A 72,089-nucleotide genomic window follows, 5' to 3' on the forward strand; every position below is an offset into this window, starting at 1 on the left:
CCATCCGTTTCCGCGATTACGATCTTCGCTTCGGCATCGATTGCGAGATATTCCAACAGATTAGCGGAACAGATTTTTAATTCGACGGTTGCTTTCCGCAAAATCAGAAGCAGAGATGAAATACAATTACGATCGCTCTTCAACATCGTCTTCACAAACCGTTCCTTATCCTCTATCTCACTCCGAATCAAATGCAACAACCTCACCGTTTGCTCAACCAAAACACCGCCATCGACATTGCCAAGAAGATCGACAAGTACCGACACGAGGCCGTCAATTCCACAGAGAAGCCTCCGATTCTCCACCGACTCGGAAGCGAAAGAGACCAGCCGTGGAAGAGTATCAGCGCGTGATTGATCGTCCTCCATACGGTTGACAAGACGGAGAACTTGATCGGAGGAGAGAGAAGAGTCGGAAACAGGGGAGTGGAGGCGTTGGCGAAGGGAATCGGACCAAATCTGAATGAGGCGGTGGAGATTGTGGTTGGGGACGAATTCCTTGGTTTGAAGAACCTGCATGGTGGCCGGACAAGTGTTGTTTCCATTATCAAGCCATTTCTGGATACTGGAACGATCGTAAGTCACTCCGGTACATAAACTTACAGGGGATTTCATGACGTCTAGCGAGATCGGACACCTGAAATCGTTCGGAATTGTAATACATAAGTCATCTCTCACCATCTTCCGTCAAACTAACCACCGCTTCCCCCACCACCGCCGCCACCACCGCCGGAGAGAAGAATCTGAAAGAGAAAAAAATCGTCGGACGAGGGAGGGAGAGAGAGAGAAAGAAGAGAGTGAGTCGCAGACGTTAGGACAGAGGTGGGTTTGAGTTTAAAGGAAGAGAGAGAAAGAGTCAAAGGTACTGTGACGTCAGCTTTTTTATTTTTTAAAACAAAAAAATTCTTTTTCATTTTTTAAATAAATAAATAACGAAATAAATATTCGAGTAGGAAGTCGGAGAAGAGAGTTTGGTCCATGGTCAATGAAGTGGATGTATTTTAATTTGAAATGGTTTATGGTTGAATCAGGACCGTTAAAATGAACGGAGGAGATTGAAGAAGAAGATGGGGTACACGTGGGATCGGAGGTGGGGGGACCACCCAGCAAGGAGGAGGTTTTTCTGCCCGATTGTATACGGCGGGGACCACCGTAAGGTTCTGTTGGTCGGTCCGATTACCTCATTTGCCCTTTTTCTTTACTTTAATCTCACGGCCTATAAATTAAATAAATATCATTTCTTTTCTTTTCTTCTTCTTCTAAAAAAAACTAATTATAATTATTAGTTAATTAAATGAATTCCACCCCTCTTCCACTTCTGTCTCCCTCTTCTCCAACCTCTCTTTTCTTTAATAAAGAAAATAATTCAACTTTATTTTTTTTAAAAAAAATTAACAATAATAATAATAATTGAGTTTTATAATTTAAATTAAATAAGGGAGTAGGAGAATTCTGTATTTATTTACGGAAGCTTGTCTTTATTTGCTTAAAGCCAATGTCTAGAGAAAAGAAAAAGGGATGGAGTTTTGACCAAACAGCTATTGGATTGGGATTCAAAGGTTCTTTTCTTTCTTCTTCTTTTTTTTTTTTTTTTTTTCTTTCTTTCTTTCTTTCTTTTCTTTCTTTTTAATTTTCTTTTTAAAAATAAAATACTGTCTTGGTATTCGGACAGTTCCATTCAATGAATGTATTCAATTTCAACCATATTTGTTGGGTGTTTTATCTTTCTTTTGTTAATTTATTATTGTTTTATTTTAAACTAAATATAAATTTAGTTTTTTAAAATTTCATAATTGTATTTGTATCAAAACTCTTTATTTAAACTCTCGAGATTTGTGTTTGTTTAGTTAAGTTTCTAGTAAGTATTTGCATTTTTAATGGTGTCTAATAAAAATTTAATGGATTTAACACTAAATTTATTTTACTCAAATTTGAATTTATAGTATAAAGACTAGATAAACATTGAAAATTTAAACTTATTAGAAAATTTTTAAAGTATCAAATGTAAATACATATAATAAACTAAAGGAATGTGTAATTTTTATGTTCTATTTTCACTAAAGAAAAACACTTCATTATGTACGATTCTTTTTTTTACAAAATAAAAAAATGGTACAAAAAATAGATTTAAATACTACTTAGTTTCTGTATTTTTTATTTTAATTTATTTTGGTATTCATACTTTCAAAACATTCATTTTGATCCCTATACTTTCAACTTTAGTTCATTTTGGTTTTCATACCGACAAAATATTCATTTTAATTCTTATACTTTCAATTTCGGTTTATTTTGATATTTTACTTTTAAAAAGTGATATTTTAGTCCCTTCATCTTTAAGGAAACAAAATGATCACAGAATGAACCAAAGTTGAAAGTACAATAATCGAAATCAACATTTTGAAAGTATAGAGACAAAATTGAACTAAAACTAAATGTATAAGGACTCAAATGAACATTTTGAAAGTATATAGATTAAAATTAAAAAAAAAATTATATAGGGATAAAAATAGTATTTAACCCAAAAAAAATACGTTTGACATATGAAACTAGCAAATTACCAACAATTTTTTCTTTACAAAATAATTGTGATTTATTCAGTGAGTTGACAGAATTATATATATTTATATATATTACTCTTTCACATTGGGGCAGGGTAGTTTTTCTTCAACATATTATTGATAGGCCATTGGTAGATGGTTGGGTGGGAGAGGTTGGTTTCTAAAACCTAATTATTGGAGAAATTTGAAGAAATAATAAATAAATATAATGAAGTGGGTAAATCATATATGTGCATCTTCATGTGTTATTAGGATACATATATTTCTTTAGTTTTAAATTTGGGTACCTTTTGTTTTTTGTTTTAATCTAATTTCATTAAAATACATACTTCAAGTAGTGAAATATATATCATATTCAAGAAAGGCATGCATGAGCAGCTTAATTATCTTGAAACAAAGAAAGTGTTCACTAAAATTAATTAACAAAATCAAACATTATCAACTTAATTAGTCCCATGTTTGATAAGAGCATAATTAGCATAAAATCATGTTATTGAAGGCATAAGTTTAATATTCCAATGAGCATGTGTACTTCTTAAATGAGAGGTGATTATACGTTTGAAGGTCCACCAAGAGTCATGACCTCATCTCAAGAAGAATCGCACTATAGAATCACAAACTTACACCTTTGGAAATGGTAAAAGATTTTAGAAAAGCCCCACCAAAATGAGCTCAGCGTAATTATCGTATTCTCCCTCATCCTTACAACGTGGATTTTTGGGTCAACATTTGAATAGGTCTATCCTTTATGATCTTTATTAAATTACCATCAACCATTGAAAATCATTCCTCACCAAAACTCTTTATAAGGGGCATGTAGATGTCCTTATGCATGTGTGAAAATATAACGCGTAATTTAAACCATCTAATGTGCATCTAAAGCAATTATATATTATTCCCCCTTCTTAATTCAAAATAATAATAAAAAAAAAGAGCTATAATAACTATTTTGAAATGTACGTGTGTGAAAAACTTTCTTTACTCTCTCTACTCTAAGTCTACAAAACTCGAGCTATATTTCTAACTCGAATATAAAGCCTAAAACTTCCAATTACTTTTTAATTCATAGGTACCACTCTAACACTCATCTCTTTTCTCTTATATACACATATTTACTTAGTCTTCTGACAATATTTTTGCTGATGCAATCATCTCTGCGTCCTCATATCCTAACTTCTACCAACGCAATTGGCTAGCATTAGGGGAAAGTTTCTCCCAACGTCTCTAGGACGATGTTGATTCAGATGCATTTTCCTTTCATAGGCACTACTGATGCATTTAGGGATTCTTCTAACCCTTTTATTCATCGAGAAGAAATCTTGTAGTCATGCATATACAAAATGAAAATGTTATGAAATCAACCATCAAAGAAAGTAAGAAAACGTAAACAATAAAGAAATCGACACAAATATTTACACGAGTCACTAACAATGTATTAGTTACATCCACAGATAGAAGAAGAGAACAATTTATTATTATAGAGAAATACCAAGTTGTAGATTATTGAAGTATCATCAGTAAAATTATAGGATTTGCATATGGTGCATCCCTCTAAACTCTAGAATCAAGATCGTGAAATGTATATACAATAACTTAGATTTAGATTCTCGTATTTGATCATTGGAAGCACAGATAAGAGAGCGAAAGATTTAAACTAAGAATCACACATTCAAACACCAAATTTTCATAATGATGTGTTTAATTACAAGTATAATGGGCAAGTGGACGTGTGAAATCACACAAAAAATCAAAAGAAGAAAAAGATAAAGAGGTAGTGGGAATGAAAAGATGTGTGTGTGTGTGTGTGTTTTGAAGGGATGATATTATTATGTGTGTGAAGAATCATTACAAGTTTGAAGGCAAACAGAAGAATGATGGCACCGAAAGCATCTTCATCCTTATAGGGAAAAGCATATAATTTCTATCTTCCAAGGGAACACTTTGTTCATTTCCCTTCAATTTTATGTCACTCAACCAATAAAGTTTTCTTTTTTCCACTGTTTTTTTCTCCCTTTCTCTCTATTCTTTCAAAAACAAAAAGGTAAATTAAAGGGGTGAATATAAAATGCAACTCTCTTTCTGGTTTTTGAGACATTTTTCAAATGTTTGCCCTTTTTCTTTTTCATTTTCATTATGATGATCCTTCACTTGCAATTATGAAGCCTTCAACACCACCATGCATGACTAATGGAATTAATATATGGTTTTTTCTTTTCAATCAAAAAGTGAAAGTTTTTTAAACCCAACACGAGTGTTTTTATTATATATGCAATTCAAATTTTCCATCGACTTATTCTTCTTTTTGTTATCATTTCATTTCCATTTGTTTAAAGTAGAGCAAATAAAACAAAAGGAAAAGAAAAGTTTTTTTTTTATATATATATAATCTCTTAAAGTAGTATTTTTTTTAATAAAAAAAATAATTAAAAAAAGACACGTATATGACTCAACAATTTAAAATCACTTCAATTGAAAGTTGAATAAAAGTTATGTATATACACATTTAAAATAGTAAACTATCGTGTCAAATAGTTTGGTTCAACTATATGGAATTACAATTCTCTAGACAATTTAAATATAATTCATTAACTAAGTCCATATTTTATTTTTTTTCAAAACTACTCTCCTTTGTGTTTTAATGTGATATTCTTTATTTGAAAATTCCTTTTTTTTTTTTTTTCCTAAGACCACATCAATGGAAAAGATTTGATGTGCAGCATTTTGAATTAAAAAGAAAAATGCTTCTCCTTGAAGTATGATATTAGCTAAGTAATTTGAACGAAGACTTTTCTTAACCATTACTTAAAAATGATACCCTTTTATCTTCATTATAGCAATGCATTCTTTCCAAACAAGGCGATGGAATTTACTAATCTACAAATATTGTATTTTTTCGAAAATGAAACCTACTTTCTTTTTTTTATTATTTATTATTATTATTATTATTAGGAGGAGGATTAGGGCAGAGTGAAGAAGAAAGGAGGACAATTTTTTCCTCTTGATTTTTTCATATATTAAAGAATATCATATAAAAATGTAAAATTTTGCACTTCCTATAACACTTTGTAGATCCAACTTACAAATGCCTTTATATTTTTATCTCATGGTATATATAATATTATTTATGTAATGCCTCATATTCAAAATTTGGAATCCGAATGGTCTTGATAGTCCTCTACGACTTGAGAATAGGTCTTTCTAATTACTTGTTTTAAACTACTTCTAAGAGTATAGACTATCTCCATAAATCAACATGGATCCTTAATCCATTGCTTTCTAGAAAAATTCTCAAGAGATCACATAACTTATGATTACTTCAAGCTAAGCACACTTAATTTTAGAGTTCCTATGGTTGAGCCATCGAAAATGAAGATACTCCTTATTAATATAAGTAGTAACTATCAAATTTTTAAGCAATTCTTAACCATACTTATCCTTAGGATTCCTCTATTCGAATGTGAACATAAACATTACAATTTATTTCAAACATCAAATACTTTTTTTTTTTTTTTTTTTTTTTTGCTATTGATTTTGATAGATTTTAACAAAAATATTAGAAGCACGGTTGTCCCACATTAGAAAGGTTCAAGAAAATAAAGGTCTCTAAGCATTATAAAAGCAACTTATGACTTTGGTTTCAAATCATCCTAATTTGAAGCCCTTTGAACTTGGAATACTAACTCTAATTCTCCAGTTTGGAGTTTTTCTATATTAAATTCTCATGATTCGAATTTTATTACTTTCTTATAATTTTTTTTGGATTGAAATATAATTTTGGTCTATATACATTGAAATTGGTTCAATTTTAGTCCCTATACTTTCAAATGTCCAATTAGTCATTATACTTTCAATAACTCTTAAATTTAGCCCCTACTACTAGTTTATTATGGATTCTTTTCCTTACTTTTCATTTTTTATAAGCATTTTCACTATAAATTTTGAAAACATATACATATACTGTATTAAACATTTGAAAACACAAATTAAAATTAAACAAAATTCAAAGTAAATGAACCAAAATGATATTTGAGCACTTTTCAATGATTCATAGAGTAGGAGGTTTTTCTGGATAAATTATACCTAAGAATTTACCATGAAATTTCCTTCAGTTGTAGTAAAAGTGGAACAATATATTTATTTCCAATACTTGTTAAAGGTTAAAAGAAAAAAAAAAAAAAAAAAAAGGCTGTGGAAAAATTAGAAGTAAAGTTGGGAAGGAATTGGAAGTCAAAGGTACGTAGAGTTGGGCGTGAAAAGGACGCGAGTGGTATTAAAATTCAACGATCAACATTGGCAACCAATTGACCAGACATTAATACCTAACCCTTTATATGTAAACACCATTTATTCAATTTCCTTTTTCTCCATTTTGGTTTATTACCATTCGTTCATTTTCTTACCATTTTCAAACTTAATGTTTGACTCTTCACGATCCAATATCTTCATTTTCAATCCCTTCATTTTCTTGATCATGAGAAGAATGTTAACTTCAAACCACATTAACTAATCAAATCCAACCACTTCCTTTCATCCATTTCACTATACAATTCACTACAATCATATCTTATCTTATTCATATATTGTCTAGCCAAAATTCATTAATAAAATTATGAGCAATACCTACGTGGCACCTAAGTATCATACTCCCATTTCTTATACATATACAAAATAAAATAAAATAATCACTTTTTTGAAAAAAAAAATAAATAATAAAAGGTATCAATTTTTAATTAGGTGTAACAGGGAATGCATCATAACTGGTTACAACCTAGGTTGCTTCCAAGTATAAGGTCGTAATTCCTCTTTTTTTATATATGTTTACAATTCGAGTTTATGATTTGTAAAAGCTAATGTATCGTACATCAAATAAGTTTTGTAAGTTTACATTAATATATAGGTCAATCAAATTTAAGAGATACCACCTTTATAGCCTTCCCTCTAATGCTAATTTATATTGGCCCTAGATATTGAGGTTTATGTCTATTTGGTACATGTATTTTCAAAATCACATATTTAATTTCTTAACTTTGATATTTTAAAGATTTACCTATTTACTAGATGCAAAATTACGTTTAAAGCTTCATTAATTATAAAGTTCCAATTTATATCTAATAGACATTACAATTAAGTTTTAAGAAGTTCAAATTTTTTAAAGACCTATTGAATACAAAATTGAAATTTGAGAGACTTCTTAGATATTTTAAAAGTTCATAAACTAAATGACAGAAATCTCAAAATTCTAAAGACTAAACTTGTAATATTTTAACCTCGTGTTTTTTTTAAAAATCTTTTTAGATACTCACATGTAAGTTTTTCTTTAAAGCTATATACCTATTGAAACATTACCATTTTGTTATTGTACAATTAAAATACACAAATATGAGTAAAACCAAAGTGAGTTTAATTTAGCAATAATTGATATGTACTCACTCTCTTCAAATAGGATATTCGTTGCTTTTGTATACAAAAAATCTAAATTACTTGGAATGAAAAATTGAATTTAGGTGCAATCATAAGGTTTTTGAAATATGGATTGACTCATATATGTATAGCTAGAATAACATTATTATATAAATATACACATATAATGATCACAAGATCTAATCAAATTTGATCTTCTGATGAATTAAAATAATAATTAAAAAAAAGGGAAAGAAAGTAAAAGATGTCGGTAGTAAATTAAATGGGAATGTGTGGAAGATAACTAAAACCAAACCCACCATCTCCCTTATCCTATTTTCACTCGATTAAATTTATTATTTTTTTCCTTCACTTTTGACTTAACGCGTAGACAAAGAGAAAAATGTTTGAAATTTGACTATTTTATATATTCTTTGTTTTTTAAAAATAAATTATAATTTCCGTGTTAGACCCAAGAACTGAAATTTCAATTATGGATGGAAAAAAATAATTTAAAAAATCTTGAGAGAGAAGAAAGTTGTTGTTGTTTTTTTTTTTTTTTTTTTTTTTTTTGGGAAAAAAGGGATAAATTCAATTATTGATTAAATAAATAAATAAAGATAGAGGGTTGGGGGAATATGCAATGTATTAATTGTTACATGTATTTGGGATATGATTGAAGTGTGTCTTCTAAGTCATGTGAACTAAATCTTGTTTAGGGAGGGATTGCATTTTTTTCTTCTTCTTTTTATTTCATAATATTGTATTATCATAAATGAAAAGAGGAGATTGATTATGTATATTTTGCTGATTTTCCTATAATATTTTGTTTTAATAACATTTAATCACATTTTTCTTGTTAGGATAGGGTTTACCCCTCATTATTGCTTCTTAAACTATTTTATATTTAAATAAATGATAATAATAACAATAAAGTATTTTTTTCCTTTAAAATTTGAGGTTAAAAAACAACATTTATATCACGTGAAAGAAAATTTTGTCCAATTAGATGATAGAAATGCATTAATAAGCGTGAGGGTTATTTTTCTTTTTTTGTTTGTTTGTTGAATATAATATTTTTATATTTTTCTTTTATTTTCTTATACTAAAATTGATTAATGTAGATATAGTTTTTTTTTCAATTTAGATAACTTCTAATCCAATTTTGATATTTTGAGCTTGTTGTTGTTAGATCTAAATGATATTTTTCTATATTTAAAAATATCTTTAATAATTTTTTCGTTTAAAATAATTACTCTAAATTATATCACGTTTTCTAAGAATGTTTCGATTAAATAATTAACTTTCAATTAAGAATGATAAGATTAATTCTAGTTTTTTTTTTAATTTATATATGTCTTAACTAATTGAATTAAATTAATAGTTTTCAACTTTTGATCTTTTAAAAGTTGAATATAGGTGTAATCGGGTCTTTTGAAATTTTAGAAGTGTCATGTTTGATCCCAAGGCTTGAATTTGATTTATAGTTGTTGACGTTTGAAATTTCTTTCTAATTTTGATGCCTAGGTATAAAAAATGAAATGGAAAATGGAATTCAACTTATTTAAAAACACATAATAACAAAGTGTTTGCATATGTTAATTTGTCACATCACCATTATTTAAAAACAAATAATTTATTTTAAATGTTATTCAAATTTTTTGAATCAAATAAATCACTTTTAAATGTCAAGGACCAAATAAAAATTAGGTTAAATATTATTTTATATTTCTATATATTGAAATTTATTCAATTTTTGTCCATATACTTTATACTATAGACTAAAATTGAATGAGTTTTAAATTATAGAGACCAAAATGATATTTTAAACCAATTCAAATATGTAGAGCTCTAAATAGAAAATAAGCTAAAATTCTAAGAACAAAATACATGTGTTTACCCTTGTAAGTTGTAATAACAAGAATTTGAGGGGGTAAAAGTGCAAGGTTTCAAGTCTTAAATGTACTTCATATTTGCTTACAAGTTTGTACAAAATTGGGCCTAATCAGGTAATGGGCCCCTCTATTATGTAGAGCATTATTGTAGTCTGGGCTTTTTTAATTGCATTAAATTAAAACAGAAAGCATTGTCACAATGCTACCAACTTATAGAGTGGTTTTGTGAAAATGTCATCCATGTGATATTTTTCAGATCATTTATACCAATTTTGTGTGTTACATAATTATGACATTATAATATATTAAAAACTATATATGTTCCTAAAAATAATAATCGTAAACATAATCAACACGAGGATTAGATCCCGTTTGATAACTATTTCGCTTTTAAAAATTAAGCCTATAGACACTATTTCTACCTTCAATTTTTTTTCTTTATTATCTACTTTTTATTATTTTATTTATTTTTTATTTTGAGTTCATTAACGTGTGAATCTGTATATTCAAACATCTAAATTGTTAAGATAATTTAGATTTAAGCTCCAACTCAATATTTTGTTATTTTTATTTGGTGTTTTATTTTTATTATTTATTTTGTACTATCTATTGAACTTTGACAAAATATTAGAACCGCAATTTCCAATAAAAAAAGTTTTAAGGAAGTGATGAAATCTAAACACTATCAAAAGAGTTTATGTCTTTGGTTTCAAATTTTGTCAGATAGAAATACTTTAAGTTTTAGTGTATTAATTCTATTTAAATTCTCTAGTTTTAGAGTGAGCAAAAATTGTGAGTGAAACAAATGCTTTGATATAGTGTTTTCTTCGCAATTGGGGTATGAAAAAAATTTCTTTATGATTGTAATAATTTTTCACATAATGGATTTTTTTTTATTCGTGGTTTTTTCTAAATTCAATGTTATTTTTCTACTTATTCATGCAGTAATAGTGGAAGTGTTGGGAATGTGACCAAAGTCCCACATTGGTTAAATAAGAGGATGATCATGGGTATATAAGTGAGAATGACTACTGACTCTATTATGAAGGTTTTTCCAATACTATTCTTTACGTTAGTTTTTTTTTAGTATTCATGTGATTCTTATCTCTCTCATAAATAGTTGTTGGAATGGCTGAAAATAGTTTAGAGGTTTTCTTGAGGGTTTGGAATGGTATCAAAGTCTAAAATGCCCCATTAGCATTTGATAAAAAAAAAAAAGAAATAAAGAAATAAAGGAATCCTATTAATTAAAAAATATATATATGTATTAACTAAAATTGAGCATGGTCCAAGAGGACTTTTGCAAGATTGACCTCATCACACGTGAGTGGTACGTGTCAAATTGTTTATATAATTATACTACTAACACAAAAAAAATGTATTATGCATGAACGAAAGTTACTTAACCAATTACCCTTATTAACACCCAAATAAAAATTAACGGAATTTTAAAACACCTTTGGTTTTCTAAGCCTTTTTCTAAAAAATATTTTTTAAAAATTACAATATTACCCTTGAACTTTCGTAAACATTTCAAAAAATTACATCGAAGTAGAATTTCTAACATAAATCAAGACTTAAAACAATACAAATTGACAATGACCTAAAATAGTATAGTGATCCAAATTTTCGTTCTACTAGATCATTAATCACACCATTTTAAGTCTTAAAGGATTTTTAACTCCAAGGTAATTTTGAAATGTTTATGAAAGTCAATGAGTAATATTGGAATTTTTGAAAGTTTATGAGTATTTTTTTAAAGAAAGGAGAAAATACATGGTTGGTCATTTTCCTTTTTATATAGTTTAACCTTTTTTTATTAAAGAAAAAAAAAGGGTTACTTTGAAGACTAAAACAAGAAAGTAAATATCCAAAAACTAAATAGTAAAGAGGGAAAAAGGTAGAAAAGTAGTAGAGATATGATTTGAGGGACAGAGAAGGCTTTTTTTCTTTATGTTTGTGGGGAAGAATTTGATTGAAATTTGCATATATGTGTGTGTGTGTGTAAATGTAAATGAATTATGGAATGCAGAGTCAAAAGGTGAATAAAAAAGAGAATAGAAGGCTCTGCTATTTGGATTTGGCCTTTGCCTCAGCCATAAAGGGGAGCCTTACCCTTTAACTCAAAAACTGAAATTTCCATTTCCCTTTTTTCTGTCCATTTTCATCATTACTCTTAACAACTATGAATCCAAATTCTATTCCTAATGCCACTCATCAGCCATAAAGGGCAGCAATATTATTGGTTTGAAGATGCCACTTACAAAAACAAAGAATTTGAAATGTTTACCAAAAGTCACTTCATACTTAACTTAAGCCTGCCCTAAAATGACTAACTAATTCATGTTTATATGGGATATCTTGTCAAGTCTATATGCCATAACAAGATAGCTTCGTCTCATCTATTAAGTCGAACTACCAAGTATTTGGACTCACTCAAAATAGGTAACTTCTTGACCTTGATTACTTCTATATATTGAGCAACCGGGCACTAGACTCACCTAAGTTAGACAACAATTTAATGTTACATTGGTTGGATGGTTGCAGGACAAGCTAGATTCATCAGGGCTAAAAAAATTTTTGGTTCAATTTGATTGAACTGGCATATTAATTCATATGGGCTAAATCTAAATAGCTTTATTTTAAAGCTAGCTATATGTTAGACTAGACTATAGATTGTTTGGCTCATTTTGAACACATGCTAGCATCCTCTTAGGTGTTTTATTGGTATATTGATATGGTAACGTAATTGAATAGTTAAGATGATTTGAAATGGTGATACAAGAACGAAATATTAGTATGGTCACTATCTATATTTATATCTTACTTCTAAGTATATATAATTTCTTTCTGACATGTGGCATCCCACACTATACATATATGTATATATGCAAAATAGCTTCAATTATATGAATTCCATAACAACAGCAAAATTAATCGTTCTATTTAAGGCCATGAAATATTGTTATCCATCATGAACCATAAACTGGATTACACAAATGGGGGGGGGGAGACCCAGAAAAATTGGCCCCCACATATATTAATTTATTTCATTCAGAGATTTCTTTAATAAATTTCATGAAAAAAGCTAAAAAAGAAAAAAAAAAAAAAAAAAAAAAAAAGAAAAAAAAAGAAAAAAGAAAAAGAAAAAGAAAAAGAAATGGTAATAAATCATGTGAAAAGACACTTCATGTTCTATGTTTATATATATATTTTTAACCCAAAAAGAAAAAGTAGTATCACATCAGAGGGAGAAGAATGGAAAAAGTAAAAATGACAGTTTAGTGTAATTGAAAGTCACAGTCAAAGGCTGTGTTGTATGTTTATCATTTAAAATCTGAATGAGGCTATGCGACGTTCATTTGGGTGCCCACTTTTTTCCTCCTAATTTTTCTCTTTAATTTGGTCCCGCATTTCATCCAACACTTCCCGCCCATTCTCTTCCATCTCATTTGCCTCTTCTCAATTCCTTCTTAGAACAATTTAAAAGAATTGAAAGTTACTATTTGTATCGATAAAATACACATTTCTTTTTTGTGACTCTAAGGATGGTCATTCAAATCGTAAAAATTGAATCGTTTCTAAAAACCAAACCAAACCGAACTGAAAACTCAATGAAATCCAAAAATATGGTTCGAATCGGTTTGAAGAAATTTTGAAACCGAATTAATTCGGTTCGATTCGGTTTCAATTTCGAAAACCGAATTTCATACCGAATCGAACCGTTTTTAACTAATATATATATTTATTTATTTATCAATATAATTATATATCTAAAAGAAGAGTAAAACCGAATTCAAAACCGAACCGTTTTTAATTTAAAGAACAAAACCAAATTGAAAACCAAACTGAACCGAATCGCTTTTTAATTAAAAAAAAAATATGACATAGATTTTTCAAGAATACCAAAATCGAATTTGAAACTGAACCAAACCGCATGAGGTTCGGTTCGGTTTGACCCCTAAGTGACTCAACCGAACCAAACCGTTTCCATCCCTAGGTGACTCAATCATAGAAACTTCATACTGGTTGAGAAAAGCTTTAAAAAAATTGAAAGTTACTATCTAAATCGACAAGGTGCACCTTCTTTTTTGGTGAGTCAATCATAGAAATTTGTTAGTTAAGCGTGTTTAGCTTTGATCAATTCTATATTATGTAATCTCTTGAGAATTTTTTAGAAAGCATGTGAGTGAAGACAAGATATGTTAAAAGGATTGTGTTGGTTTGTGCGATAGTCTTCACTCTTTAAAGCGACTTAAGACAAGTCATTATAATGTTGTCAGGTCGTAGGGGATGCAAGAAAATATCGAGGCCATCAAGTGCCAAATCCGGATTCCAAATCTTGAGTTCGGGGCATTACAAATATAATGAATGAACATGTTTCCAAAATGTATAGTGAAAATACTAATAGATAATAAAATGTCTTAAAAAAATCCAATGACAAACTAGAATTTTGTACTAAATTAAGATTTATTTCAAAGTATAGAAAATAAAATTGTACATTTTAAATTTTATAAACTATAAAAATTGAATAAATCTCAGAGTACAATGATTAAAATGATATTTTAATTATATTTTTATTATGTGATGGAGATATTAGTGAAATAAAATAATTTTAACAACATAGGTTAAGTTATAAATTTTTTCCTTGAATTTAGGATGTGTAATTTTTCTTTTCTTTAAGAAAAGGTTTTCTACCAAGCGTCTCGATTTTGTGTTTAATAGAACTCGAACACTAACTCATTTGATTTATGGTTTTCAACTTTCAATATATTATGTAAACATTGAAGTGATAAAATTAATATAATTAATTAAAATTTTATTGAAAGTGCATGGACTACATTAACCTAATATTTATAGTATAGATTAGAGAAAAACCTCTCCGAACTTCTAATTTAACCTAACAAAATAATACACTAATGGGAACATGATTACAAATCTTAAGACAAAGTTAAGTTACTTAAAAGAGTTGATCAGATCTATGAATTATTTTAAGAATATCCATGAATAGCAAATATATCTGAATCAAGAATTCTAAAAAAGTGAAAGAGTTGTATTAAAATAAATTTGGTTGAAAGCATATATGAAGAATGAGTATTGGCAATGGCGCTGTGGCCTTCCCATGTTGTAGTCAATTTTAATTAGGCCAAACAGCATATGAAAGACATCTTTCTTTCATTTCTCCAAATATGGATAATTTTGGGTCCACTCTCTTAGTGAAACTATGAATCAGGAAATGGGAATTGACACTCCATTAATTCCATTTTTTTTCTTCTTTCATGTCTACAAAAATAACTTAATTTAACATCTCGTTTTTCATACCTTGTGTTTTCATCTTTGTTTTAAAAAAAACATTGGAATTTCTAATCAAATTCTTTCAATAATAAAAACTAGTTTTCATCTTTGTTTATTTTTGTTTTTATTTTTAATTTAAATGTTTCGTTCGAGCTTTTTCCATGTAGAACAACAGTTAGGTGGTGCATCCATCAGTAATAATTGAAGTTGTGAATATTTTAAAAAGTTGATATATTTCGGGGATTTGTGTTCACATCAATTGCACTATTTAGAATATATAGCAACTCTTTTAAAAATGTGTTTGTGTTTCCATAACTATATGATGGATTTATAATTTAAATGTTTGAACTAATTATTAAGATATATATATTTTTTTACTAATAAGTTATTGCAATTTTAAATGTTTGTTAGTGTTAAGGTATATATTTCTTTTTATTAAAAAGTTATGATCGGGTGTGTTGCTCTGTTGCGGTCGTCTCATCGGGTGGTTGGATGGGATGTTGAGTTGAGTTGGGTTTGTCGAGTGGGGACAGGTAAGAGGGTATGAAATAAGTTGTTTTGAGTCTTCTGGTATGCGTCTATTTATTTTATCTGGCGAGAGAGGAATCGTCAGTTGCATGGAGGTCTTCCAAGGACGGTGTCTACTTTATTCCATCTTATTGTCTCTATGGTTCATGCTCGTGTTGTTTCCTTGCGGGTTAATCTTATTGGTCTTCTCTAGTTTTTATTAATGTTATTTCTTCCTTTTTGTGTTCAGTCTTTTGTTTTCTTTGGGTGTTGCGCTCGGTTTGTTTTGTTTCGTGACTGTTTCTCTGGATAGTTATTCTATTTTCTTTTGCTATGGCTTTTGATCTCTTGTTCGATTAAGAGCTCGGTCTCTGTTGTTGCTTTGTTTGTTATGATGCCTTGACCCCGGACTGTGGGATTCTCCTATTGTTGTATAATAATCTTACCTATTCAAAAAAAAAAAAAAGTTGAAGGTTCGAATCTCCATCCTTACATATTATTATAACTAAAAAAAGTCAAAAGTTAGTATTATCGTATACATTAAATATTATGTTTTGTAGACAACCGGAGTAGAGAACGATTATCTACTCTTTCTTAAGATCAAAAGTTCAATCTTCGACCTAAATTGTCAGTGTTCTTCTTTTGACCGCAACCCTAAATATGACCAAGACTTAAATTACTAATTGGACATAAATATCATAGTTCGAATATAAAAGGCTTCTACAACTTGGTCAACCACTTATTTACTCTGTCTTGTCAAACATTGTATACCATTAACTTTAATTTCATCATCATATCTTAACTACTCTAATTATTACATTTTCTCCTCTTTGATTAGTTTCTCTCTTTCAAAATTTAGCTTTGTAAGCTAAGATACCTAAAGCTAATAATACCATTCACTTTCTTCACTTTTTTACTTTATATCAAACACTCAATCTAACACATCGGAAGAACAAACATATAACATCGAAAAAATTTCGAGCATAAAAGCTCATTGAAAAGATGAAATCTTCATCTTCTAAAACTGATAAAGCAATTGAGATAATTGGTTAAAATATTGATATAATTAAATTTACTGTAACTCAAGCTATTAATTTAAACTTTTGGACGTGAAGAGTGGTTTTAACAAGATTTTTCATCAACAATTTTGTCTAAACAAAAAATTGTTGTTTGTTGGTGAAATTTGTGTTCGGAAACTCAAAACCCAAAATCTTCTCTCTCTCAAGTCTTATATTTCAATTGAATGTGAAGGATAAAAGAATCCCAACTATAAATGTATAATTAAGTAAGAATTCTACATGCATATATAATCACAATCTAAAGTAGTAGAAGAGAATTAAACAAAGACAACGAGAAACTTAATTCATTGAGTAGGAAAAAAAATAATTTGATAAACCGAAGTTTTAAAGCTCTATTGCCACGCATTTTCGACAATATCATCAGATGCGAAGCATAAATCTGGGGAGATATCCTACCCTTTTTTGTCTTTGGTCTACAAGATCAAAACTATTCTCTAATTATACTTCTTCCACTATTGCACTAAAATAATTCTCTCTTTCGTAAGTTGACGTATGTTATTATTGTATGTTTCTCACGTATGGGTTTGGTAATGAAGTATCCATTTTTTTAAAAGAAAAAAAAAGGCTTATTTGTCGCATTTTTAAACATAATACCATATATATATATGTATGTGTGTGTGTGTGGCATAGACACATCTTCTATGTTTAACTATTTTCCCACTCATAAAGAACACTCACAAAACTAATAACCAAAAAAAAAACAATGGATCACTTCAATCATACATTAAGACTAGGACTCTAGAGGGAGCCCAAAAACATAAATACTTAATTTAAACAAAACACAAAGACATGTTTATATTAATTAACTCACTAAACAATTACTTTCAAAAGGGAGGGCAATAAAAAATCATGAAATCAAAACCTAATTAATTAACTAAAATGATCCCAAAGCCGCTCGTGGGGTCCCGTTGTTTTTTCTTCTTCTTTTTTTTTTTTTTTTCTTTTTCTAAAAAATAAATTAAAAGAGAGAGATGTGGGGTACGTATTGAAAAAAAAAACAGTGAATTAGATTAGAAGTACGGAGAGAATTAGAATGATGTATAATTGAGAATCTTACGTTGGAAAAATATATAAGAAGACCACTCACAATCATTAGAAAAGTACATGAACTCCTATATACATTGTCAATTAGTTATGAGATAAAATCTCATATCTTTTTAGTATGATGTCTGTTAGGTGACAATATATTAAATTTACATTCATCTAACATAATGGTTTTGGGTTTATTAATTACTTTAACATGGTATTAGAGCAAGTGATCAAGGAGATTTTGTATTCAAACCTTTGTAATGTATTTTTCTCCCCGATTAATATTGATCTCTACGTGTTGGGACGTTGGTGATTTAACAATATGAAGTCAAAATGGACGTTCGATCTTATCCTCCTTTAGAAAAAATGTTGAGATCCCATCTAAAAAAGGTGAATAAAAAGAAAATCATCTTGATGGAGGCATGTCGAGAATCTCATATTTAAAAAAATGGAGAGACATTGTCACACTCTTTAAAAGATTAGACTACTCCTATCATTATCAGTAGATGGTTAGATGGAACTATTAGGAAAAACTATCCACTTCTACTGAATAAGCAAAAAAAATAACAGAGAAATTATAAGAAGAATAAAACTAGAAAACACAAGAATTTACATGAAAACTCCAAATTTAGAGAAAAAAAAATCCACTACGTGAAAAATTGTTACAAAATCACACAACAATAATTCTCTCTCCTAATCTCTATTGCAAGAGCATTCTTTCAAAGTTTTTATACTACTCGCATCTTTTAATCTCACACTCTTAAACAAAGAATAGAATACAAAAGGGAATTTAACTAGACATAGTAGTACACCAAAGGTAAAAGTATTTATAACCAGAAAGACTTGAATTCAAAGACATAGACTCTTTTTATGATGATTAGAAGTTATGACTTTTTAAAAAATTTTCGATATGAGATTACTGTAGTTCTAATATTTTGTCGAAACCAAACGTGAAGCCTAAGTTTGTGTAATATATACAAAATAGTGTATAGGGTGAGTGGTTGTGTGTGGTAGTGTCTGGATTTTGTTGAATAGCTGTTGGGTTCATGGTTTTATTGACAGACCCTTAAATTGTGGGACTGTCCCATTATTTTCCCCCTTACCCTTAAAAAGTGAAAACAAAAAAACTGAAAAAGGGTCTAATTCCCAACAGTGCCACTTCCCATTCGTCGGCCATTAATGTTTTGTGGGACCAAATACTCACCTAACCCTACCTCAAACATGACATCAACAAACAACCCCTTTCCCTTTTCTTTTTCCTTTCTTTCTTTTTCTTTTCCTTCTATTCTTATATATACGTAGTTTTTTCTACTTCCTATTATAGCTTCTATTTTTCTTTCTTAAAACAAAAATCTACATCCAACTTCACATCTCCATATTCATCGTACATGTTCATGTTCATAAACAAAAATTTTGTATTAAAAAGAAGTTTATAACGATAAGAAGTATTCTTTCAAAAGTTACACTATTACTATTGGTTTCTAGTTAGCATTTCAAAATTATCATTGAACTGAAAATCTCTTAGAAGACTTAAACGTAACGTTGTTTAAACAAGCCAAGTATTTTAGTCATGCACTCTTTAGGTCATTACCACCTTCAAATTTAATTTTGTCCAATAAAATTCTGACCAATTTCTACTATAAGATAGCTAGTTTTGAAACATTTATAAAAAGTCAAGAGTAGTACAATTAAACTTCTTAAAAATAAATGCAAAATTTAGGTTATATATATATATATAATTTTGCCTAAGATCAAATGAAACGGCAGAACTGACTAGAGAGTGAGAGGTCCATATAATATATAAGTGAAAATAATTATCTCTACTAGTACAAAACCTATTAAACGAATTTAAAAACAGAGTCATATTGTAATGCTCTCATTTTTATAGCTCCCTCACGTTAAAAAATAAATAAAAAGAATTTTGTGGGATGACAGATTATGATTGAACAATTTAATAAGATGTAAGTGTAAATATTTTTGGGGTGAGTTATGGTGGAGAGTGACCCAAAAGACCTATTCAAAAAGACATTGTTTGAAACCCACTTTTCAACTTTCTGCTACCTTCCCAACACATTACTTCTGCAGGCACAGAACCATCTGATTTGTTTTAAAACTCATCACATCTCTTTATCTCTCTTTTCTCTCCCATTATTCCCTTCCTCTCCTTTTTTTTTTCCTTCCTTCTTCATAATAAAACCAAACCCCTAAAATTAAAACTCCCATCAATCTCCAACAAAACAAAAGAAATCCAATTTGTATCCTCTCCTTCACTTTTAATTTCTTCTCTTTCACCACATTTTTCAGTGAGAAGAAGAAAGAATTAAAGATGATGATGATGATCAAGATGACGCTTGTTGTTTGTAGAAGAAGATCGAGATCAAGAAAGAAGCTTGCTTGGGTCTTGTTATTGTTAATAATAATGTTATTGGTGAATGAAGAGTTATTGATTTGCTGCAATGCTTCACCAACTAACAACAAACAAGCCTTCTTCAAATTGAAGCCAAAAAAGGGTAATTATTATTATGGTCATTTCTTTGGATTCTTGCCTAGAAGAATTCCTATTCCTGCCTCTGGCCCTTCAAGAAAACATAACGATATTGGCTTAAGAAGCTGGAGATCGCCTTGAATCAACCCATTCTTTCTTCATTACATTTTTTTCTTCTTCTTTTTCACAGTAAAGGTGATTCTTCATCATCTTCATCTTGTTTCATTTTTTTTTCTTTTTTCGGGCAAAAATTTGAGACATGGGTTGATATTGTACATCGGATTGTTTCATGGGTTAGTCTAAAAATTTCTCTTCTTTTTTTTTCCCCCCTTTTTTGTTGTTGTTTAAATGTTTCACAACAATGCTAGCTTTTTGATATATATATTTCAGATAAATATATATACATATGTATGTATGTAATGGATGCATGGTTAATTTCTTTTTTTTTTTCTTTTTTTTTTTTGGAGTTCTTTCATATTGTTGTAAACAATCAACATCTTTAGGGAGGTTTATGAGATATTATTTATTTATTTATTTTTGGTGAGAAAAGAAAAAGTTAAGAACATAAAATACAAGGCCTACCCACAAAAGCAAAGTTCACTTTTTTTTTTTTCTTTCTTGAAAAAAAGAAAAAAGAAAAAAAATGTCTCTTTGTTCTTCTTTTTTGACATATTATTGTTATATCGACGTGTATATATTCTTTTTTATGTATCTAGAGGAAATTAATGATTTTGATTTAATTAAGGAGAATTATAATGATAAAATACACGTTTTGAGATTAAGAAATGTTGGTTATATATAGTGGAAATATTTAAGTAATCTACTTGGTATTTTGATGTGTATAGGTTTAGTGATTTGGGAATATATAGCGATTAAAAGAGGGTTGGTTTAATGAGCTTAATAGTGAAGTAATCATGATTGGTTTCTAATATTGGAAATCATTATCATATAAAATTTGATTTGTCTTCAAATCTAACAAAATCATTGGTTGTGGATTTAGCCAAAAAGGGGGTTCTTTTATTTTGATGAATGTAGAAATTGGATAGAAGAGGTACTTAATTTGAAATATTCTATTCAATTTTGATTGATTAATTAGTAAATATTAATCATGTTTACTATTTACACACTCAAATTTTCAACTTAAGTATGTTTGTATTCACATAATAAGTTTTCTAATATTCACATATATGAAAAATATTACTTAGTTTAGTTGGAAACAAATGGATGTACATAACAAAAGTAGTAGGTTAAGTATTTGATACATTTTTAATTTATTGTAAATTATTGATTATATAATAATTGAACATAGTGTTAAGGCATGTATATTTGTCTTAATATTCAAATTCTCATATATCACAAAGTTTAACTAAAAATAGAATAATATATCATAATTTGTACCAAAAAATAATGATCAAACTATATGGTGTAGAAAAATAATAATAAAGTAGTGGGACTAAACTTTTCAATTATTTGTGTGTATCCGTTGTATATGGATAAGGAAAGGGAAAAGGGGAGAAGAAGATGAAGAAGAAGAAGAAGAAAGAAGAAGAAATTTCCTTTGTTCAATTGTTAGAGACATGTTGACAGCCTAAAAGGAAAGGAGCAAATTCAATGGTTTGGTTATAATTTTATGGTAACATTGGATTCCATTACCCAAAAAAAAAAAAAAGTTTTGAAAAAAGTTGAGTATTTGATAGGTACAAATGGGGTATGATCAACCATAATTCTTATTTGCCACCCTATAATGTCCCCCTTTTATTTCTATTTTTTATTTTATTTTAAAAAAACCTGTTGATTTAAATCAATTTAATATCCTATTAATAAATCTACGTTAGATTAGAGATTCAATAAGAAAAAAAAAGTATATATATAATTTCATTTGTAAAAAAGGATGAATTTATTGGAAAAATTACATAAGCAATCATAATTTTTAGTCAAATGGAAGCATTAAATTGTTCAATAGAAATTATATACATATCTGTCAGAGAGTATAGTAATTTTGAAAATCAAGGGTTGTGTGGTCACAAGCTAAAGTGTAGACTTTTTAGTCCTCAATTTTACATTTAAAGTTTATTTGGTTTGAGTCAATATCATATCCCTTATCTTCATTTTAATTATAAATTTGTTATTAAGATATATTAATTTTTATTTTTAATTAGTCGTATAATCATAGACTTTTATCACTTACAGATGTGTCTATTTAGATGAACTATACTTATTTTGACTATTAAATATTTTTATTTAATTATAAATAAATTATTTAAAAAATTAAATGAATTGTTTGACCAAGACTGTACTCAAGATTGAGGGGCAATGGTTCCCCCTATTTCCATGTTTCATGGCAAAAGGAAAGTATATATTACACATAAAGTAAGAGAATCAAAATTTTTATACTATTTTTGAGCTACCAAATGCAAAGGATTTAATTTTTCATCTTCTTTTTTGACTATCTTTTTAGACCCATGCTATTAAATAATGTTGAGTAATTAAAATATCATTGAAGTCTATATTATAGAAAATATGACCCCACAATTGAATTATTTATTTATTTTTCTATAGAATATCCATGGGTTTTTTTATTATAAATGTTAAAGAAGTAGAATTAGTTATAAAGAGGCATGTACTTGAATGATTAAATAATTTCTTAAACTAATGTTTCATTTTATTTTGTCACTTCTTTGCAAAATAGAAGAAACATACCCCCCAATATATATATATATACATATATAATAAAAATAACCCAAACAATAAAACTTGAATTACTAACTAATCAAAATGATCAAATATACTCTAACCAATTGAATTAAACTAACCATTTTTTTCCTCATAGGAGAGTAGACTTCATACCTAAATTTTATCAACATTTATTAAATAAAAATAATTTTTTAATAAGAAAAAATGTTTACTTTAGCCATGTTTTAATTGACTAAAGGGAAATGATTGCCCCATATTAGTAGTTTTTTAGTGGCTAAAATTGAGAAAAAAGAGAGATTGGCATTTATTTTAGATATTTTTTTCCACATAATTTAAGGATTATGATATATGTTATTAATTTCCTCTAGGTGATAAGGCCATACACAAAGGGAATGCAACTTTATTAATAAACCCTTTGTCGTGATGCAATTGTCTTCTAAATTTTTGGCTAATAACATGAAAATGGCCTCCAAACTAATTAGCCTATTTTCATCCGTCTTTCTCAAACTTAAAATGTCATCTTATATCTTGTGTGGAAAATAATGTTCCTATTTATTTGCAAAATGATTAAGTTTCTTTTTAAAATATACGTTTTTCGATCAAATTATTAATAGGAAGGATCAATCTTATAATTTTTCATTATTAAATTTGTATATATAGATGTGTTCGTATTATATATAATTACGAAAGGAGTTAACTATTATGTAAGTTTGAAGATTCAAGTTAATTGAAACACATTTATTTTATGTTTTCTCTTTTAAATTTTTTATCTCCACTAATGAAAAATCTGTATACTATATCTTACAAGATATATTGAATAACTCAACTATGATAAATAAATTTTACAGTCTTTAAATATTAATCTTTTCACCAAGATAATCCCCTCAAAGGGAGCCGTATGAGATGAAAATCTCACGAACGGTTCTGGAATGGAGATTCTAATAAATCGAAAAAAAAGATTCTAATAAACCAAGATGCTCATATTAGTGACGTTATTGTTGCTGTAATCAAGAAAGTCGTCCCAAATATTTCCACTCTTATGATATAGTATACATTCATTCATAAAAATGATAGGCCCAACTATTTTGAAAACTATTTAATTATCATAACATGGATTAACCAAACATGTTTTTCATATATTTAATACAAAAACTCCTTGAAAATGTTAGTTTTAATATATTCTAATAAAACTTAAATATTTAAGAGTGAGTTCACATTCACAATATATACTTAAAAAACTAATATTATCAAATATTACTTAATAAAGTAATCATTAAAAAACATGTCACACGTTAATAATAATCCTCAACTTCAAGCAAGTTTTAATAAAAACATGAATAAAGCTCCAAAAATATAATATATATTATGCTTTCTCAAGGGGAAAGGGAAGCAAATAATTGCTATAATTTCTGAACTTTCGTGCGCATGTTGAAATTTAAGAAAGGAAAAAAATAAAAGAAAAACCATAAAAAGAGAGTGAAACTATTTAATTTTTATGTCAATTATTATTTTATTATAATGTCAGTGTGTGTATATATATGTGTACAATAATGGAATAAAGATTATTGAAAAATACAGAAGCAAATGTAATGATTTGAATACACGTCCACTTTCACCTAAAGAACTTACTTTAACAAAAGAGAACCTTAATCAATTAAAATTAATTAAAATTAATTGCTTCCATTTGTTTCCAACTTTTTCTTTTGTCAAACTTCTTAAGCGTGCTTGTGTACATATATATTCATCAATCCATATGTAATTATTGCTGATTAAGAAAGCTTAACAAGATAATCATATATTTAACTTGTACAAACAAAAGGATTAATTGATGCATTATTACTACTCTCTTGAGTCTCTTATTCCCCTCTTTTTTTTTTTAACCCAACTTTTTTCATTATCATTTTATTTACTATTTCAAGTAGCAGAGGAAGAGAGGTTTTTATTGCATGGATTGCCTCTTTTTCTTTTCGTAAATATATCTTGTAATTATGAACTGATTTGAACATTAATTCATAATAAGTTTGAGATACGTATATATGTCTTAGGTGTTCTTCTTCGAGATATATTACTTTGGCACTTTGATGTAAGGAGAGACCCGACCCATAATACCCCATTAATTTTCAATCTATAAGAAAAATAGAGTTTATTTAAAGAAATGGTTAGTTGTGATATTTGAGAGAGCTCTCTTACTTAAGAGATTTAGAGTTGAAACTTTATTTATACTATCTCCTTCCTTAATTATATCTTATTTTAATCTCTTATCGTTAGTCAAACTAATATAATCAAATTAAATTAATCCTATAGTGAAATTTTAATATAAATGTAATAGTGAGAGCTTTAGAAGATCAAATTAAAAGAATTTTTGGGGAAAAAAAACTCAAAAATACTATGAGAAACTTAGATTAGATATAAAGTTGATTTTCAAAGAGACATTTTAAAACTCTATACGAAGCACACTTTAAAAATTTATTAATCTTGCTTAACTCGATATTATAGGGTGTGAGGAGTTGAATATAGCTCCGACCTCAAGAGAAATGGTATATGTCAATAAACTATCCAACTATTATTATAATATATATATATATATATATATATATATATATATATATGAATATTCGGTATTTTTGCTTGGCCCCCACTCTTTTTGTTTTTGTTATGATTATTGAAATGACCTCTGCAAAGAGTTTAAGATATCCTTCCAACTTTGAAATTCCCCATCTCTCCCTTTCATAAGGTTGGAAGATTATAAAGAACATAGGAATGAAAATGAGCTACTGTTAAATCACACTCCTAAAAAACAGAGAAAAAGGTAATTCTAATTAATCAAAGGAAAAAAAAAAAAAAAAAGGCAAAAGTCTTTGTCAAATATAGCAAAGCTAATTAAGAAAAGAAAAGAAAAGGCATTACAAAGAAGCTAAGGAGGAGAAAGAAGAAAGGAAGAGAGTAGCTAATTAAATTGATAGCTCAAAAACAGAAAGCTATCAAATTAAAGGAAGTGTATCACATCAAGGTCATCTCTTGACACAAGTTAACCCTTATTAGATGGATCCTTAAAATTTTTTCATACACTATTTTATATCTTTGCTCCCACTTAGGATCTTGCAAATTTTAGGTCATTTTGAAAATTTTGGTGAAAGATGATTGTTTAATATTGCTTTTAATTCTTTCTTTTCTGTACTCAACAAAATCCATAGCTTTGTGCAATTTTCCATCTTTTTCTTTAATACAAATAAGTTCAACCTCAGCGGCACTTAATAAAAAATAATTTAATTGTCCGATCATACTTTATCACGTAACAAATTATCTTTTTTTTTTTTTTTGTGTGTGTAATTGGACCAAAATATACTTAATGATTAAATGCAACTATCCTCATGCATCCTCATTTATAATACAATAGAAAAATAACAATTTAATTTTTTATAAGAAAATAAATAAAATTACTTGACTTGTGACAAATTTTAGTTAGACAAATGGATGATACAAAAATAGATGAATCTCAATCATCACTTAAATTTTATTTTATTTTTTGTTAAATTATACAAAATATATCTCTTTAAGCTTCAATTATATGTCGTTCTACTATTAAAATAAATTATGGAAATTGATGTGACAATTCATGTGAAAAAATATGAAAGCATGTCTCTAATATTATTTTTCCCTATATACAAAGATTAAAATTGGTGTTACCATATCTACTATTCATATCAAAAGATATTGTTAAAATAATTAATATAATCAATTTTTACTCTTCAGTTGCGACACAACTTAACGAGAATGAAGTAATAAATGATGTCGCGTATGTGGTCCTCCTATTTTTACATATTTTTCGTTGTTCGTTCATAACTTCCATTTTATTTTTAATTGGAAAAAAAAAAACTCTCTAGGATATTTTTTTAAAACAAATTTAAAATTTTGAAGGTAAAAATAAAACCTGCCAAAGTCAATGAACTTATGAAATTTGATACACTTTCATATAATTTAACCCTTTTCTTTTTGTCTTGGTTTAATTTGCAAATACACCAAAAAAAGGCATGAAAATTAGAAGCCTTCTTGTCAAGGCAATCTTCGTAAGTTTCCTCTCTAATTCTTGAAATATGTGACCAATATACAAAGGAAAAGACACTAAAACCAAACTTAGTTCTTTCATATGTAATATCATTGAAGTAAAAAGTCAACAAATAATGTCAGTTCTTGGACTATATATTATTCATTTTACTGAATATCCACATATTTTGTTTAGAATAATTTACCCTTTGCAGTCAATCTACAATTATGTTGTTGAAGAATTGAATTCTGAAGGACAAGAAAAAAGAGACCCTTGTTTGGATTTGTTTGAATTTTTTGTTCTTGCATATATGCCATCACATTTGTGTTGGCCCACTTAAGAAAATAGAAACAAAAACATATATATGTTTTTTGGATCTCAACCTTGAAAAGCTTTCAGTGCTACCTTTTGGTTGTGTGGAAAATTTTCAACAAACTATCCTTAGTTTCTAATCTCCACTCAATGTGTATAATTCACAAATGTTCAACTGAATTATATTTATACAACTAAATTTAGAACATGAACCCTTAACATGCCACTTGTCTTTCAATAATATATTTTTGGAAAAATGATATATATTTCATTTTGTATTTCAAAATGTTACATTTTTACCTTTGAGTTTTTGAATTTTTTTTTTTTTTTTTTAATATTTGGTTCCTCAATTTACCATTGAATTATGAGTTACGTTTTGATTTTGTATTTAGAATTTCAAGATCTGCACTTTTAATGCTAATTTTTCATTAAATAGTCACTTTCGATTCTCAGTGATAATGTCTATTAATTTAATTATAGAATTAAAAAGATATATTAATAATTGTTAAGTTCTACTCAAATCATCTTAAGGAATATAGTTATTTTCTTTGCAAAAGAAAAAAGAAGTCTATTAATTAATTTCAAAATAATTAAATTAATTTTCACTGATTTTCTAATTACAATTTATTAAATAATTTTATATCATAATTTTTTTAAATTAGTTAATTAAAAGTTAATGTCAAATACCAAAGTGAACATTAATAAGTTAAAATATTGAAATCTATGGACTAAATAAAAGCTAAATTCAAACTCAAAGGTAATAATGTAACATTTTAGAACTTAGGAATCAAATAGAACTTAAACTCGAAACTCAGTACTATAAAAATGTAACATTTTAAAACATAAAAACCAAACTAGAATCAAAACATAGAGTCCAAAAGATTATATTTTTTTTCCCATTTCAAATATAATACAATATATCCACTTATTATTCTATGATTTTCTTTTTTAAAAGATGATATTATTCACTTATTACTCGTTAAAATAGGGATTATTTTCAAATATAGAAAATGAGTCAACTTATTTACAAATATAGCAAAATATCATTCTATCATTGTTTATCGTTGATAAACAGTGACATTTGCTATATTTGAAAATATTTAAAATAGTTTTATCATTTAAAATAATTACCCTTAAAATATTGTATAAACAATAGAATGCCTCGTCCTAATTTTGTGTTTCATTGACACTTCCAATGTATAAGATGTAATGTAAACTAAAAGCAACCCTAACCAAAAAAAAAAAAAAAAAGAAAAAAAGTAAAAGCTTCTCCATCAATACAAAGATGGTACTAAGTTATAAGTTAACCCAATGTCAACATAGAATTAGAAGCATGTGACAAAAGTATTATCAAGTCAGGTATTATGGGATGGATCTTTTGATGGTGGAAGTTAATTGAAGACAACAATATCTTTAGAATCAAATTATTGAATTCCCCATTCATTTTGGTGCATAGAAATATAAAGGAGAATAATCATGGCAACCAAAATCCAGTCAATTAGTAGTCATCACTATTCAAAACAAAATTTATCAGCTCACTCAAAAAATTTGTGCTCATTGCTTAACAGTAACAGAAAGTTCTCAAACCCCTTTCTTGAGTGATTGCTAATAACACAAAAAGGTCATCAAAGTCAATTGATCATTGCTCTGCATTTTTACCCTCACAAAGTTTCTTCTTTTATATTCAATCATTCTACGTATTATCATCATCTCGTGTGATTTGTATAAAATTCTATGATACATATGATTCTACAGTATACATGTGCTACTAATTAAAATAAAGTCATACACGATTATATTGAACATCATGATGTGTAATATCATTTTCCTTCCTTATCAAGTTAGTAGCTAAACATATCAAACAAAATCAACCAAATTAGTGTTTTCTTTTAGGTTTTTCTTAATGAGCCAAAAACTAAGTCTTCACTCTACACACAACTCAACACCATTTTTCATGACATTATCACATACTCTCCATCTTCATCACTTTTTGCTTCTCTACACTTCCTTTTCCCCCATTTTGCATAGACCAAGGTTTTTATCTCCTTATAATTCGAGGACATGGTTGTACAACCTATAGAACAATTCTTGTTCAAGGTCGTTCTTTGCAGTGTACATGGATAATTCTCCATCTTCCTTAGTATCTTCCCCTCTTTGTGCAAAGGAGATTTTTTTCCTATCTTGGAGAAAAAAACTTCAAACTTCCTCCCAGAACAAAGAGACATCAATTTTCATTACCATTGACACAAAGGAATGGTAGTAGCCATCACCCTTATGAGCCTATCTAAATGGATAAAAGTATACAAGAAAAAAGAATACACTTTTAGTCACTGACGTTAGAATTTAGAAAGCATTTAGGTCAATGAGTTTTCAAACTCAACATTTGCACTTACATAAATTAATAAAAATAAAATACATGGTGGAAATTGGAAACTTAAAATGTATAAACAAGAATGGAAACAAACACATAAAAATATAAAGATGAAATATATAACTTAATCAAAAAGAAAATACAAGAAGATATTCAATTGAAGTAGGTGATCCAATGTACATGTACTTAGTGTTTTTTTTTTAATGTTTTATAAGAGGAAAAAAAAGGCCAAATCAAAATGTTAGTGATATTCATTACACGTGCTAAGGAATGTGGAGGGAAGCATCATTTACCACACGAAACTAAAAGATATAAAGGCAATTATAAAATGGTAAAGCAAGCAAAAGTTTAGGGCAAGAGGTTCCTGAAGAAGGGACAACAATTGAATTAAATGAGCAAAAGGAATCCCACTGCAATTTGTTGAGAAGCATGCCAACAACTCTCCCCTTTGCCATTATTAAATTATTATACCCCCACAACAATATTTGATTTCAATGGATTACACAACTATTGCACCTTAAATCCACTTTTAAATTCCTCGTTAACAAATTTTGATTTCTTTATACTATTCTTTATGAGATTAATTGGACAAGTTTCTTTAAATTTGGTCATAACAGCAAAATCAATTTCCATTTATACATACTCTATGCTTGGGGGTTTATCATTCTATCCTTTTTTTTAATGATTTAACCGACTTATTAGTTGAGGACATAATTAATATTTTAACTTGTTGAGTTATGTTCAAGTCGATAAATATAGTTAAGAAATATCTTTGAATGAGTTCAAATTATCCAATTCCTCTACTTGTTTTTTTTTCCCCCTCACGTTTTGTAGACCTCAACTGAGAAAGCATGTCTGTAGATTGCTTGATAATTTTTTATGTAAAAAAATAGAGATAAAAACATAGGAACTACATTTTTTTTGTTCTAACGTTAAAGAATACTTTCCTCCACCTCCCATAAATCAGTCCACCCGTGACTTGTGCTCATCAAAGTAATTTTAGGCTCCCTAAAGAAAAGATGAGTTACATCACATGTTGTAAAGTGCAAGACAGGTATCCAGTTGTGAAATTAAAACATCAACTTGGTATGCTTAAAGTGTAAGGAAATGGACAAAACCTCTGTTTTTCTAGAGAGTATTGCATCTTAAATACATAGGTACAAGCTCAAATGTGAAGAGGTAGAGATGCCTTAACTACTGTACTATGTGATATGTCAAGTTGGTGACAAAATCCAACGTTAAGAAACTAGAATGTTGGAAATGTTAATCAAACTTATTGTAACAGTCATTATATACAGATTTTACCTATAATACACAATGCTAAACAGTTAGAGGCAAATAATTTGTGCATGGCAGTAGATGGTTATTTGCATAATGAAGGAGAAATGTGAAGTACTGAGTACTGACCTCTTCAATCCTTGCCATCTTGCCGCCCGCTATTCATAGAAGGATTCTGATATAACAGATTTCAGCAGCATCACATTAATCCTTCTTGCAGCAGGGTCTCACACAACACTTCGTTCCCTTTACATATAGATGTACTATGTTGTCCTTAATATGTCTTTGGGCCAAATCGGTTCTCGAAGTTGACCAGGCACCGAATATTGTTTCCGTCTCTTGAGCAGAAAAACCATTATTGCTAAGATCCAGTAATCGCAATGTCTTTGCCATTCCAATTGCAGTTGAAAGTGATAGAATAAACTGGCAATCAAGAGATGCGGATTTTCTTTCACATGAACTTGCACAACTATCATCGATCCTAGATGCTGCAGATTCTTTAATTGGTTCTTCACTATCAGCAACTTCAAGCCCATTGTATTCAGTGTTTACCTCCTCTAAAGTCTGTTGAGCAGGGTCCAACTCTTTGATTGAACAGGTTAGGCCATGAGGCTTAGATATATCATGGCACGGTTGTATAAGTTCTTTACTTTCTCTCTCTATTATGTTACATTGCAGAGTATGTTTATCAAGATCAATGTTATCAGCAAGATTGAGCTCTTCAAGACAGTGGTTGCCTGATACAAAAATCAATATTAATAACAAAAGGTTGGTCATTTTGGGCCTCGTATAAAAACTTTGCTTTAATGTTACAACCTGCTACAGCCTGAATGATTTGAACAACTCCAGCAAGGCCAAGCTGACACTTGTTGAGAAGCAAGACTTTAATGCCGCATTGGTGGTTAGCTATTAGTGACGATATTGCATTACAACCCTGTGGTCACGCTGAATAATCAGGACTTTGAATGGCGAATGCATCAGTCAGCATAAGATTTCAAATTTTACGTCACAGTAAAAAGAATACAACTGAATAATAATCACATACAGGTTCCATGACAGAACATAATCAAAATGAAGATCGATAATTGACGTATTAATCATATTTGCTTCATTGTTCAGAAGATATTTTCTTTCTGATAAGATTCCCACTTAGCCAGTCCAAATTGTCTGATATGTATCTAATTAAGAACACAGCCCAAATAAACTCTTATGGATTTGTGTAATCTCAATGCAGTCTTGCTCACAAGTCGAGAGTCTATAACCTATTCAATGGGGCTACCTCTCCCCTAAAAGCAACTTCAAAACTGCTAACCACACCACACTTCCTACATGTCGCACATTTTCTCAACTTGACTATTAAAACTTCCTTTCTAGTCCTCCTCGTTAACAATGGTGAAAGGGTACTTGGTGCATAATCCTATAACTTTATAAGAAGTTAAAATGGCCTAGTTAACCGAAAAAAAGGCATAGAAGTTTCTTAAGAATAACTTATATAAAATCACTAAACGACCATGGCCAATATGAGATGAATAGAGAATTAGATAATTTTAACAAACCTCTTGCATGATGGCATTCCCAGCAAGGTTCAGCTCATGAATGCGCTGAATAATAGAAATGCAACCACAAAATTTAGTAAGGTACTTGGATGTCAGTCCACAATAAGCTAAGTCAAGTTTCAGAAGCTCTTCACTTCCGCTAAATGACTCAGTTATCCCTAAGGCAGCATCCTGCGAAGTTTAGTAATGCCTCATCATCAAATGGAAGAATAACGCTTGCTACTGCACAGAAAGGTAAATAACAAAAAGAGGAAAAAAATAACAATATAGGAATGCATCATAGAATTCACCCACATCTCCAATGCCAGTGCCCCCAAGCATTAATCCAGACAAACCCAAGGATTTAACAAGCTGGAGAAGGCCTTCCATAACAGGCTTGCTCAACTTCAAACCGCTTAGACTAAGACTTGTAAACCTACAAAAAGATTTGATCGGGGCATTTAAATTTATTCCAGGAGTTTTGAACTTTAAGACTCTGCAAAGAAAATCAGAACTATTATTCTGTTCATTCAACCTATTCAGTACTGTGAGCTTAACAAATAAACTACTTAGGGCATTTCCAGAGATTGAGTTATTGTATCCTGTCAAAGAATGATTGAAAAACTTTAGTCAAAACACAGAGGAAGACATCAGAATTGCCATTGTTTTCTTAAATCATGCAACAGAAAAAGTAACCTATATAGAGCTTTTCCAAGGATGCTCCAACTTCCAATGCATCAGCAACCTTCTGAATAGTTCTAGATGTGATGGAACATCGTTCAATGTTCAAGCTCCAAAGACCTGGGGAAAAAGATAATCATGCTATATCTGAAATATAAATCAAAGTGAAAGGACAATGGCATTCAACTAGAACCTCGATGCCTATTATTAGAACTCAGTTCAAATCAAGATGCATCAACGATTTTAAAATACTTAGATAGAAACATAAAGAAATTTGTAGAGACACACCACCCAAATTTCATATAAGACTCAAATGACATGAACTAATAATAAAATTACTTCTAAATCTGCAATGCATTTACCTTTGCAATTTTTTAAGATAGTTGACAGGTATGACCCACAAGCATCAGTAAGGCGATTTCCAGATATGTTAAGCACTTCCAATCGAGCAAACAGAATAGGGCATTCACAAATCTGAATATTTGGGGTATTAGTAAACGAGATACGTCAATAATTTAAAAAATAATAAACCACTTCAATTAAGAAGAATGAAAAAAACACAAGAACACAGGCCAAAGAAAACGAGGAAGATGCAAAAAGAATCTGAGAATCAACACAGAAGAGACGCCCAAGAAATGGTAAAAACCAAAAGCCAAAAATGAGACATTGAATTGAAGCACGCTCTAAACCTCCTTTCAAGGCCCTAGTACAAACACAAAACTCTTTTGTTTCTTTCTAATAGAGGACTTCAAATAATAGCAAAAGTACCTAATGGAGCCTAAGCTCCCTCAAAGAACTCACAAGGGAAATCTTTATTCACATTCAAAATTGTTTCAAATCACATCTAATACAAAATCCTGAAGCCTCTATTAGTTTATTTGTGGCAACATCACTTCTTGCTCGTTGCAGAACAATCACTTCTAGTCTATCACAAAACGAGAATAGTCTTGTTGCACTGCTTCTATCCAATCCCAAATATCCCCTTAGTTACCAGATCTCTTTTTGCAAACAACAAGAAATCTGTAATCCGGTTCAGGTGTTTCTAGAAACAAAAAACTTTCTTCATACAAGAGTTCTAGTAATTCTCCAAGATGTAAACGTCTTGCATGAAGAGTTGAGGAAAACTTGAATTTAAATGTTTAGAAGGATATTTGAAACCTGGAATAAAGCAGTTGGACCAAATCGATTGCAGTGTAAATCTAACGTTAAGTCATGTGTCTGGCTGGACTGCTTGAAGACCTGCTGAATTTTCTCCATCGTTCCATTTCCTGCAGCATAGGAGTTATAAGAAAACAAACAGTACTACTGCACCTAATACTAATAATATAGTTTCCGTGTCCTGTTCAGTTCAGATTTCATTTGTCTGGTTTTCACGTGTAATACTTTCTTCTCAGATATTTCAATGTTCCAACGGAGCTGTTTCTTAAGTGTCAAAGTAGTAATAATACGAACCACATAGACTCCTCATATCTTGGAATTAAAAAAAAAATAAAAATAATAATAAGAAAGAAAATTTTAACTTATTTTAAGTATGGTGAAGACCAAGAGATAAGGAAATAATACTTGGATTTTTTCATGAACCTCAATGAATTAAAGCAGAGGTATTTATATCCATTTTTTTTAAAAAAAAGGGAAACTAATGAAAATGAAGAACAAAGTACAATACATATTAAAACAGCCAGCGACACTTAACTAAACCACCTGATAACTAAAATTACAAAGCCCTGTTGTCAACTAAATAAAAGGTAAAGAAATGTTTACACCCGCTTAATAACTTGCAAGTTAATAAATGATCTTTCAAGATAATCCTGAATTCTTCTTGAACAATTCTTGACGACATTAAAGCACAAACAATTCTTGAAATGATCTAAATTGGGGAACACCACATTCAACCATAAAAAGAACAACCTTACCTAAGAAATTGTGAGAAATGTCTAAGATAGCAAAAGTTTTCTGGGTGTGCAGCGCATTCAACAATGGACTTATAGATAAGTCTTGCAGATCACAATCAGACACTGCAATCTCGTCATCTGAAGCCTAAAATACATAAGCTAAATGCCAATCAAATCATCCTAATCCATCTTGAAGACAGACGTTGCAATCATTTCTTGCAAGAATTTGTCCCATTAGAATGAAGGTAGAATTAGATCAACTAACACCAATGGCATACCTCCAGATTGTACAGTTTCTTCAGTAGCTTCATGTTAGGTGTCTCGGATAACTCCTTGCAGTAGTCAATATAGAGTTTTATCAAGGGTTTTGAAACCCAGCCTGTAAAGGTACAACACGATATTTTTCATTAGTTTGGCCCTATCAGCAAATAACCCTTGTGAACAACAACACATCCTGTCAAGGTTTAAGTAGTTACTAGTTATTGATATTATTATTTACTTGACATTCAGAATTAAACGTCTGTATTTATAAGTTCGGTGATCAAGAAAGTAATGACAGCACTTGTACACCAGAATATAACATGCTTAAAAAACATTTTCAGTCTCTATACTCTCCTCAAAGTAACAATTCAATCCCTGAACTTTAGTTTGCAACAGTTTAGTCATCTCTATACTTTTAAATTTGTTATAATTTAATCTCTACAATAAGAAATCCTATCAAAGCTAAGTGTCGAATTTGATTATGTAAGACTTAATTTTTTGTAGTTTATAAACACATTTGGTCCCTAACCAATTTATAAAATGTAAGGAATTTCATTAAATCTTAATAACATTTTTCAGGTTAGGGATGAAATCATTACAAATTAAAGTTTAGGAACTAAACTATTACTTCCATGAAAGTTTAGAAACCAAAAGTGTTTTTCCACCTCTTATCACATATCCAAAAATGAAATCATGAAAATAAGTTTACAATAAAACATACCGTTGACGACAGCTTCAAACAAAAGATTTCTTCCATGTTCATAGGTTCTTGAAAATTCAAGGGTCTCCAGAGTTTTCCCATCATGACTTATATGTTGAATCACAGGTAACAGACCTAAGAAGGCATGTAAAAGAAAATTATTGGGAATTGTTTAGTCCAACGTATCACACATGCTGCTGAAAATCAAATGTTTTAAATTGAGATACTAGGGAACAAAACTGATTACACTACCAATAGATGGAATATACTACTTTGATTTTCATTGATATTTCTCCATATTGACACTAAGCTCAAATCAACATCCATGAGATGGAGGAGGGTTTATACCATCCACTCTTTGGAGATAGAGGAAAGCCCTCAAGTGTACTACTTTCTTTCAGTCTTGCAAAATATCTGGCTTGGAGAAATAAGGGGATTTTGTAGATGTAGAGGATTCATGGAGAAGGTTTAGGCCTTGGTTAGGTTCAAACTCTCTCTATTACTAAGAAGTGATTGTGCTTCTCTCTCGTTCTTTGAAATGGAGCCCTTTCTTTTAATTTTGTAGTATCCAGCCTTTTGTTTCCTTGGCTCCTTTTGTCCTAGGGTTTCCTTCTTTGTACAAACTTCCTTTCATTCTTCTCAGTAAAAATTGCTTTCTTTTATCAAACAAATTGTCTCGAAAGAAATGGAGGAAAATTTGACTAGAGCATATAATAAATAAAGGTATTAACAAGTATGTTAAATAAAAGAATATACAGGGACATAGAAAAGAAATGAGCCCACAAAAAGTCAATCTATCTCCTTAGAAAAGCTTCATTCTACTTTAGGATTTTTTTTTATCACCTTTTTTCTCCTGAAAGTTCCAAAGTATAGGATCTTTGAATTCCCTTCAATAGGATGACCAAATGCTGCATCCACCTACAACAAGAACGACATCTAAAAAGACTGGCCAAGAACTCTATTATCATCACTAGTGCTAGTAATTTTTGGTACACTAACTTTAGAAAAATTTACTCCCAAAATTAACGTAAATTCAGTAAATAGACTCAAAATACCCCGAGAAGAACTAGGGCTCAGCTTCTAACACTCCTCAATCACTAACTGTGCCCATTTCATCCATACACCCAATCATCAAATATCGAACACATCCGCAACTTCATTTAAAGCATGCTTGCAGTAATTAATAGACCACTCTAAATTTCAAATTCTCTAACCCACTTCAAAACCTATTTTCACTAGCTGCTCTCCCCTCCAACATTCCATCGCTTCGAAGGAGAGGCACTTTCTAAGAAAACAATGCCAAAGCAAAGCCTACCTGTGAACTCATTTACATTAGCCCATTCCTACAAGGTGCTCACGACAGTCTACCCAAGGAGGTAATCTGGGAACAACTAGCGGTAGAAGATTTGACACCAATATAGACTCACGTGGAGAAATCTCAATTTAGTGTCAATAAAGCATTATGTTTTAAAACACGATGTCGTAGATCAATATCATTTAGCCCCATGATTTTAATTATTTCATTTTTTTTTAGCTTGGTCATCCATCTTATGTACCCATAATTACTTAAGGTAATTGAGCAGAAAAAGTATAAGTATCTAGTAAATACCCTCTGATCTCTTTTCAAATGGAAGTTGTAGATAGTACATGCATGCTAGTTCTTCCTTTGCAGATTCAATGCTTAGCATATCGCTAAATAAGGAAACCTCTGCGTGTATCAGCTCATTATCAATTTTAAACGTAACACATTCCTGCGATTAGATCATATATTAGGAGTTAGGTCAGAATCTTATGATAACAGTATCCAATAAACTTGAATTGTAAAATAATTTTGGCATGAGTGTAAGCCATTGACAAAGAAATATCTGAAGGTAGCATTTCAAATAACACTCACACCCTGCTCAGAAGGATTTGACTTGGTAGCATTATATTTATGCAACAGATTTTCAGAGATGTTAACTTCAAATTTTGAGCCACTAGCAGCAGAATCAGAAGGAAATATTTCATCAGCATTTGGGGTTCCAAAAATTTTATCATTTTGAGTCACGATGATTCGACTCTTGTATTTATGTGAACCGGTGCTTTCTTCAATGTCTTCACAAGACCTGCTTGCATGTTTGCTGGTTGTTGTTGAACCCTCCTACCAAACCAAATATAAAACAACAAAGGTTATCAAAACACAAACACGATATTTCTCCAAGAACCGAATTGAGATATACCTTAATTTCAGCTGCAAGATTTCCCAAGCATTGTTTATCCTTGTCTGAAATCATGGAACAAACACAGCCAACAATCACTCAATAGTTGGGAAAGTCTATAGCTAAATTAATTTATGGAGTAAAAACTAACTGTCATCAGAAGTAGCAGAATTTTCTCCCCGGCATAAATGAGGCCTTGATTTCGAGAAATCCATCATTTCATCCTCACTTTCATCATCATCAGAAATAATCACACGAACACGTTTACGACCAATGGTTGTTTGTTGGCTACCAGCTGACTTGGACAAACTTTTAGGTGAAATTTCAGATGGGTTAGAAAAAGCATTGCATTTTTCCATGTCAACTGATTTGATTTTAGGTGACCTTTCATGCCGCTTGAGGGAAGAAGTAAAAATAACTGCGTCATTTGGCTCTTCTAAATCGGATAAAGATTTTGAAGAATGAAATGTGCCTTTACAAGATTTTCTAGTTTCTGACAAGGAGCACTCGTCGGATGGACTATCTGACAGACCCTCATTTGCTTCTGTATCAGTTTCAGAGCAACAATCCTCCGCCACAGATTTTGTCTCATTACCACTTTTTGTTTTCTCCTTCAATTGATCAATTTGAGACTGTAACCGCCTGCAGAAAAGAATTTTTCTTTGAAAATTTCATCTTCACTATTTATTTTATGGGAGGTCATAACACTAACAAGCTGAACAAGTCATAACCAGTGTAAAAGAAAATATCGAGCTCAATAATGTCCAAAATTATTTTCTGATCACTAAATCAAGAAGTCCTATAATAAATAAAAACTAATGTACTCACTTCAAATATAGTAATTACCTAGCTTCCTCTACATTATCAAATCGTATCATGTGGCTATAATGCATATTCTCCAGTGCTGAAAGCTGGACGGAAGGAAGTTTAGCCTCAACAGCAATCCTACAATATAGGGAACCAAACAAGCATCAGACTATCCCTCAAATGCAAGGACATGAAATGTGCCATCGGTGTTTATCAAAAGTGATGAATCATTGATTTTTGGGGGAAAAAAACTTTTGCTCTTTCCATCTTTTCGATGCAAGTGCAAGTATAATGGTAATGAATAATGAAGCAACCCAACCTTGTTTTCAAATTGCTCAAAGAAGTATTGTTGTGGCAATTTACATGTTATCAAAACGTTTAAATTAAAACCCCATGAAAGAATTAAAAAAGGAAAGGTAAAATCACAAAATATTTACAAAAGTTTTGAACCTCTCTTCTCAACTAACTTTAGAAAATAGCCAAAAACAAACTCTTATAAATTTTATGACTTCAGAAGTAAAGCTAAATGTCTCAGAACAAGAAACCCAGAGGTCATAAACTCTCGACTTGTGAGCAAGACTGCATTGAGATTTTATGATTTTTTTTTTTTTTGATAGAAAGGAAAGACCCAAAGGTCATTTTTAAATGCAATAAGGTGCAAACCAAAGAAATCAAAACAAAGCTAATTAAAAAAATTCTCACTACGCATCATTTATGAATTGATTACAGTATTTAGTAAATTGGAGTTTGTGTGCATGCCTCCCACAAAAGCACGGTCTAAATTCTGGGAACTATTGCTCTTCAATTGGAAGAAATATTGTATCAACTTCAAAGCTTTTGTATTTTAAACTCAAAAACCACACTTAAATTTCATATAAAGCTGTATGAATATGAATTTCACAATTTAGATCATGTAATGGTTGACCGGTGCAAAGCTCTACTGTGGAAGAGTGCATTCAACCCTCACATGCTCTTCAACGTATAACAATATGAAGGAAAAAATGCGTATAACAATATGGAGAGGAGAAAAAAAAAAAAAAAAGGAAGTCCTAAAGCATGCAGTTGAGTACCTGTAACTCTCCTCAAATGCATCTAGTGCCTCTGTCCACTTACCATCACAGTCGTAAACATCACCAATATTAATCTTGGCCAGTGCTTGTCCCTAATATAAAAGATTGTAAGAGCATATCAAAACAAACCAGAATAGTGATTCACCCACGTATGAAAATTTTCAGCTCACTGAATCAGAGTTCTGACATAAGTTAAAATACTTTGATTTTGAATATGTTAATATATATAAAGAATATATAACATTTGATTTCACATTTCTTTCAAATAATATCTTAGAGTTTAGGAGGCTTCCTGTCAATATCACATATAAAACATATGGAACAAATATTACCTCTAAATTACCAATAGACTTGTATACTTCCCAGCTCTTCACATACCATTTAATGGATTTTGTGAATTTTCTTAGTTTTTGATATGATTCCCCAATAGCCAGATAAGAATCACTCAGCTTTTCCTTGTCACAAAGTTCACTTGCTACCCTTTTCTTCCTTTTTGCAAATTCAAGATGCTAAAACACAGTAAAAAGTATTAATGAACAACAACGATAACAAAAGGGAAAATGTTTATACAACAACTATAGCATATGAGAAAGAATTGCAGTCAAAGACAGAGGGAGCAGAATACCCCAACCAGCAAAAACTATATGAAACATTGTCATTAATTTCACTGAAAGCTCCACTTCTCACTATAAAGTTATATATATATATGTGTGTGTTGAAAAAGAGAGAAGGAAAAGAACTCAAGGTTTACGTGGAAAACCCTAGATCAAGGAGAAAAAAACCACGATAGAGACTGATTTTTTATTATTCATTGATACACCAAGTACAAGAGAATAGGCCAAATAAATAGACAATGGGAAGCCCTAGGGTACATAAAATTACTAAAATACCCCTAGGATAACAAGCTATTTTTCGACACTCCCCTTCTAGGTGGGGCGTAAATATCAATAAGGCCCAACTTGCTGACACAATAATCAAAGCTTTGTCTAAGTAACCCCTTTGTGAGCACATCTGTAATTTGAGGGAACATAAGGAATGCATATACTTCCATTGTCTAGTCTTTCCTTGATGAAATGTCTGTCAATCTCAACGTATTTTGTTCTGTCATGCTTAACTGGATTATTTGCAATATTTATTGTTGCCTTATTGTCACAAAACAGTTTCATTGGGAGCTCGCTACCTTGATGAAGATCTGACAACACTTTCATCAACCAGATTTCTTCACATATCCCTAAACTCATGGCTCGATACTTAGCCTCAGCGCTACTTCTGGCCACAACTCCCTGTTTCTTGCTTCTCCAAGTCACTAGATTACCCTAGACAAATGTGCAATACTCAGATGTTGACTTTCTATCAACAATAAACCCTGCCCAGTCAGAATCAATGTAAGCTTCAATGCAACGTTTATCAGACTTCTTGAACATTAACCCCTTACCAGGTGTTCCCTTCAAATATCGTAGGATGCGTTCAACTGTTGTCATGTGTTCCTCATAAGAAGCCTGCATAAACTAACTGACAATACTAACTGCATATGATATATCGGGTCTCGTGTGAGATAAGTAGATCAATTTCCCAACTGAACGCTAATATCTTTCTTTGTTGACAGGGACACTGTTACCTGTATTACTAAGCTTTGAATTATATTCAACTGGGGTGTCAACAGGTTTGCAACCAGTCATTCCTGTTTCCATTAGGAGATCAATAGTGTATTTCCGTTGGGACACTGAAATCTCATCCTTTGACCGAGCTACTTCCATTCCAAGGAAATATCTTAACTTCCCAAGGTCTTTAATCTCGAATTCTTTGGCCATCTTTGCTTTAAGTCTCACAATTTTATCATCATCATCACCAGAAAGCACAATATCGTCAACGTACACAATAAGAACTGCAACCTTCCCTGAAGTTGACTTCTTTGTAAATAGTGTGTGATCTAAGTACCCTTGGGTATATCCTTGACCTTGTCCTTTGACAAAGGTGGTAAATCTGTCAAACCAGGCCCTCAGAGACTATTTTAACCCATATAGCGACTTTCTCATTCGGCACACCCGGTGTTTGAACTGATCTTCAAATTCAGGGGGAGGACTTAAGTAGACTTCCTCCTCAAGTTCCCCATTGAGAAATGCATTCTTTACATCCAATTGATGCAGGGGCCAAGCTTTGTTCATTGCAACTGACAGTAATACCCGGATAGCATTGAGCTTAGCTACGGGAGAGAATGTCTCGGAGTAATCCACACCAAAGGTTTGAGTAAAGCCTTTGGCAACTAACCTGGCCTTGTATCGGTCAATCGTTCTATCAGACTTGTACTTTATGGTAAAGACCCATTTGCACCCAACTGTCTTGTGCCCTTTGGGTAGGGTCACCTGATCCCACGTTCTGTTTTTCTCAAGTACCCTCATCTCCTCCATGACAGCAACCTTCCACTCAGGAGTTTCCATTGCAGCCTGTATGCTACTCAGTACCATCCTTATATCTAGACTGGTGGTAAAGGCCCTAAACTCGGGTGATAGGTTATTATACGTCATGTAACTATGCATAGGGTACTTTGTACATGACCGAGTGCCTTTCTCAGGGCTATGAGGGATGCATCATGCTTTTCCATAATGTCAGGTTTCCCACTGTGATCAATAGTCTCCTCTGCCTGGGTTTCACCTTCAGAGGTCCCCTTCAAATCATCATCTCTAGTATCATTCACATTTTCCAAAACTGTTTTCTGATCACTATTCACCGTTGTCTCTCCATCTGCTATGGTGATGCTGTCAGCACCTTTTCCTCCTTTTTCCTCTCTACAACCGTTAGTCTCAGCACAAGTATCAATATCATTAATTTCAGGAATACACGTACCTGATGTCGGGTCTGACTCGTGGATCGGAGCCGAAGATGCAACAGGTGGCGCTGTTTCCTTCCTGAGATTCTTCTTATAGTATGTTATCCATGGAACTTGATTGGTAGGGAGGACAGGACCAACATGTTCAGGAATTGGAGGTGACTCTAAGGGAACTGCATACGTGGACCAGTTAGCCTCTTCACTAGAGTTCTCCCCCTGAAGATGACTAATGGGAAAGAATGGTTGATCCTCAAGGAAGGTGATATCCATAGAAACAAAATAGTTGCGAGATGACGGGTGGTAACATTTATACCCACGCTGATGGAGCAGATACCCAACAAAGACACATTTTTTAGCATGGGGGGTGAATTTCGTGCGGTTTGGACCATGAGAATGAACAAAGACAACACAACCAAATACTCGAAGCAGAACATCTGAGATTAAACAAGTAGTTGGGTAAGACTCTTTCAAACAATCCAACGGATTTTGAAAGTTGAGGACTCGGGAGGGCATTCGGTTGATTAAGTGTGCGGCAATAAGGATGGCATCCCCCCATAGGTAAGATGGGAGTGATGTGGATAGCATTAAGGAACATGCAACTTCCACCAAATGACGATTTTTTCTCTCGGCTACCCCATTTTGCTGGGAGTGTACGCACACGAACTTTGGTGAAAAATCCCTTTAGAGGTAAGGAAGTCCTGGAATGAGGCGTTAAAGAATTCGTGCCCATTGTCACTTCTCAAAATACCAATCTTAACATTAAATTGGGTTTCCACAGTAACATAAAATTGCTGGAATACAGACGACACCTCGGACTTATCAATGAGAAGAAAGATCCAAGTAAGCCGAGTGTGATCATCTATGAAGGTGACAAACCAACGTTTCCCTGTGGAGGTTGTGGTTGGTGAGAGACCCCAAATATCACTATGAACTAAGGTGAAGGGTTTGGATGGTTTGTAGGGCTGAGAGTGAAAGGAGACACGACTCTGTTTGGCACGAATACAAACATCACCGTTTAAATAAGATATATTAATATTGCAAAATAAATGCGGAAACAAGTATTTCATGTATTGAAAATTTGGATGTCCTAAGCGATAATGCCATAACAAAAAGTCATTCTCAGAAGTAGAAAAATTTAAAGAAACGAGACTAGTCCTATAATCATTCCTAAAGGAAGCATCATCAGACAGGAAGTAAAGTCTCCTATCGTGCCAAGCAGTGCCAATCGTCGTCCCTGAGCTCAGATCCAGAAATAAAACAGAGTTGGGTGAAAAAGTTGCCTGACAACTCAGATCTCTTGTAATTTGACTGATAGATAATAAATTATATGATATCTTAGGAACATGCAATACATCCCGCAGTACCAAACCCTCAAATGGAGACAAATGTCCTTTCTCTGCAACAGGTGCAAATGACCCATCTGCGATTCTAATCCGTTCATTACCAGCACTCGAACAGTATGAAAAAAATTGATCAGATGAGCCAGTAAGATGATCTGTAGCCCCTGAGTCAACAATCCAGGGTTTTTTGCCGTTAATATTAATAAGACCAAAAGACTAGATAGTACCTAACTGTGCGATGACACTGACCCCAACTGTACTCAGGTTGGTCTTATTGTCTGCTGGGGATTGGTGCTGAGGATTCTCATTCGCCGAATCACTCACAAGGGCACGCCCAGGGGTTGATTTGTCATGTGACTAGTGACGTTTACTATTCGGGGGTCGTCCTTGTAGCTTCCAACACTGGTCTTTTGTATGTACAACTTTTTACAATGCTCACAGACAGGAGTGGGCTTCTTATCGCCGTCTAAGCTAAAGGACTTAGTGGCAAAGGCAGCAACATCAGTAGAGGTAATTACTGGGTTATTCATTGCACTTGATCTGTCTTCCTCCAGACGTATTCCTGAGCAAACTTCCATGAGAGAGGGTATAGGACGTTGCCCCAGAATCCAACTCCGAACGGCATCAAACTTTGAATTTAGCCCAATAAGGAAGTCATAGACACGATTAGCTTCCTCAATTTTTACATACTGAGCTCTGTCATGCGCACACTTCCAGACTATTTCCCTACACAGATCCATCTCTTGCCACAAAAGGGACATTTTATTGAAATAGGACGTTGCGTCTATAGTTCCCTCCTTGCATTCGTGGGCCTGCTTCCTTAACGTATAAAGTTGGATGCATTCTGCCTCTTTGAATAAAGTTGTTGTACAGCATCCCAAATATCTTTGGCAGTTGCAACATAGAGTAGCGGTCTGCCAATCTGGGGTTCCATACTATTAATCAGAACAGATCTCAACATCGAGTCTTCCCCTTTCCAGATCCGTTCCCGAGGGTCTCCTGGTATAGGCTTAGGTATCTCTCCAGTCAAGTACCCAAATTTGTGACGTCCTTCCAAGGTCATTCTGATGGATTGAGACCAGGAAAAATAGTTTTGGCCATTCAGCTTTTCTCCAACAATAAATCCTGCAAAATTTCCCATGGATCCAGACAGAGTATTTGTATAGGTAAAATAGAGAAAGAATTTACCGAGTTCTCAGAATATATTGGTATGTTGGCAGAGAATTCTGGTTGAACTGGTTGAGAGTTCGTCCCAAGAACCGTTCCGAAATCTGCAATCTGCTGTTAGAGATGGGCAAAATGTCATTGGAGATCATTCGAGTTATGAGCCATTGTAGCGGCTGGAATACCTTGATCCCTCGTAGACCCTCGGCCCAGATTTATGGAACTGAAGCCGGCTGCTGGATTGAAAGTCGAACTGATCGACTGCTGGGTTGACGAGCTCATCATCACATGAGGGTTTTGCTATGCAAAATCGACCGCCAACACACTCGGGAAGGAGACCAACGCGCATGGATTGGCCAAACTCAGGGGCTGCACCGTTTGCACACGGGATGACTCGACCAACTGAGGCGCCACGGAATGGGCCGGCTATTGGGCTGGGTTCGCCGCCGACTACTGCGCCGCTGGATGCCTCTGGATCGCCACGACTTGCTGGATCGGTTTGGCTGGAGCTGGGTTGGCTAGGGTTGAGATCTGACACCGATTGGAGGATTTTAGGCAGTGCAGCTTGGAGATGCTGTTCAACGGCTTCTCGTATGGTTGTGGTGATGTCGGCATTTACGGCTCCACCAATTCCAATGGAGGTTGCTGATGGAGACTCTGGTCAATTCTCATCAATGATGGCTAGGGTTTCGTCGCCATGCTCTGATACCATATTGAAAAAGAAAGAAGGAAAAGAACTCAAGGTTTATGTGGAAAACCCTAAATTAGGGAGAAAAAACCACGATAGAGACTGATTTTTTATTATTCATTGATACACCAAGTACAAGAGAATAGACCAAATAAATAGACAATGGGAAGCCCTAGGGTACATAAAATTACTAAAATACCCCTAGGGTAACAAGCTATTTTCGACAGTATGTATGTATGTGAAACAAAACCAACTGAGATTGATCAAGGGATACTATAGTTACAAAAATGAGCTTGTGTAGATAGAGGCATAGAGCACTCCAATTAGAAATTGTCCTATGTATTACATTAAATCAAATTCTAATTAATAAAGAAGCAAAACAAATGTGTCAAATTTTTCTTGTCCCAAAGAAAACTATATAGTCAGCTCAATGACAAATGCCAAGAAACATTTTCAAACAAATACTCAAATAGAATAAAATGCCACGTCAAAATAAATTAAATGAACAAAAATTTGTACATACTTTAATATGCAATCTTGGAATAAGCACTGTCATGCGTTATACCTAAGTTAGGAACTACAGTCAAATCTAAAGATGTTAACTTCAGTTTGGTTCAACTCAATGAAAAACAACCACAGTGCGGGCTGTAAAGTATGCGTACTACCTTCTGAGAGAATAGAGAATTTTGTAATATTCCACATATAGAATGAATGAACTACACACTTAAGTTTTTTTTTTTAGGTAAAAAAGCAATCTCGAGTATAATATATATCATATATATATCTGGAACTACTAGGAGAAAAGAGAACAATATTCCATTGCCATTAGAGAAGACAATGGGGAATTCTTCCAACTCCGAAGTGATCGTACAGAATCATTTATTGAAGAGTGAGAAAGTCGTTGGGGGAAAAGTTGTTTGCCAAAAGAAGTCCCTTGAAATCTCTTCGAAAGAAATTCAATTAGCTTTTGCCGCCAAGAATATCGTTGACTCAGATGTTCACCTTCCAAGAAAGTCAACCCCATGCCAGTTTTTGTTTCAAGTCCTTTCGTCTTCCCACCCAATGAAGTCTCGCTCTTAAAGGATAAAGCTGCCAGTTCCCTCCCCACTGAAAAAGAAGTAATGATATTCTCTCTCCTGGAAATTCAAGCGACAGCAACCCTCTTCAATCAGTTGTCCCTCCTCCAGTGATTGATTACATAAGTAATTTTTGTTTCTTTTTCCCCAGTACGCAACTCTCATTCGTTGAAACCGAAGAAGCGTTTCAAACTTGCACAAGCCATTTCCCAAGCATTTTGCAAGGAAGAAGACTTCATTCCTAAATTCTTGGACTATGATTGTGAACCCAGATTTGCTTGAGGAATGTTGTGTCAAGGTTCAACTCCCTGGTCCATTACCTAAAAGGTCTGATATTTCTTCTTCGAACCATCCTTCCTTTGCTCATTCGGATTTTGATATTCCTGGCTCAAAAGTTAAGTTTGTGAGAGGCCTACCGACTAATATTCCAAGCAACTTTCGCCAAAAAAAAAACAAGACTTAGATGGGGATTCGGATGGAGATTCAATAGCAAGTGCTAGTAGTGAAGAGCTTGAAAAGTATGAAGCAGAGGAATTACGCGATAAAGAAGAGCCAGTTGATGGGTTTGGAATTGACATTTGTCAGTTATTTCACTCTGAGGAAGCTCATTCGATTGGTAAGGCTGAAAAGTATCTATTTACTCCTCTTGACAAGAGTAACACTCCACAATATTTGCATTCAATCATTGATGCTTGTGGTATTGTTCTTGGGTGAGATTTTGTTGATTGTGCTTTTTGGAGAAAAGCTATTTTTCTCTTTTGCCATTTAAGTTCCTGATGTTGCTCACATAAGGTTTGGTGGCATTTCTAATGGTGAAAGTTTTGTAGTTTGTTTGAAGGGCTTTGTTTTATTTTTGGTTGCCACTCCGCGTTTTTATTCTCTGGTTAAAGTTGAATTCGTGAGGTATCATCAAGTCTCTCAGAAAATATTAACTTGGAGGACCTGGTTGCTGCTGGTTTTTGATTGGCTCTTCTTAACAAGGCTTGTCATAGCCTCTTGCTGCTATTCCTCCCAAGTCTTCCGGCCATGGTTGTTTAAGTTCATTGTTTGTCCCAGGGTAAGGGGAGGCTTCCGAGCTGGCACCTTTATGGTCTTTTTGGTTATGTTCCCAGCTGCGAGTAACATCCACTTTCATTTGCTCTGAAAGTTTCCTCAGTTTTCTTGGCTTTTGCTTCATTCTCTGCCAGATGCTCTGTTCTTTCTGCTTTTTTATTCTTTGGATGCTTGTATCTCATTGTTCTTTTGTATCCTATGTTTAGTCTTTTCTCTTTCGTTCTTGTTATTCCAATTTTTTTTGTCTTCCTTTTGTATTTGTTTCTTTGTACTTTGAACTTTTGGCTCTTTTCATTGTATCAATGAAAAAATCTTGTTTCAGTTTCAGCAAAAAAAAATAAATAAATACACTAATATTTACACACTTAAGCATAGAAGCTTTTCGCAAGTCAAATAAAAATAAAATAATTGTAGAAAATGCATATCTTGATGAGCATGCAACTTCAGGGGAGAAAAAAGATAATTTTGTTCCTTATTAGAAAGAAATTTGCTTTAAAAATGTACATTGACCTAGGATGGTGCAAAGAAGTTACTTTCTCATTGAAAATTTTAGTGCAAGTTAAATGACATTATAAAGTTATTGCTTTCACCTGCATCCATGCAAAAATCGTACTTGATTTTTCAATTAAGCAATCAAGACAAGCATTTTGCTGCAGTAGGCATTTGCGCTCACGAGGTGTGCCTCTAGCAGTAAGCATTTCTCTCGTTAGCTTCTTAAGATTCTGCTCTTCTTTTCTTAGTTCAGCCATCACTTGTACTGCTTCTTTAACAGTGTTGATATTCTGATCAATTTGCCTAGCCAAAGCATCCTCATCTTCCATTGATTTTGCCAAATGAAGAGCCTTCCGATAGCAATGAATTGCTTCATCATACTTTTGAACCCTGTAATGCAGTTCACCAAGGTTAATGTATCCTTTAGCCTCTCCTTGGCAATGCCCAATATTCTTACAGATTATAATATCCTTCTCAACATGCTTCTTAGCTTGGTCCCACATTCTTAGCTCCATATATACACTTCCAAGGTTGTGATGGAGCCTGCTACGACCATCATCATCCTCATCCACCTCTTCTTCCTCGCAAATCTCTAGTCCTTTCATTAAGATCTTTTTGGCCTCTTCCAAATTATCAAGATCCATATCAAGCATTCCCAAATTATTATGAGCATCAATATATTCCTTGAGAAATGAACATCCAATTTTTGGTGGGTGATCTTTCAGAAACTTTGCTAGTTCCATGGCAGCCTTGAAATACTTTTTGGCATTTCTTACTGAAAAATGGTCATCATCAGATTTCAAAAATAGTTCATGGTAAGTACGACCCAGTTGAGTGTTAGCTCTTTGCTGTTCCACCAGGTCATTAGCATTTTTGGCTAGCTCTAAATGTTTCTTCTGCAATTAAGTATAGAAAACCATAATAAACAAAATGAAAATTTGAAAATAAAACATTAAACATAAATTTCTCCTTGCCAACATGATATTTTATTGAGATTAATAAAAGCACCTGATTTGGTTTATATTCCATGAGAACATAAAATAAGGAGTAGAAGAAGAAACTCAGAGTAGAGGAGACGCAAGGTACAGACTACTGACAGAACACTGCAAATTAAAATCACCATCCGTTTACAAGATGAAATTCTAAATCACTTAATTTGAACATGAGTCAACTGTGCCCAGTACAGTTACCAAAGTACTACGAAATGAAACTTTCAATAACTCGAGCAAAACACAAAACGAACGATACCAGTGTTGTTAATTTCAAGTTTCTTTCCAACAATCCGGTTAGTTTGATCCTAAACTATCCCTTTAAAGTTTATGGAGAAGAAATGCCTTTTAAGTTATAAAACTAGTAAATTATATCCACGTCCAACAACTTTATTCGCTTATTATGAATTTGGCATCGAGAACTACAAAATATTGCTTTTTCCCTCGGCCTCAGAGAATAATTGTTCAAGTAACAGCTCTGGCACGTAACAACAACCAAGAAAGGATGGCCATTGTGATATCATTTCAACAAAAGAGTTCGTATTTTTCCATCATAAATCCATTTTTACCAAACCTAATTTTCAACTCCATAGATTCTTAACCACATACACAGATCCAAAACCAAAATCTCACCTGATAAATTAAAGCATCTTTAAAGTGTTCGAGCCTAAGATAGACCTCGCCCAGGGACTGGCACGTTGCCAGCATATGCTTCTGAGGTAAGTACTTAACCGACACATCGTAATCGATCCGAAACCACTTGAGGGCTTTTACGTATTCTCCTCTGTTCTTCAAAATATTGCCGATTACATTGGCCCATTTGGCTTCCTCGTGCCGGTTCCCCTCGGCCTTAGCATTCCGATATGATCGTTTCGCGGCGTCAAATTGTACGCCGTCTCGGGTCATTCCGGTGAGAACAGTTCCGGTGTAGGTCGGAGATTGTATTTGTCGGTCAAGATTGGAATGGAAACAGCGGCCGGTGTAAGCCTGAGAGCTGCAGAGAATTTTTGAGGATTCCCTCTTTGTGCTGTGAGTTGTTTGTCAGTGAAAAAGATGACCTTCCCGCCAAATTACTTTATTCCTACTTTTATTCTTGAAATTTTAGGCTCCTTTCTCGTTTCTAGTGCTAATTTTGATATATTATAATATGCTATAGAGTGGAAAATTTTGTACAGATGATCCAAAAATTGAGCCCAAAATGTCAAATGACCAATTTTTAAAAAAATAATGTCAATTGACCCTCTGCTGATATCATTATCATACCAAATTACGTAAATTGCCCTTATACTGGCCTCACGAAGAAAATCTCGCTCTCGCTTGAAATTCCCTAGTTTGATGTGATTGCTCGTCAGTGTACTGTTGATTTGAAAAAATGTCACGACGGAAGCCTCAAATCAAATCAATAATACCTAAACACAATACAATGGTGATTTCTTTAAACTCTAAACTCCATTTCAAAGGTAATTACTTCTCTGGTTTTCGACGGTGTTTTGTTGAAAGGAGATTTTTCAAACAGAGATTTCCAAGATGAGGCTTTCTCAGAAAGGAACAGCATTTTCAAAAATATAAATTATTTTGAGTCTATTTAATTATTTTTTGTGTTATTTATGGAAAGGTAGCATTACGAAATTTTGTATTTGGAGAGAGCAAGAAAGAGGAAGATTATGAGAGAGAGCGAGATTTTGAGCGAGAGCGAGATTTTGAGAGAGAGCGAGAGTACACTTCAATTGCTTGTATAGCTTAATGACAAAATATTCTCTTGCTTTGTAGGATGACAGAAAAGTGTCTATTTATTCGATTTGGAGGTGATTGGGATGAGAATGAAAGTTCGTATATTTGGGGACAGTTGAAAGGAATCGTTGTGTCGAATTATGAAGAACTTAAATCTCACATTTATAGGGCTACAAAAGTCAATTCTTCAGAGTTTGATCTTATCCTGAAAGTTAAATATAATCTTGAATTTGAAGCCCCTCCACAGTGCATAACGGATGATGATGATCTTCACTTCCTTCTTTTGCGAGAAGAGCTTAGTAGACTTCAAATAGTTGTAACATTGAAGTCTAAATAGGACGAAAAGGTTGGAATGGGGTTTGGAAATATGAGTTATGATGATATGTCTATAGACAGACAATACGAGGAATCATATCAGTTTCATCGGGAAGAGGATGATATTCCATTGTCTACCAACACTGATATTCCATTGTCTACCAACATTGTACCATCAACATTCGATTATATGGATTGGGGCCCTTCAGTGGATGTGGATGTGAATGAGCAACCAGCAGGATTGAATGAAATGGATCATGATCATGGAGATGTGCGTCGTTCTACAGCAGCTCCAGTAGTTCCATCATCTTTGTCTTCAAGTCATAGGACAGAGTTGATTATGCCTAGCACCTCTTCGTCTGGGACAGAGGATGTTGAAGTTGGTCAACTATTTTTGAGCAAAAAGGACTTGAAAATGAGATTATCTATTCTATCTATCAACAGAAATTTTGAATTTAAGGTTAGGAAATCAACCAAATCTTTATTCACTATCAAATGCATTGAGGAGACATGTAAGTGGAGCCTTCGTGCAGTCAAAATGGAAGGGTCTGATATATTCAAGATCACAAAGTACTGTAGTTCGCACACATGTTTCATAGGAATTTTGAATCACGACCATAGACAAGTAATTGCTACGGTTGTTGACCGTAGCAGTTGCTTGTCAACTCATCAAAGATAAGTTCACGGGCATAGGACGTATTTATAAACCTTGTCATATCGTCGAGGATATAAGGAAAGATTATGGTGTGAACATGAGTTATGATAAAGCGTGGCGTGCAAGGGAAGCCGCGTATGATCCAACTAGAGGTACTCCAGAATACTCATACTCCATACTACATGCTTATGGAGAATCGCTAAAAATAGAGAATCCGAGTACAGTCTTTGAGATCGAACTTGAAGATGAGGTGCATTTCAAGTATATGTTTATGGCATTAGGGCCTTGTATTAGAGGTTTTGCAAGCTATCGGCCTTGTATTATTGTTGATGGGTCGCACTTGAAAGGAAAATACAAAGGCACCATGTTGGTTGCAGTTTATATGGACGGGAACAATCAATTATACCCACTAGCATATGCAATAGTGGACAATAAAACCGATCGATCGTGGAAATGGTTTATGTCAAACTTGAAATGCAGTATCAGAGAACTCAATAATCTAGTATTTGTGTCTGATCGGATGGTATCTATCAGCAATGCTATTTGTGCATTTTTTCCACAGCATTTCATGGATTGTGCACATGACATATAGAACAGAATATGGTTACAAACTTTAAGGATAGCATGGTTGTTGGGATATTTAGAGATGCAGCAAGGGCATTTCGCATGACAGAGTTCCAGATAAAATGGAACGAACTCCGTAGTTTTAGAGACGGTGCTGTCACAAAATATTTGGAAGACATCGATCTTCAAAGGTGGGCACGAGTTTACCAAATAGAACGAAGATATGATAACATGACATCCAACAATGTAGAGTGTTTTAGTTCCTTAACTAAAGAGTATCGACTAATGCCTATAGTATACTTGATTGAACATGTTAGAGGAATGCTCCAATCGTGGTTCTACGATCAGAGGAATTACTGGACATCGGAAACGACATTGCACTCTAACTATTGTGAAACCAGATTGGCAAGTGAAGCCGATAAGGGCAGACGATATCGGGTGGAGCCAATTGATTGTTATCGAGTACACGTGCGAGATAATCGATTGGACGGTATTGTCAATCTTCAAACGAAGGAATGCATGAGTAAGGAATTTGACTCACTTGGTATCCCGTGTTCCCATGCAATTGTTGCTGCCAAGGAAAGAAATATACCTATCCATAGTCTTTGCAGTTGATTTTATACAGTGGACTCTCTAATGACTGCGTATGTGGAGCCTATAAATACACTTGGCCACATATCTGAATGGAAAAGACCTTCTAGATACGTAGAAAATATTATCCTTCCTCCGAAGTTTGTGCCACAAGCTGGGCGACTGAGAGTGAGAAGAATACCATCCAGAGGAGAATTTCACAGACAAATGAAATGTGGTTGGTGTGGGAATTATGGACATAACCGCCAAAATTGTACTGAACTACTTACAACCGTGCGACGTGCCGAAAATGTCAGAGACCAAGACATAAACACCCCTCATCCAGTTTAGTTATAAATACTATTGATCATTTTTTCATACGTCATACTTGTAACATACTTCATACTTTTTCATACTTCATACTTGTAACACTTCATACTTCATACTTTTATCTTGTAAACAAAAAACAATAACAAGCTGAAGTATTTATATAATAGCAATATTCATACTTTCTCAATCTTCATACTCTTTCTATCTTCATACTCTCCCAGTCTTCATACTTGTAACACAAATGGATAATTTCATACTCTCTCAATCTTCATACTTGTAACAAAAAACAATAACTTCATACTCTCTCAATCTTTATACTTATAACAAAAGTGGATAACAAATACTCTCTCAATCTTCATACTCGTAACAAAAAACAATAAGTTCATACTCTTTCAATCTTCATACTTATAACAAAAGTGGATAAAAAATACTCTCTCAATCTTCATACTTGTAACAAAAATGGATAACAAATACTCTCTCAATCTCGCTCTCTCTCACAATCTCGCTCTCCATGAATCTCGCTCTCTCTCAATCTCGCTTAGTTACTACCTATGCGGAGCGCGCTAAATGATCGTGTACTTCAAGCTTCATCGCTTAGTAAAGATACACGATCGTACACTAATAACTAAACGATTGTTTGGATTTGTCTAGATGATCGTATTGTAAAGCTAAACGATCATTTAACTCTGAGAGTGCTGGTAAACTAAAAGATCGTACACTAATAACTAAACGATCATTTGGATTTTTCTAGACGACCGTATAGTAAAGCTAAACGATCGTTTAACTCTTGAAGCGCTGGTAAACTAAATAATCGTACACTAATAACTAAACGATCGTTTGGATTTCTCACAATCTCACTCTCTTTGAACATCTCGCTCTCTCTCATAATCTCGTTCTCTCTCACAATTTCGCTCCCTCTCAACATCTTGCTCTCTCAATCTTTGAACTTTGAACCTTGAACCATATAATGTTCTAAGCTCAATTATGCATGTTCTGATAAAATTCTGATATATTAAACTTCGAGCTTTGAACTTACATAAAAAATACATGTTCAATTATACAATGAAAAGAGCAGTAGCTCCATTATACATAAAAAATGTATGTTCTGATAAAATTCTGATATTGAACTTTGAACTTTGAACTTTCATAAAATATATATGTCAATTATACAATGAATGTTTTTACATACATAAAAAATAAATGAATGTTTTTACATACATAAAAAATACAATAAAAAATACATATTCTATACATATAAAAAATATGGAGTGTTTGTCCATAGTTGACACGCTAATTGCATCCTATATTCACTCATCTTCTCCTGAGTGATTATGGATGGATCAGCACCAGTCACCAGGTGTTCCAGTAGTTTAATTGCGAAGATGCCACAATCAAGCAACCCGTGTTGTATGTCGACGTTCATAGGTTGTGAGATTTTCCAACGGGCTGTGGATAGGTCCAACTTCGATCGATCCACGTCACAGTAGTGAAGTAGGGATGGTACTGTGATCGTCAATGACTCTAGCCAATTCACCAGTTTTGTCATTGGTGTGTATGACGGAAGTGAATCGAACATGAATATGTGGCCTCTGTTAATGTCCATTGCAAGGACCATCCAGTGGTCACTGATATTCATCGCCGTATAAACAAAATCCACATATGCCCATTTGACATCAAATTTATCGATGACGTAGTCCTTATACGTGTCTTCATCTTCCAATGTTAGGGCAGCCTCCAAAAGTGACTTATTCTTTATTTGTTTAAATACCTCGCTACGAGCATTAAGGTGACTCTGTCAAATAAAATGAGAAGTTAAGTAAAGAAGTAAAGACTAGGAAACTTAACGAAATGAAAAGTTAAGAAACGAAATATCAAAATTTACCGTTACACCAATTGGCAAGATGGTGAACTTGTGCTGCACATGTCGGGCTGGGTATAAAATTTATCTTTCATAAAATAAAATAAAGTATTTATGGTATGCACAAAAAATTATGTCAGTAAAAGTACAAGATAGCCAACATGTAAAGACATAAAGACTAGGACACTTACATCGCACTCGACCAACAAATTCGGGATAATCAATTCCTTGAAGAATTGCTTGGCGAGTGGTTTAAAGGAGTTCTCTCGAACCTCGTTGTCTGTATTGTCGTCCGAGATCTAGCCCATCATTTTTGTCAGGATATTGTGTGGAACATCGTGTGCTACATTATATGTGACGATCGATCTGGATATTGACATAGCTACACCTGGGAGAGGATGTTTAACCACACTTTTCTTCTTTACTTGGGCTAGGGGTGTATATTTATCAACCGGTTTTCTCTTATGACTAATTCTTCGAGATTCCTACATAAACAGATAACAAAACGTTACTCATAAATAAATATAAAAATATAAACAAAAATTACTGATCAATAAATTACTCACCAGTGGAACTTCTTTTGTGGTCGTAACAATCCCAGAAGTGTCGGTCTCTGGGATGCCAGACATGTCAGCCTCTGTATGTGGCATGGTGAGTAAGGCAGACATGTCAGGCTTTGTTTGTGGGACGTCGGCCTGTATACGCTTGACGTCAATTGGTGATGTCGTGGCAGTGGTGGTATCGAGCTGTATAGGGAGGGTGGGAGTAGGTGAAATGGTGGTATCGGGCTGTAGAAGGGGGATAGGGATAGAAGTGTCAGAGGCAGTCGCAGTCGTATCGGAATCCTGAGATGGGATGGGTGACCTGGTCGTCTTCTCATTCACCGTGGAACCCTTCAATTAGTAAAGCAAAATGGTGAGTTCACGAACACGTAAAAAAACACATAAAGACATAAAATGATGGAAACCTTGCACATAGACTGCAACAATGACAGGATGGCCACAATTGCACTTTCATGTCAGTCATGTTTTCTTCCATACTAGATACACAACTATCTAAACCCGATATACGGCCATCCAACCTCAATAGTGAGCTGTCAATGGATTGTAGGTAGGAATAAATAGACTCGTCAGGATTGGCTCCCTCCCTGCAGTGGGCAACACACTCAGGACACTCCTCATCCACTGATTGCTCTGTATCAGAGTCCGCAAGATAGACATCAACTTGGTTCAACTTGTCCTCCTCGCGTACGTCCCCCATCATATCATAGAACATATCATCACTAGGTGTATATGTCCCTTCTTCCACCCTTCCATATTCAGCATCCTCGTGCTCAGAATGCTCGAGCTCATTCCCTCCCTCCACCCTGACAACCTCATCATTGTCATCTCCACGATGATCATACCTGGCTACTTCTCGCTCACCAAAGCTACGGATCGATAAGAAAGAACTTCTTCTGCTCCTCCTCCGAATAGGGAAAGATACCCTATAAATCATCGTTGGTCGTCACTTTCACTCTCAGGACTACCCCCCTCACTCGTCGACCTATCGCCACTTTCAGAACTATCATCATCCGCACCTAGCTGAAATATAGGTCGTCGTTCCACTGGGGTATATCGAAACTTCCTTTCAGCATCTGACATGACAGTGGCCTCTTTAACCTTTATCTGCATTAACAACCCAGTAAACTGGTTAGTGTCAATTTAACAACCAGATAAACATATTATGCATAGAGTAAACATACAATGTTAGACTCGAATATCTCTCTCTCGAGTACTTTGAAGGACACTGAGTGGGAGCATGACCATCGTAATATGTGAGGCAAAGCCACCTTGCTTCTTCGCTCCGCAATGTTCCCAGCTATTGATGAAGCTAAGATCTCGTACGTCCATACCTAAATAAAATTTAAAATATATTAAGAACAAAATTAATGTTAGATCAAACAACATGATTATTATGTTAATCAAATTTACTTGGAACGCTTGTGGAAATCCACGTAAGGAGTACTTCACAATGTAGTTTTTATTTGCTTTGACCCTCGTCTTGTATAGACTGCTCTTATCATTCAATGTAGTCGTTAGGGCATTCAATGTCCTCTCCCAATTAATGGTATCCCAACCAAGACTATTGTAGTACTTCAAGTTTTGAACGTCCTTGAAACGTTTGAGGTCGATTGCATTTTTCTGTTTGTTTTTCCCCATCATTGCGATCTTAGTATAGTAAACTAGGTTGATCTTCATAACATCATCATCATTTTCAAACTCTAAGTCCTTGTATTTTTCTTCAAGTTCACGGAGGTTAAAGTGTCCTTCGTCACTTGATTACCAAAATACTTGATAGCAAGTTCATATGAGGACTGCTGGTTCCGATCAACTCATGTTGGGGATTGCCACAAACCAATCATCACCAAAAAGTCATCATTCGAAAAAGTGACAACCTTCCCACAGACAGAGAATGACATTGAGTCTGATTTTGTCCTCTTCAATTCTCTAAGCAACATGTGATGGACAATTGGGCTGTTAAACACCATGTCAACGTCTACAAATCGCCCAAAAATTGTTCTCTTGAACATGTCCAATTGTGTTGGCGTGAGCTTCTGACAATGTTGTTTGCATTAGCAATGTGGTCTAAGCTGGTTACTTGACCGGGAAATCGGTCGGCTTCAGCTATTCTGAAACGTGTAGCCATCTTAAATCACTCCTGCATGAAATAAAAATTCAATCAGTAAACTCCTTCAGGAAAAAAAATGTAAAACAACATTATGTTTAAATCTTGTTGGATTTGCTCTCGCTAGACTCACTCTCCCTGGCATCGCTATCTTAAGTATCGCTCTCACTTATCTCCCTCACATTCTCTCTTTTTACTTGTCTTCAACCACATAACACATCGAAAACCAGAAAAACAAACAAAAAAAACCATAGGTTCACTTATCTCACTCACATTCGCTCTCTCCGGTATCACTCTACCGATTTCACTCTCACTTATCTCGCTCACAAACTCTTTCTACTCATCTTCAACCACAGAACACATCAAAAACCAAAAAAACAAGCAAAAAAAAGTAAGACATATTGAAAGATTTACCGATTAGATTCGATTTGTCGGTGACAGTAGAATCGTTTGCAAGCCAGAAATAGTTTTTTCGTTTATGAGCGATACGAAGCCGTTAGCCTTGGAAAATTTGAATGAAGAATAGTTTAGTTTTGGTGGGTTCTCAGTAAAAAGGTATGAAGACGAAGAAATAAGGGCAATTTACGTAATTTGGTATGGCGATGATGTCAGTAGAGGGTCAATTGACATTATTTTTTAAAAATGGGTTATTTGACATTTTGGGCCCAATTTTTGGGACATCCATACAAATTTCCCTATAAAATGAGTGTTATGTGATATATTATTAACGCATTGTTTTTACCTAGTTAGACTCAAGTATATATCCAACTAGAGTTCTCGTGAGTCCATGGTTGAACTTAGGGATTGCATTCAATATATGCATTGGTAAATATTGTTTCGATCTTGACACGAGTTGTTTACTAAATATACAATGATTTTGATCTTATTCTATGGAAATCACAATCGTAAGTGATTTAATGCGATAGAAATCACAATCGTAAGTGAAACCGTCTATGCGAGAAGTACAAAATTCGAATGAATAAATGTAGGGTTGAGAAAAGTATTCACTATCATTCGTAAGTAAATACATAAATCATGTGTTCAAACAAACTACTCGACAATTACAACCTACACATCTCAGTGTATTTAGCCACCATATCCTATCTCTATGATGCATGCGATAAGTGTTTGATGCAAAAGAAATTTTTTTTATTTCTAAATATTCTCTCTTTTTATTTTATGAGGTCTAAATCTTTGGTCTTTTCAAACCTAGATTTAATCTACTTGGAATAATTTTTTGACTTATTCAAATAGTTTATAAAGCATATATAAAACAAGTTGAACACATGATTAAGCTTTACTTAGTTCATGTTAACTACAATGTTTCTCAACCATAAAGAAATTAATTGTTCATGGTAAAAGTTGAGAAGTTGGATAAAAGATAGACCGTAGATGCATTCATATTGAGAAACAGGAGTTTTTCAATGTTTTACACAATATAAATAACAACTGTGGAAGAAAAGAGAGGGATAAAGAATCAAGCTATGGTATGCAATTCCTTTCTTCTTTTGGTTTTGTAGACGACTGCTTCACAAAAAGTGTGTTGAAAGTGAGGTTCCCTTCTTGCTTCAAGAGAGAAATCCTAAGTTTTCGTTTAAGATTTCACGAGGGCTCGAAGGGAAAGTATTTTCGAAGTAAGAATTTGGGTAGAGTTTTTCTCTAATGTTTTGGCTCTTGGCTATCAGCTATCCTCTCATTTGCATGGAAATCTCGTTGGGTATTTATAGAAGTCAAGGAGCAAATTTTTCTTCTCTCACTAATAATTATGTTGATAAGGTGCATTAATTTCCATACCCTAATGTGTCGCCTACTCTGCGTCAAAAGTTCATTGACTTTGCCGTGAAGCTTTCTTGTCAGCTAGCAACTTAATCTCTAATTTGACTTCCACCACGCATACGTCATGTCATCCTCTATCGCATAAGGCTGCCAACTTATTCAACTTTGTGATTCTAATGTTGGCGTTAAGAATTCCTTGCGATAAGTAGATTTCCTACACCAAAAAAGCATGATTTTTATATCTTTCGTAGATAGTGAGACTTTGTGTGTGTGTGACCGCATGATATAGTTATTTATATGAATTCCTTATAAAGTTATTACATTTTCAAAAAAAATTCCTAATTGTTTTAGATAAAAGAGGTAAAATAATTTGTATTTCTACAAGTTATTACACCCCAAATTAAAAATAATACTTGCCTCAAGCATATATTTAGAGTCCTAATATATCTTGAACGTTTTGATGCATTACCTAGACCTCTCAAAGTGCTTCCAACTCTAGATTTACTAGATAAGTGCTTTCTTTAGTTTTATTCTTCCACCTATGAAAATATTTCCAGTCTTTAGATGCGGCAAGCTTATTCTTCAAAAATCCTTTGCTCATTTCCAAAGTTGTCTTATATTTTGTTTTCAGGAATGGGCTTTGGTTTAAAATTTAGTAAAAAGCTTATGCTTGGTGCACTTATTTAGGTTTCATCATGCGTTGATCTGAGCATCTTACCTTCATTTTGGCTTGCCCCCACGGATGTCGTGCAAACATCTAACTATGAGCTAGGTGCTCTTTTCAGACTTGACTCATGGCTTCGAAGTTTTGAACATGGCAGCAGAGTTGCGATCAATTATTCCTGCATTGATCACGATTCCCACCTTCGTTTTGGCTTGCCCCCACGAGTGTCAAACAAACATTCAACTATGAGCAGGTTCCCATCTCAATGCCATTTTTTTTACATAACAAGGAGATTTCAAGAGATTTTAAAAACAACTTGATTTTTAACGCATTTAGCTCAAACCTCCCACCCCTAAATTTATAGGGCAGCAATGTTTTCATTGCTGAAAATCGAATTATGCGATGGCTTCAAAAAGACATCGCAAAAGAAGTTTGAGATAAAGTTTGCACACATACTAATTTCAAGAAATGTTTTTAAGGCAAAATCTTAAAGCTTAGTACTAACACTAGTCATACTAATCATTGTGTTGGTAACACGGTGTCATCATTGAGGTCATTTGTGGACTGCAACAAAACACAGAAGACTATTAAGTGATCAAGAAAGATATGCAAGAGTCAAGCTAAAAGGAAAAGAAAAGTTGACGTTTAAAATGGAATTCATAGCCATTAATTACAAAAGTACAAAGATAAAAAAATGAAAAGCAAACACCCCCACATTTAATTTTCGCCTACATCGTTGTTATTTTGCTCTTGTAGTAGTGTGTTTTCTTCTAGGAATTGTAAAGAAGCTTGCAGATGCAGGAGAATAGCTGGTCCAACCACGAGGTGAGCCATGACATCTTGGAAAAACTAAATCACTAAGTGAAATTGCTCGTGTTGCCTCAACGTTTGTTGGCGATTAAAGCTTTTGGTAATGGTCTGTTGGCATTTAACTTCTTGTACTTGGCGTTGGACAAATTATCTTAGCTCGTTGTGTTGCGTAATGAGTTCTTGTTGTTGTCGCATCAAGTCACTCATCTGAGTTGCGTTCATGTTCTGTTGTTGTGAAAATTCATCAAGACCTCCTAAGATAGACTCTCTGAGGTCATAATGAAGGAATTTGTAGCATTCGTCAACTTCTGGGTCAACTTCTTCTTCAAACGCATTGGAGTTATGGTGTTGGCTTTTTTCGTCAACTTGGTATCCACTGGCCTCATCAATGTTTGATCCTCTGCCTACTTCAAGTGAAGGAGATGGTAGGCTTGGGTCGTCAACAGCGGGAATGATTGGTTGGATGCTTGGGACCGGCTCCTCATGGACCAAAGCCTATTATGTTATTTTTTTGGATGGGGGAGGCGTCGATAGCTTTGATGCTATAGGAAGAATAAAAAGATAAGGTTCTTCAAGGGGAAGGGCGCTTGTTTAAATCAACACTTGATCTAGGGGACTCCCCATGTGATGGTGATGCAAAGGGTTAATCAAGTTTGTTTGGATGCGAAGGAGAGTTTGTCCTAGGGTTAAGCGGGGCAGTTTTACGTTGGTGGGAGGGAGGTTTCTCAACTTGGGTTGATGCGATCACCCTTTCATCAACGTTTGACGAAATGACCACTCTTCGTTTTTTGTGTTGAGTAGGTTCTGGAAGGGTTTGGACTTATTTGGTTTGTCGATTTGCTAGCTACTTTGACTGACTCTTGGCTTGCTGCACTAGTAATCTCATGGGGCGGCAGAGAGACCGGTTTGTGAGTATGCCTCTCACTTCCACTTCCTCTTATTCTTCAAACCAATCTTGCACCGCACACAGTCTTTTAATCAACGACCGGAAGAACAACTACCCTTTATTTTTTAGAATGAGGTCCATATCTGCCCTACGATAATATAGGCAACATTGATCAGAATCATCTGCATTATGCAGTAAATTGCCATTATGTGTTATCTTGAAACGAAGTGGTCATGTGTCGTTGGGAAAAGCTTCCTTTTTATGAAGTATAGCCACATATTTGCCTTAGGTATCAAGCCCTCTGGCGATAGAGTCTTCATTCCCTTAGCAGACATGGTCCATTTAGTCCCTGGTTGGGCGACCATTTTCAGCGCATCTTTTGGTTCCTTAATAGTTGGCTCATCTATGATTTTATTTCCCTTGACATCAGGGATGTCTTCCCAATTATATATATCACTGATTTTTCTGATCTTGAATCCTATTGTCGCATCGCCGATATCTAATCTATATCTATCTAAATGTGGCGTCCCATCATAGAACGAGTGAACCATTGTTGGCTTGACCGTCTTGGTCTATTCACAAAAATATCTCTACCCCATTGCATCTACAACATCCGTGATGAAGGTGGACAGTGGTTCATTCTCTAGGAAAAATATCATTTCCATCAAGATCGGCGGCCTCTTCTTTGGCACTCTCTCCTCCTCGACTATGAATGCTTTGCCCTTTTCTTCCCTCTTCGACACTGTTTCTTTCTTCGTGGCCTTTGCCACTTCCACCTTTGGCTGCTTCTTTTTGTTCGTCGCCTTTTTATTCCGTTCTTCCTCCTTCAAGATCCTTTTTTCTTCTTGAATCTACTTCAAATTACTCTTGATGTGCTAAGATTTATCCTTGCAGACCCTCTTTTCCTCATTGCTTTCTTTTCTCCATTTTTTTTCAAACTCTATTGTGACGTTCCACACTATCCATCAACTTGTCCAGCTTTACATGCAAAGAGGCCCCGACTCTCTCAATATTCTCATCGTGTAGTTTGTGATTAAGTTCCATCACGACGATGAGGATTTTGGCTTCCTTTCTTAGCTCTTGAAAGCCCTCCTTAACCTTCTTAGCCTTAATGGCCAATTTTTCAGCCAACCGCTCAGTAGAGAAGATGACAGAACGATCACTTCTTCCTCACTTTTCCTTTTTCCTTCCTTTGTGCTCTTCCTCTGAAGGGGCTCTTCATTTTCATCCACAAGATCGACGCATTTAGCTTCTGCCTTATCGTTTTGTTTCTTCACCCTTTTCTGCTCAAATGTGGTGAACATATTTCTGAAGGGCCCTTCCTTGATGCTTATAGGTCTTGGCACATTGGACGCTGGCGCCTCAGGGCCACTTACCACATGGCTAGATCCAGCCCCTACCTTGCTTCTTTGGTCGACAACACCTTCATCTTCAAGGGAATCGAGCGGCTTTAAATTTTTAAGAATATCTCTGTATACTTAGTGGTTGAACATGTTCTTGTGGGGATGACAAGCATGATAAAGTAGGTTCAGGTCGGATCATGGAGGCAGTCTTGATGAGGTTAGGGCTGAATGGTGGAAGAGCCACCACATTTGGTGGTGGAGCATATACTGATGCGAGGGTGATCGGGAAAGTTATAGGTTGGAGGTTGGTCGATGGTGTTACCACCTCTATTGGGATTGATGTCCTGATTCTCCCGGAGTCTCGTTGTTTTGTAAAGATACACATTGTTAAATGAATAAAATAAGTGTTATTTAATTTTGGCATTTACTCATGTCCAATAAACAAAGCTCCTTGGTTATCTTATGTGAACTTAAACATGTATATGTGATATACAAATGGATCATGTCTTAAGTGATAACCTAAATCGGTTTGTAGTATAAGGATTAAGGTGGGATACCTGATCCTGGTGACACTATGGATACGGCTCGCTTTGTAGAGGTTTGCAAGTGTTGTAAACTACTACAGATAGTTGATCCTGACCATTCATGTGGAGACGTGGAGCGGGGGTGTCCTATACAAAGAGTTTGTATAAGACCTGAACCACGAGATGACTAGACTCTGTATATAACGCCGTTGATACTAGAGACTTGCATCTTACCTAAACGACCATAGGTGACACGACCTCAATTCTGAGTGTTTTGTGAACTCCTGCCTTTGAGAGTGGTCCTTTGATTAGTATGGGTGAGAGTGGCTAGATTGCCAACTCAACATGCCTACCTTTTATGGGACTTGTCTGATCTGAGAGTTGGGAACTCAATCCACAATATGGAATTCACTCCTTTCCCGAAGCAGGGATAAGTAGAGAGATTACTCCCTTAAGGGCTGATTCCAAGGCTTGAATATAATGGCCACAACTTCTCTTTGGAAGAGAATACTCAGTCATAGTAGGACTATGATTTATGTACTTAAGGAGACATATGTAACTACAGGGGCATAACGGTTATTGGCCCAACTGTATTTACGAGTGATATGTGAAGGGTTGTCGCACTGCTGATTGGTTAAGATGGACATATAATATATCTGTAGTGAGGAGAGTTCAGCTGTCGGTCTTTAGTGGAGTGCCTGGCAGTTAACAGATGGTGGATTCCGTGACTAAAGAGTTTAGTCAGTTATTCACGTATCGTTGGAGCTTCGGATCTACAGGTCCATGACGTCCTTTTGGTAGCTTGGATTCATGTTGAAGGATCAAGTTCTTGGTGTTGATTTGAAATGTTCAAATTGACAAGAGGTATTTTGATTATATGTGATATAATCGGTATAATGTATAAGATTAAGTACCATGGAATAGAAAAAAAACTATGGTTTATATGTTTCATGAGATGAAATATTAAAACTATAGGTTATAAATATAGTATGATAAGTTGGTTATCATTTATATTTATAATAATATTGATTATTAGATAATTAATACTTTTTCTTTTAAATAACCAAATATAGTGGGTGGTTATTGATCATGGTAACCGTGAGGTTTTAAAAGAGAATCAGTTTCCTATTTTGAAAAAGAGGTTTTTCACAAAAAGTTTGAAAAGAATTTGAGTTTTCTCTCCGGCGAAAAGAAACTCACGGAAGTCGTCAAGTAAATACAGATTTACTAAACGACGGCTGGGCTAAGTAAACGATCATGTAGGTGCTAGCTAAACGATCATGCAGTATTTACTAAACGATCGCATAGCTTTGCTAGACGATCGCTGGCCCAAGGTACACGATCGTGTAGAGTCTGTCGAGCTAAACGATAGAGCTAAATGATCGCACAGCTTTTGCTGGATGATTGCACAGTTTTATCTAAACGATTGGGCATCGACCTATACGATAGGTCTCCGACTTCTCTCACTTGCCTAGTCGTGTACACGATCTATCTTTCCTCCGTTCGTCTGCCTCACACCAAGTCCGAATAGAACCCACCCTCTGGATTCTCACACCGAGAATACCAAAGTCGCCTTGTTGGTGGTGTCAGACTCAACTGGACATCGTCGAGGTTTTTCGGAGGTTGTTCTTTAAAAAGGTAGGAAGGAAATGGGGAAGAAATGGAGTTTAACTAAAGCACGAAGGGAGAGGAAATGATCGATTTCTCGTCTTGAGGATTGATGACATCCTGATGCACACACAATAAATGATCGATTTGAAAGAATGTCAGGTGGCGCTTCTGATGGCGTCTTTTCATTATCTTAACGGTTAGCTTTTATCGTTCGAGGTTCCCTCACTTGCAATGAGTTTGACTGGGATGCATTGAGTTATGATTCCAACGCATTCCAAAACTCATCACAATACTCAAATGCTTCTGAACCCTATTTTTAGTCCACACCGATCCAATCTTATGAAGCAATCATTGTTCACAAAAGTTCAAGAAAGCAGTCAATTTAAGAAATAAGCGAAATAAAAGAAAAACATAAAAGGATACAAAAAAGGATATGATGCATCCCTGAAAAGATGATAGCTTTCTCAACGCAAGGACTTTCCAATCATCATTATACGAGCTTTCCCAGATCGATGGAGGCTTTTTCTCAATCAAAATCACCTTCAAAGTATGGTTTGATCCTTTGGCCATTAGCTTTAAATGCGTTTGACTCATCTTCATGCGTTAGCTCTACTACTCCATAAGGGTGAATCTCCTTGATAATGAAGGGTCCCGACCATCGCGATTTCAATTTTCCTTGAAACAAACGTAGATGTGAGTTGAATAACACGATTTTTTTGGCCAACTTCAAAAGTTTTCTTACTAATGCGTTGGTCATACCAACGCTTCATGTGCTATTTGTCGTTCTCGTATGCTTGTAATCTTCATTCATCTAGCTTTAGCAACTACAACTTCTTTGCTTCTCCCAAGGCTTCCATATTAAAGCTGAGCGTCTTGGTGGCCTAAAAAGCCTTATGTTCAAGTTCCAAAGGCAAATGGAAAGCTTTACAAAAAACAAGTGCATATGGGGACATTCAAATGGGCATTTTATACTCTGTGCAATAAGCCCATAGTGCCTCATCCAGCTTTTGTGCCCAATCTTTTCGCACTGAATTGACAACCTTTTCAAGTGTTGATTTGATTTCCCGACCGGACACTTCAGCTTAACCATTGGTTTAAGGATGGTAATAAAGGAAATTAGGCATGAGGATTTCCATGAGCAACGGAAGGATCGTTCCAAATTCCGTTTGAAATTGAACATCAACAATTACAGTACAAGAATGGAAACTAATAGTGAAGGATCTTATATCTAAGAGTTCCATGAGCGCGTTCGGATCGCTCCGATCTCACAATGACTGAAATACAACATTATACATTCAATACATAAATTTATGCAAACAACACAAATTATCAGCATGCTATGAACAACAAAATCATAAGGGAAAGAGTGCCATACCAGTTGAAGACGTTCTTCAAACTTCAGCACTCCAAGCAGTGGAATCCTCCAAGCGATCTACCAACACCCAGCAGTAGTGTCGACAACAGTAGCACGAACAACGCACAAACATGAACGCCGCGGGGACGACATCACCACTAAAGAGCCTCAGGTATTCTCGAAGTGAAAACCTAAAGGGTGGTCTTTGGTGAATTTGGTAGAGGAAGGAGGAAACATAAATCGTGTAGGCGATAAGCAAATGGAAGGGAAAAAGACGCTATCGCATAGCAAAAATGCTTATCGTTTAGGAGGAGCTACACGGTTGTGTAGATTTTACTGAACGATCGTTTAGGAAAAAGTATACGATCGTTTAGCAAAATCGGTACACTATACGATTGTTTAGAGAAGCTATGCGATCGTGTAGGCGATAGTGTGCTATTGTTTAGGCGCGAGGTAGACGATCGTTTAGGCGGAGAGGACTATCGTATAGGCTCTCATTTTACGTAAGCGATCGTTTAGCAAAACACCAGCGCGCTCTCTCGAATTCTTTAGACGATTGAACTCTGGGGCTATTCATAATGAAAACATTTTTCATTTTGATTCATTAGTTACAATAACCGACGTTGCCCCACTAACCCACGTCCGAGTGTGAATTGTGGATTAATTATCATTTAATTAACCAATTAATTAATTAATAAATATAATCATATTATATTTGTATCCTATAGTTTGATATCACATATCTACTATAGTATTTTCTCCTCTACTTGATATAAATCATATTTATATCTAATTTCCTCCAAAATAATGTATCTCATACATTTAGCCAATTATATTATATATAATTAGCCAGTCCAATTATATTATATATAATCGAACTTCCTCTTGTCAATTTGAACATTTTAAATTAACCTAAATACCAGTTCTCAACTTTATCCAAGCTACCCAGGGAACTAATGGACCTATGGCTCGAAGCTCCAACGGTCCGTGAATAGTTGACTAAATTCTTTAGCCACGAGATCCACCATCCGTTAACTGTCAGGCATTCCACTAAAGACCAACAGCTGAACTCTTCTTACCACATATATATTTCTGTGTCCATCGGATATAACTAATCATGAGTATGATGACCCTTTACAGATGCTCGTAAGTACAGTTGGGCCAAATTACCGTTTTGCCCCTGTAGTTACATCTCACTCCTTAAGTACCATTGATTCCTTTAATGAACAATACAACATAGTCCAACTATGTGTGAACACCTCTCGGGCCAAGAGAAGGTGTGTGGCACCACATCGTTCAAGCTTTGGAATCAGCCCTTAAGGGAGCTATCTATCTACTTACCTCTACCTCGAGGAATGAGTGAATTCCATCTTTTGTAGCTGAGTTCCCAGCTCCCAAATCAGACGAATCTCCAAAATGGTAGGTTTAAATCGGCAACCTGGTCACTCGCACCCATACAAATCAAAGGACCGTCCTCAATGGCAGGAGTTCCCAACTAACTCAGGATTGAGGTCATGTTACCTATGGTCATCCTAGTGAAGTAAAGTCTCTGTCATGAACGGTGTTATATAACGAGACGTTAACACTTCGTGGTCAGATCTTATACAAACTCTTTGTATAGGATGCCCCCGCTCACATGTCCCCAACACGAATGATCAGGATCAGACCATCTATGACAAGGCATAACACTTGTGACCATTCCACAAAGCAGGCCGCATCCGTAGCGTTACCAGGATAAGGTTTCCCTCATATATCCATATATTACAGACCATTTTGGTTATCACTTAAGACATGCTCCACTTGTATGTCACCACATACATGCTTAAGTCACATATAGATAACCAGGGATTTTATGTTTATTGGTTTGTGGTAAAGAAAATAAAACAAGCAACTGAGCAAAATACAAGATGTGAAGTAAATATCATATATTAACAACACAAGCGTTCATACAAATGGTTTACAAACGGCAGGACACGAGAATTTAGGGCATCAACCCCAACAAATAGGTCATGTACAACACGAAATTACAACATGCTTGCAAAGAATATCAAGGGATAGAGTAGCGTACCTTTGAAGAACCATTCTTCAAACTCCCTTGATCAATCTACAAGTGTCCACAGTAACATGGCCCTCAAACGCAACGATCGGTGCAACACGATCACCAGCACGAAACAATGATCATGAACCCAACATACGACCTTTGACTCCTCGAAACCAATCGAGTTGAGTAAGGACACCACCACAATGGTTACCTTGGTATTCTCGGTATGAGAATCCAAGATTTGTGGGCTCTATATGAACTTGGCTTGAGGAAGAGACTGAAGGGCAACAATCATGTAGACGATCGAGCAAGTGGGAGATAGGAAGTTGTTTATCGTATAGACGATATGCCCGATCGTGTAGTAAATGGCAGCTTATCGTATAGATAAAGCCACACGATTGTTTAGCTACGATCAGCTAATGAACTATCGTGTAGTCAAACTCCACGATTATTTAGTCTCTCTATAGCTATCACTTAGTGAAACCTTTCACTTGATAGCTTTCTCCGTAAGTTCTTTCCGAATCAAGTAACTCTCTAAATTTAGGAAAACATTTTTTCTTTTATCTCACAATTACCATAAAACCACTAATAACCTCCCACTCAATCGGTTATTAGAGAAAAATATTTAATTATCAAATAATTAATATTATTATAAATAAACATGATAACCAACTTACCATATTATATTTCATCTCATGAAACATATAAACCATAGTTCTTTTTTTATTTTATGGTACTTAATGTAAATCATATTTACATTAATCTTCCACTTGATGTATCTCATACATCATCACACCAATTATATCATATATAATTGAATTTCCTCTTGTTAATTTGAACACTTCAAATCAACTCCAAGAACCGATTCTCAACTTGAATCCATTGAACTACCAAGGGGACCGATAACTTGTAGAAATACAAGTTATTTATGTCACCTTATCTAGATATTGTGGCCAAAAGTTAGTGTATATGCACCGATTGTATGAAAATTAGCTTAGAATTACAATAATTATAAATGATCGCAATTACACCCACTAACACCATAAAGATGGAAGACAAGCCGAATTTTACTCTGTTTTGCAGGAAACCAAGTCACCGCTTGCGCTCAAGGCTCACGAGAAACTGATCAACGCATCTCTGTCACACTGTGCTCGTCAATCACCAATGAAGAGACGATTACCGTAATGACGGTGCAATGCGACAATCGATCCAGAGCTGACTTTCAACCACATGCGGTAATAAAAACAACACCGCATGCGAACTCACGATCGAAAGATGCAGCTGAGCAACACAAAAGCGGAAGATTGAGACACGTGTACAACTAACGGTTATGCATAATTGACGATCTGACTGCATAACAGAAGAAATAATATCCCTCCATCTTTGGAATTACCATAACAATTAGTGGGGACCACAAGGCCAGAGTCAAAGACCTACACCTATAAATACCCCATAGATTTCAAAGAAAACTTATGCTACTTGATACAGGGCGAATTGCTGCTAAAGTGTTGAGAGAAAAAGCTGAGCTGAGTGCTTAATTGAAGAAATCCGAGAAGAAGACGAGACAAGGCCAAGAGGTGAGTCTCAGATCTATTCTGCCAAATACCCGATTCGAAGCTCTGTGTAAAGACCCCTACTACCGGTTGAGCAAGCCTGAGAGGGAAGCTCTTCCTATTATCAGATCCATCCAATCCGGCAAGCAGATCTCCATCGAATTGGTGCTAAGACGTTGGCGCTTGTTTGTATCTGTTATATTTATTTCATCATTGTATTTCACTTTCTCTTTATCTCTTCATTCATACACTATGTATCAAACGCTTAATAGACATATTAAATGTTTCGATAGCTTTCATATACCATTCTCTATCTATTTCCGTTCCTCCATTTTTTTTTTTATAAAAAATGGACGCATTTTCTTTTCTTAAATACTGCATATTCTTGATCTTTTCTACTCAGACCTTCCCCACCCCCAAATTTAGATATATGCTTGTCCTCAAGTATATCTTCTACTAAGGCAAGTACAATATGCAATAAACTAGGGCATACTCTATACCCCGGTATCATCTCCCACTTGCCCTAGACAAGATGTCGCATGTCCTGTAGACCTAAACTCTCCAAATGACCTCCGAACACTTTAGCCGTGAGAGCCTTTGTAAACGGATCAGCAACGTTATGCTCCGACGCGAGCTTTGTGACTATCACATCACCGCGATGCACAATCTCCCTGATCAAATGATATTTCTGTTCTATATGCTTGCCTCTACGATGACTCTGAGGTTCCTTAGAATTTGCCACAGCCCCATTGTTATCACAATAAAGAGTATCGACAAATACATATTTGGAACAACTTCCAAATTTGTAAGGAATTTCCTCAGTCAAATAGCCCCTTAACAGATTCACAAGCGTCTACGTATTCGGCTTCCATAGTGGAGTCTGCGATGCATCCTTGCTTGATGCTTCGCCAAACTATAGCCTCTCCATTTAGAATGAACACCGACCCCGATGTCGATTTCCGAGAATCTCTATCAGTCTGAAAGTCAAAGTCTGTGTATGCTGTAAGGATCAAATCCTTATCTCCATACACGAGCACGTAGTCCCTCGTTCTCCAAAGATACTTGAGGATCGTTTTAACCACCATCCAGTGATCTAATCCTGGATTGGATTGATAAC

At 33.8% G+C, this 72,089-nt stretch overlaps 2 protein-coding genes across 4 annotated transcripts in view; both read right to left on the reverse strand.

Moving 5' to 3' along the window:
- Window positions 1-1,006, reverse strand: part of CMPG2 (CYS, MET, PRO, and GLY protein 2) — a 1,730-nt gene extending 724 nt beyond the window's left edge. Inside the window, exon 1 of the mRNA XM_039027814.2 lies at window positions 1-1,006. This exon is cut by the window's left edge and continues 724 nt beyond it. Within this exon, the coding sequence (XP_038883742.1) occupies window positions 1-680 (680 nt within the window). The 5' untranslated portion in view covers window positions 681-1,006.
- A 28,064-nt stretch (window positions 1,007-29,070) lies between these two features.
- TSK (tetratricopeptide repeat (TPR)-containing protein) lies at window positions 29,071-50,785 on the reverse strand. Of its 3 annotated transcripts, none has more exons than XR_005480781.2 (21): window positions 50,354-50,785; window positions 48,830-49,627; window positions 40,424-40,600; window positions 40,092-40,183; window positions 39,061-39,159; window positions 38,366-38,856; window positions 38,236-38,279; window positions 37,911-38,156; window positions 37,626-37,767; window positions 36,038-36,151; window positions 35,334-35,434; window positions 35,077-35,200; window positions 34,322-34,431; window positions 33,526-33,637; window positions 33,179-33,283; window positions 33,018-33,084; window positions 32,798-32,918; window positions 32,504-32,674; window positions 31,764-31,881; window positions 31,077-31,684; window positions 29,071-29,578 (listed from the first exon to the last, which is right to left on the reverse strand). XR_005480781.2 is itself a non-coding variant. In XM_039026530.2 (20 exons), exons 1-20 carry the CDS (start codon window positions 50,624-50,626, stop codon window positions 31,152-31,154), a joined length of 4,038 nt encoding a protein of 1,345 aa, XP_038882458.1. In that variant the 5' UTR covers window positions 50,627-50,785; the 3' UTR covers window positions 30,732-31,151. The 3 variants fall into 3 exon arrangements, 1 of the variants encoding a protein (XP_038882458.1); XR_005480780.2 differs by having other exon boundaries at window positions 29,071-29,582; XM_039026530.2 differs by lacking the exon at window positions 29,071-29,578 and having other exon boundaries at window positions 30,732-31,684.
- Window positions 50,786-72,089: the final 21,304 nt, after the last annotated feature.

This window comes from Benincasa hispida, chromosome 3, assembly GCF_027475165.1.
Source record: "Benincasa hispida cultivar pf3 chromosome 3, pf3_genome.v1.1, whole genome shotgun sequence".
Taxonomy (NCBI): domain Eukaryota; kingdom Viridiplantae; phylum Streptophyta; class Magnoliopsida; order Cucurbitales; family Cucurbitaceae; genus Benincasa; species Benincasa hispida.

Excerpts from the sequence above, each read along its gene's own strand:
- TSK (XM_039026530.2), bottom strand. The coding sequence starts at position 50,626 with ATGACCCGAGACGGCGTACAATTTGACGCCGCGAAACGATCATATCGG. Across the intron at positions 40,184-40,423 it reads AGTCTATTGGTAATTTAGAG|GGACAAGCACTGGCCAAGAT; the intron begins GTAATATTTGTT and ends CTTTTATATTAG. Across the intron at positions 34,432-35,076 it reads CATTTCTCACAATTTCTTAG|GAAATGGAACGATGGAGAAA; the intron begins GTAAGGTTGTTC and ends CCTATGCTGCAG.